Source organism: Syngnathoides biaculeatus, chromosome 10 (assembly GCF_019802595.1).
Source record: "Syngnathoides biaculeatus isolate LvHL_M chromosome 10, ASM1980259v1, whole genome shotgun sequence".
NCBI classification, from domain to species: domain Eukaryota; kingdom Metazoa; phylum Chordata; class Actinopteri; order Syngnathiformes; family Syngnathidae; genus Syngnathoides; species Syngnathoides biaculeatus.
The window spans coordinates 29872610-29933557 of NC_084649.1; the positions used below are offsets into that span (position 1 = coordinate 29872610).

At 42.7% G+C, this 60948-nt stretch overlaps 2 protein-coding genes, 1 long non-coding RNA gene and 1 pseudogene across 14 annotated transcripts in view; 3 read left to right on the forward strand and 1 right to left on the reverse strand.

Moving 5' to 3' along the window:
* The window catches only part of setd5 (SET domain containing 5), a 134326-nt gene extending 129483 nt beyond the window's left edge, over positions 1-4843 (forward strand). For 9 of the 10 annotated variants that reach the window (XM_061833679.1, XM_061833675.1, XM_061833674.1 and 6 more), the window contains 2 exons: positions 2893-2984; positions 3524-4843. In XM_061833679.1, coding sequence (XP_061689663.1) covers positions 2893-2984; positions 3524-4057 — 626 coding nt within the window. In that variant the 3' untranslated portion in view covers positions 4058-4843. The remainder of the gene's footprint in view (positions 1-2892; positions 2985-3523) is intronic. The other variant, XM_061833680.1, reaches the window with a different exon arrangement.
* Positions 4844-29317: 24474 nt separating this feature from the next.
* si:dkey-19e4.5 (UBA_like_SF and PTH2 domain-containing protein) lies at positions 29318-53281 on the reverse strand. Of its 2 annotated transcripts, none has more exons than XM_061833960.1 (7): positions 53023-53281; positions 40473-40596; positions 40188-40259; positions 40011-40082; positions 37891-37988; positions 29955-30069; positions 29318-29818 (listed from the first exon to the last, which is right to left on the reverse strand). In XM_061833960.1, exons 2-7 carry the CDS (start codon positions 40581-40583, stop codon positions 29732-29734), a joined length of 555 nt encoding a protein of 184 aa, XP_061689944.1. In that variant the 5' UTR covers positions 40584-40596; positions 53023-53281; the 3' UTR covers positions 29318-29731. The 2 variants fall into 2 exon arrangements, with proteins under 2 accessions (XP_061689944.1, XP_061689945.1); XM_061833961.1 differs by lacking the exon at positions 53023-53281 and adding an exon at positions 40354-40407.
* An 8-nt stretch (positions 53282-53289) lies between these two features.
* LOC133508157 (uncharacterized) lies at positions 53290-59038 on the forward strand. 2 transcript variants are annotated; one of them, XR_009797000.1, is made up of 6 exons: positions 53290-53404; positions 53703-53858; positions 54741-55485; positions 56201-56301; positions 57351-57450; positions 57531-59038. It is a non-coding gene; the product is annotated as an uncharacterized LOC133508157 (long non-coding RNA). The 2 variants fall into 2 exon arrangements; XR_009796999.1 differs by lacking the exon at positions 53290-53404 and having other exon boundaries at positions 53464-53858.
* A 1359-nt stretch (positions 59039-60397) lies between these two features.
* LOC133508205 (5S ribosomal RNA) lies at positions 60398-60517 on the forward strand (annotated as a pseudogene).
* Positions 60518-60948: the final 431 nt, after the last annotated feature.

The following is a 60948-nucleotide window of genomic DNA, read 5'->3' on the forward strand; positions in this document are numbered from 1 at the left end:
CAGAATGCACCACAGCCATCCATTTTTTCAAAAATTTCTCAGGGGGGCATGCCCCCGGATTCCCCCCTTGTGCTCACATTTGTATTTTCAGGAATTTTCACGACAGTCCACTTTCATCTAATTATACCTATTTCAAAGCCTTGCGTAATGACACGTAATGGTGGCTTAGTGAATGAAATAGTAAATGCCTACAGATTTCATGTCAACCGATCAGCGTACATAAGCACAGCCTCCCCCAAGAAAAAAAAAGATTTTTGTCTTCCAGAAGACTTTCTCCGATAGGAGCATTTAAATAATCCAGGAGCCCAAGGGGAGCCTTTTGTACCTGAAGTTCCTGCAAAGGTTCCTATGATGGGAAACCTCTAAGGTCTGGCTTTGCAGCGAACAGAGAACTCCTTGCAGGAAATTTGACCTTTTATCTATCGTGCCATTATATCCATTTTAAACTGCCCAGAACCCAACAACACATGCATTGGGCCCTACAGAAACACTATTTGCTTTACTCTCTTAAATGAAGAAGTAGGTGGTTGCTAATCCAGAGTCAAAAGTCTGTGCGTGTGCACTTGAGAAAGAAACGTCTGTAATTTACAATATTTTCTCAAGTTAGAAGTTGACATATATGTTTGTGAGGTCACCATTTAAGAGCTTCAGGACAAAGCTGTTTTTTTTTTTCAAAGTCCGTAAAGTAAACATTTCCACCAGTTTTTTTTTTTTTTTTTTCTGTGAAGTGAGTCCCTTTGATTGGCCAACAAAGGGTTTTTGTGGAGTCGAATGTCTTCCTAGTGCTATCTGATTGTTGTATTTGTTTCTTATGCTTGTTCAACTTCACCACATTTTTTGGGATTGTGGGACGGGTGGCAGAACATGGGAAATTTTGGTAATCTTACCGGTTCTTAACTCACTGTCTGTTGACCCGGCGCTAAAATCAATCACCAAATATAGCATTTATCCACCTACGGATGAATGTTTGTATCTCTGAGCAGTTTTTGGACAGTTGTGCTTGTGCTTGTTTAACTTATTTTATTTATTTTTTTTTTTTATGAGTTACGTGACGGGACTCTGGATGCCTTTGCTGCCGAATGAGCTAAGTAGACAAGGTTGTTGCCATATTTCAGTATTTCCCAATAACCTCTCACCATTATGTGAGAGCTTCATGCTAATTGACACAAGTCTGGTGTTAGCAACAAGATTAGCCGTCAAGATGCCTCCCTTTTCAAATGAGGATTAGAATGGACTACTGCACAGGGTGATAATTCTAGAAACGAAGATCCACCGCCTTGAAAGTGTACATTGGTGTGACTGGACAGTCAGGAAATGAAACCGCTCATCAATGTCTCAAAATGGTAAGCAGAGGTGTGCTAAAAACAGCCACTTAGCTCAACAACGATGAGAGATGTGGACTGTAAAATCAATAACAGATTTTCCAACAATTCTGCCTGGAATTCATTGGAAGCAAATCCCAAAGATATGGGTTGGTTGGTTGTTGGTTTGGAACCAAGACTTTTCATGTTTACTCGTGTGTTTGGGGTCATTGTCTTGTTGAAACACCCATTTCAAGAGCATGTCCTCTTCAGCATAGGGCAACATGACCTCTTCAAGTATTTTGACATAATCAAACCGATTCCTGAACACTAGTATACGATAAATAGGCTCCACACCATAATAGGAGAAACAGTTGTGTTCTCTGGGAAATTGTAGCCTCTTCTGTACACGGATTTTTTTTTTAACAGAGGGACTGTGCGGTGAAATCTTGTAATAGCTTCACACAGAAATCTTCTCACAGTCTGAGTACTTACAGGTAACTTTGATTATTGATCATCCTGGAGCTGATCATTGGCTGAGCCTTTGCCATTCTGGTTGCCTTCCATTTTCTATCAGGTGTCACTGGTTTTGCTCTCCATTTTAAGGCTTTAGAGATCATTTAAGATGAGTAGTCTATATATTTTTTTTTGCACCTCTTTATAAGATTTCCCTCTCAAATCACACTTTTAATCAAAGTACATTGTTCTTCTGATCTGTTCTTGTTGAATGACTCATTTTCCTCTGGCTTTCAAGGAGAAATGCATGTTCAAGAGGTGTTAGCTTCATCCTTAAATCGGGGCCACCTGATTCACTTCTCTTTTTCACAAAACTGATTACCTACCTGATTGTATGCCACACTGCTATTTTTTTCAACACAACCCATTCAACAAATACCCCAATTGCACAGCTTTAAGAGTGTCTTTCATTCATGCTGGGTCTTGTAGGTTTTCTGAGCATCTACTACTACATGTACATCTGCTGCTACGACTACTGCATAAAAAATGTGAAAACGTGGATTAATCTGGTTAGTCACATTGGACTGCTATAAATTTTTAACACTACTGTACAGTATATTAAGTGGTTGGATTTGATTCGAATATTGATGTTTGTGCCCATGCATTTTGGCTTTAAATACTGTGGGCTTTCTCAGCCCTTCTGTTGATCATGTCAAGCCCCAATGTTGTTGATTCTTGTGAGACTTGTATGACTTCAGTCCTTTTTTAACTGTTATTGTTCTGGGAAGTTCCTGTGCTCTACTTTTACCAGCCACTTAGCATTGTTTTTAGGATTTTTTTCCAGTGTCTTTCCAGTCATGTTCCAGCCTCTTTTTCTGGGTCTTCTTTTATAGTAGCATTCCATCCCTTTGTTAACCCTTAATCCATCTTTGTCTTTGTGAATGCTGATTTCCAAACATCTGACATCAACCTTCATTATCCAGACATTTTGCATGACACTTTTGAAAATCAATGTTATTTTCTTCCCTTGTTTTCAGATGCAGATCAGGATGACATGCAGTCAGTGACAATTCCTTCACCGGAATTTTTGCGACAGTTTTGAAAATCGATGTTATTTTTTTCCTCATGGTTTTAGATGCAGATCAGTTCGACGAGCCACCAGTGACGATTCCTTCACCAATGAAGAGTCCACCACACAGATACAGCCCATCTGTGCATTCATATCAGGTTTGTAAAAATCATGTACTGAGTGCAGTCCATGTCCTCGCCTCACTCTTATGCTCTTGTGCTCACTCTTATGCTACGTCCCCACCTGATGCGAAAGATGGCGTTGCCTCCTTCTCCATCACTTGAGTTGGATCGCATGATACATTTGGACACATTGAACGTACATGTGCTTCATCAGAACTGTATACTCGGCGAGGGTCAGGGCTTCGCCTCAGGGATGCGCTGAAAATATTTGTTCTCAAATGAGTTCAGCCCGTCCCAGCTACGAGCATTCAGGTTAAGGAGGCCAATTTGCGTGCACCTACGTCATCCGCACAGCATGGTATTTGCATCTATCTGCACGAAGTGCGTTGACTTTCTATTTAATCTCACGGCATGAAACGCCGAAAATGCCTCAGGTGGGAACTTTGCATAACAGCCATAATAATCCTAAACAAACTCAAAACTGGATAAATATTTTACCAGTTTGGTATTATGTCATAATACATGAAATAGTGACATTACTATTGCTGTTAGTGAGTGTTTGTCCTTGTATCAAGTCATCAGACAGACACCAGACTGACAGTCCATCATTGCTTCAGAAAACTCCCACCTCTCCGTTTGGAAGTTGCTACAGCCCCACATCAGGCAACAACTACTACCACCCCTCCTCTCACACAGCCCCATGTCAGGACCACCTGTCATCCTCCTATCCTGCTCATACCCCCTCAACGTCATCAGACTCCAAGCTGTCAGGAGAGTTACTACATCTGAAGAGGGTCAACAGTGATGCAGATGGACCCCTCAGCTGCAGCAGACACCTAAAAGTGGGCCATCTGAACGAGAGTAGCCAAGTGGAGTCTTCTATCCCAGCACCCTGGGCTCATGAGTTGACTAAAACAGACCTGAGCTCCACAACAACCAGGGGGAATCAACAGCAGGATTCTCAAAACCTCAAATCGGGCACCCCTAGCTCAAGGCTGCTGTCATCCTCTGGACCGACAAACTACTCACAGCGAGGGATAAGCCTTAGTCAGTTCCAGCGCTCTCCACGACAGGGCCCTGGTGTGCAGACACAGTCGGGAAGCTTTTAGGACCTTGTCTGTACCAGCCGGTGCAACTCTTTAAGGCCCAAATATAGTGATATGGAGCACAGGTATTTTGGCTCGACCTTAGAGGAGCAACTTCATATAAATTTACAAAATGTTAGTTTTTCTTTTGTTTTGTAACAACAAAGATATTCTGCACGAAACCAGTGGGTTTTTGACATAATCTTTGAATCTGTGAACAATTTGAGTGACACCTTGAAATTACTAAATCACATCTAATTTGAAATTGTCCCCATGGTTTCCTCATGCTGGATTTTGCAAATGAATTTCACTAACTTCCACACAAATGTCTGTACAAAATAATTAAAACACACTGGTCATTGTGAAAATTATTAAAACACACTGGTCATTGTGCCCAGGTCAGTTATTTACTTGAGATGCTAGCGTTTCAGAAAGAATAGTTTTGCTTCATTTTCTTTTTTATTACCATAAATTTTATTTGGCAAAAAGAAGAATCTCCGCTGCAGTACTTAAGCATTGGAATAGGAAAAGGAGTGTAATGCATTAACCCCGACGGGAGTAAGATCCCTGGATAGGATCATTCCCTATTATTACTAGCTCCAGTTTTGATGCCCTAGCAACACATATAAAATGTTTTTTTTTCCTTCCATGGGTTTTCACCTTTAATTTGATTTTGTCACACCTACCTGTTAACTGTGAGATGACTTGGGACTTCATTTTAGACATGCAGTGTTGTACTTGAGACATGATTTATGGTGCTGCAATCTTGTCCCCCACCCCAATAAATTTGCAATTGAGCTATGATCTTTACATATGAATTAATTCTTCCTGTGTTGTTCTTCGTAAAAATCTGTTTTCTGAAAATGGCATTCGTCATCTGTTGTGGTGGTAGAATGCTGAAAAAAAAAATCGAAAAATACTACACTCTGCAATTGTGAGATTTGTTTTTATGCTACAAGGTTTCTTGAAATAGACACACATTCCCCAGTTGGTTGGATACACCTGGATACACTTTATTTTGGCATATCTAAAAATAAATTGCTATTAAATGGTGTAAATGTGTAGCTATTTTCTGACCAAACTTTGAATTCCATGCTTACCCGGAGGTGGTATTTGTGACAGAATTTGGAAGATAGATAAAAACTAGATTTATTTTTGAAAAATGCTGCTATGTTCTCCTCTGAGAGCTGTTTCCCTTTCTGTAGAATGCTGTATTTTAATACTTTCACTAAATGGACTTTGGAAGAGATGGTTGTCTACCACAATGGAATCTTACGTTCCACTAATAGCCCAACTGCAGCAAGTGTCACCCTATCTACTTGGTCACCAGAAACTCATAGTTTGTTATACAGGCGATTACTGCATTTGTGTGGAATACCTCAAAATGGAGGGCCCTGTTAAGTAGCAGGATCCCATCTCCCACTAATATACAGCAATACACAAAAGGGTACTGGGGCTACATGAATGTTTCAACAGACAAAAAAAAAGTTGTGTTCCAAAAATGAACCAGCACCTTAAAGTGATACAATTTAAAAGACCCAATAGGACAAAGTGTATCAAATATAATAACATGTATAAAAAAATGTTATTTAGACTTTTATGGAGAAATATATTACACTGAATTTATCGCATGACATTTGTTTTTTGGGTATGTGCGAAAAGTTTTGCCATTTGGTGAGAAGGTAATCATTGGGTCTATTCTTGAATTCCCTTTAAAGCCAGATGCTGTGTTACTTTATTTTGTGGTTTTGTAACTATTTTTTTTTATTTTTACAAGGATCATATTAGTGACTATTTCAATTGTTCCCCTCTGAAAAGATTTAAGAAGAAAGAGATGCTAATGCAAATGTAATGCATTTTGATAATAAAATAATAATGATGGTAATGTATTTTGAAACCTAACTATTGTCTTGTGTCTAGTTTTCACATAACTGAGCTCATATGCCGCTGCTCAGTTCTGCTCAATACAATCAAGTTCATGAACATTGGCACATTGACCATTGTCACCTTTCTTGCGCTAAACACTACTCCAATCAATTTGAAATGAAATGACATCCTTTAACACACATTCAGAATCAGCTTTAATGGCCAAGTGTGTAAAAATACAAGGAATTTTTCTCCGGCAGTCAGTGCTGCCCTGGTACGACATTCAGAACAAAGAACAAGGAACAACATAGAAACAAGATCCAAAAACAAGACATTTCTGTTCATAGGAACAATTCTTTATAAGATGTGCAAGATGTAAATATAATATAATATAGATAACTGTGTTAAGAGTGTCAATTGTGCTAAGGGAGCAGTTTAAAGTGACACAGCATACTATATATAAATATATATACACACACACACACACGCACGTACATATTACTAATACTGATTGTACCAGCAGGATGTGAGTGAGTGTCCTAACATGGCACAAGGCAGAAAAATAGTAGGTTCGCTGACCAAGAATTTAATGACTTAATTTACCAGAGGGAAAAAAAAATGTTCGGATGCCTGCTACTTTTGACTTTCATTGATCTGTTGATTCAGGTTAAATTTGAGGGTACTGACATCCAATTTAGGTAAATGGTGTTGGAATATGAACAGTTTGTATATATGCCGCCAAGTCTTAAGTGGAGTGTTATGGGAAATATGAATTAATCATTTTTAATACTTACAAATCCATTCTAGTCAATCACAACCTTAAATTGTTAACCGTATAGACATCACCAGAGGCTAGATTTTTTTCCCTTGTGATACTCAGCCAGGCTGCCTCTACAACTGTCTTTAGCCCCTACTTGTGTTTAGACATTTTCCCTTCAGTTGTGTCATCAGCAATTTAAATAAAAAGTGATGACCTTTATTTGTAAAGTATGTCAAAAACAACAAATTTATCTTTGGTAGTCGCAGAAGTTCTAGTACGACAACAGACAGCCATTTGACAAAAATGACTTTTGAGTCATAAAAACTTGAAACAGGATGCGGAGAGTCCATGAGCAAATGACAGGTTACCGGTAATGTGGTAATGTTGATGGGTTTTTTTGGACTATTGCACAAATGAGGCAGTCCTTGGGCAATGTAGAGCAGATTGTAATGACAAATGGAGTGATAATCTGGTACAGTCAATTGTGAAATTGGTGCAGAGACCAAGAAATTTAAGCAGTTTAAAGTGAATATTCGTGCAATAATATGAATCATTAACAATTATCCAAAGGGTGCAGATAATTCTCAAGCATGAGTTGCCAGTATTGGTATAAAACAGAGATGCAAATAGTGCTGAGTAATGAGACTACGGTAAGTGCACCAATAATGTATTAGCAGCAGCCTGATAGAGGTAACAACAATTTCAAGACAAGTTTGACAGCATCTTACAATGAAATTACAAGTTAATTGTTTTAGAAGTTCATGGTAAGAGAGTAGAAGCTGTTTGAACGTCTGCTGGAATAACTGGTCTTGACTGTAAAAGACTTTTATTTCTTTTTCCTTCAACTGTGTGACTCCATGAGCGTGCCTGTTATATTTGATTCATGACTACCAGCATGTTTCTATCAACAAGTGAGGATTATGGAGCAAGTAAATTTTTGATTTATTGGCCGCACAAACATTTGCTCCGACCTCCCGATAAGCTGAAACGTATGGTTTGACAATGCCAAATTCAGTTGGGTGCCCATGTATCTCAAAATCCTCCTCATCATGTTCCAACATATTGCTCGCCATATCAAATATCAAATGTACCAAATGGTGTCTGGCGATTGCAAACTTCCGGTCAGACCTTGGTCAGAGAACAAACTGTCATCCCAATGTAACTGGGTCAGTCTGTGTGTTGAATGAAGTTTCTGTATAATTACACAAAATCTGTTAGTGCCTGACAAGAAAATCCCTCACGATCCTGTGTAAACTGTGTATGAGCTTGGTGATCCTCCTCAGTTATGTTTCTTCTTCTGCAGTCCCCACTAAACAGTAAATGTTTTCTGCGGCCCCACCTCTGCCCTTTTGTACAGTCTTCCTGTGGGAAAGGTGGGTGACCATGTTTCAATCAGCTGGTAATCCTGAATCATCCTAATATTTCTGTCCTGTTCATTGTTCATGTTTTAGTCTCAATGTTGCTGTCTTTTGCTGTCTCATAGTGGGTATATGTCAGTGGAATCACATGAAAAAGGGTATTTTTCTAATTGAGGATCACAGGGATGACGCTGTAACAAGCTGAAACTGACTTCTAGGTTGATGATGTCATCTGTATTTTCTTTGTGGAGGACAGGGGTCTCCGACCTGGTGCCTGCGGGTACATGGTTGTCAACAAGAACCACTTAAGGCGCCCGCGAGTTGTTATAAAAATAGCCCAGTGACCATTATTTGTGCATTAAATTCTGAATCTGACTTGCTTACAGTAATGAAATATTTAAAATACTGTCATATAATATAAAGCATTTATATATTTGGAAAGTGTAAGGAGTTTATTTTGGAAGTTTGCCGCTAACACATCAGGTTAGCCCTTCATATGATAGGTGCTCCCAAAGTAGCCCTCAGACTCAAAAAAGTTGGCGCCCCTTGGTATAGGAGCTCAAACGGATAGTCAAAATGATACTGACACTTTTTCTGTTCATGTTGCATCAGCTATGTTTTATTAAATTTATATATTTTACAAAGTAGTAGCGGGCACCCTTTTGTACAGACTTACTCTGAGAGAGGAGCTCAAGCAGACAGTCAAAATAATATGGAGGCTTTTCTGTTTATTTCATCAGAATAAAATGAGATAGTTCCCAAAAAGGTCCCGGTGTCACACCTTTCTTCAAACTGACACAATGCAGAAGAGCAGCAGTCACATTGTGGACCAGCAATCGCCTATGGAGCCGACTGACGTGCTCTTCTCTTCCGTTACCGCCTGCTGTTACTGACACCAACAGCATCTGCCCTGCATTGTTTTTTGTTTTTGTTTTTTTTTTGGTGGGATGGGGTCGATGTTTTGTCCTGTAGTAACTTGATGAATTTTATAGTGCTGGAGGGTTGTTGATATTTTATGTACGGCTTCACCACGTTTGTATCATTATTATTATACTGGCCCTGTTACTAGGTATTTTTGCTCAGGTTCTCCATTCAGGTGATTACTTTTGCCAATAGCCTGATGACGGGACACTTGTTTACTGTTTTCACAGTTTCTGTTTGTTTCATCAGAAATAAATGAGATCGTCTCCAAAAAGCTCCCGGTTTTACACTACCTTTCTTCAAATCAACTCAATGGAGATCACTGTTCACACCAAATGGTCCATAGTCTCAGGAGCTAGCTAAAACTGTGGATATATGACAGAATATTTTACAAGTAAGGAACATTCAAAAGGGATCCATCAGTCCATCCATTTTCTGAGCCGTTTATCCCCATGAGGGTCATAGGAGTGCTGGAGCCTATCTCAGCTGTCAAAGGGCAGGAGGCAGGGTACACCCTGAACGAGTTGTCTGCCAATCGCAGGGCACATGGAGACAGACAACAGTCACACTCCCAAATCACACCTAGGGGCAATTTAGAGTCTTCAATTAATGCATGTTTTTGGGATGTCGGAGGAAACCGAAATGCCTGGAGAAAACCCATACAGCCACGGGCAGAACATGCAAACTTAAGTCTCTGGAACTGTGAGACCAAATCTCCATGGCTGCGCCACCATGCCACCTTGGAAACGAAAGTGATATTTGATAATGTTTTATAAGTAAGGAATCAGAATCAGCTTTCATGGACACGTATGTAACAACATACAAGGAATTATGAAAGTTCGACATTCATGTTGAGTACAAAGAGCAACCAAAAAAATAGCAAGAATGTAGAACAGCAGACATTCAATTAATAGGTAACTATTATAAGAGTTACAGTTAATGCAGCCCTATGGGGGCACAAACCAGTGCAATCTGTAGGCCGGTCCCAAGCCCGGATAAATGCAGAGGGTTGCGTCAGGAAGGGCATCCGGCGTAAAAACTGTGCCAAACAAATATGAGCGTTCATCTAAAGAATCCCATACCGGATCGGTCGTGGCCCGGGTTAACAACGCCCGCCCCCGGCACTGCTAACCTGCAGGGCGTCGGTGGAAATTCAGCTACTGTGGGTCGAAGACAAAGAAGAGGAGGAAACCGGATCCAGCGTCAGAAGAAAAAGAGGAATGCACAGAGCCTACAACTGAGTGTAGGGACTTTGAATGTTGGGACTATGACAGGAAAAGCACAGGAGTTGGTTGACATGATGATTAGGAGAAAGGTTGATATTCTGTGCATCCAAGAGAGCAGGTGGAAAGGTAGTAAGGCTAGAAGTTTGGGAGCAGGGTTTAAATTATTCTACCACGGAGTAGATGGGAAGAGAAATGGAGTAGGGGTTATTTTAAAGGAAGAGCTGGCTAAGAATGTCTTGGAGGTGAAAAGAGTATCAGATCGAGTGATGAGACTAAAATTTGAAATTGAGGGTGTTATGTATAATGTAGTTAGCGGCTATGCACCACAGGTAGGATGTGACCTAGAGTTGAAAGAGAAATTCTGGAAGGAACTAGATGAAGTAGTTCTGAGCATCCCAGACAGCGAGAGAGTTGTGATTGGTGCAGATTGTAATGGACATATTGGTAAAGGAAACAGGGGCGATGAAGAAGTGATGGGTAAGTACGGCATCCAGGAAAGGAACTTTGAAGGGCAGATGGTGGTGGACTTTGCAAAAAGGATGGAGATGGCTGTAGTGAACACTTATTTCCAGAAGAGGGAGGAACATATAGTGACCTACAAGAGCGGAGGTAGAACCACGCAGGTAGATTATATTTTGTGCAGACGATGTAATCTGAAGGAGGTTACTGACTGTAAAGTAGTGGTAGGGGAGAGTGTAGCTCGACAGCATAGGATGGTAGTATGTAGGATGATTCTGGTGGTGGGTAGGAAGATTAAGAAGACAAAGGTAGAGCAGAGAACCATGTGGTGGAAGCTGAAAAAGGAAGAATGTTGTGCAGCCTTCCGGAAAGAGGTGAGACAGGCTCTCGATGGACAACCGAAGCTCCCGGAAGACTGGACGACGACAGCCAAGGTGATCAGAGAGACAGGCAGGAGAGTACTTGGTGTGTCATCTGGTAGGAAAGGGGAGAAGGAGACTTGGTGGTGGAACCCCAAAATACAGGGAGTCATACAAGGAAAGAGATTAGCGAAGAAGAAGTGGGATACTGAGAGGACTGAGGAGAGGCGAAAGGAGTACATCGAGATGCGACGTAGGGCAAAGGTAGAGGTGGCAAAGGCTAAACAAGAGGCATATGAAGACATGTACACCAGGTTGGACACGAAAGAAGGAGAAAAGGATCTCTACAGGTTGGCCAGACAGAGGGATAGAGATGGGAAGGATGTGCAGCAGGTCAGGGTGATTAAGGATAGAGATGGAAATGTGTTGACTGGTGCCGGTAGTGTACTAAATAGATGGAAAGAATACTTTGAGAAGTTGATGAATGAAGAAAATGAGAGAGAAGGAAGAGTTGAAGAGGCAAGAGTGAAGGACCAGGAAGTGGAAATGATTACTAAGGGGAAGTCAGAAAGGCACTACAAAGGATGAAAACTGGAAAGGCAGTTGGTCCTGATGACATACCGGTAGAGGTATGGAAGCAATTTGGAGAGATGGCTGTGGAGTTTTTGACCAACTTATTCAACAGAATACTAGCGGGCGAAAAGATGCCTGAAGAATGGAGGAAAAGTGTTCTAGTTCCCATTTTTAAGAACAAAGGGGATGTTCAGAGCTGTGGGAACTATAGAGGAATAAAGTTGATGAGCCACACAATGAAGTTATGGGAAAGAGTAGTGGAGGCTAGACTCAGGACAGAAGTAAGTATCTGCGAGCAACAGTATGGTTTCATGCCTAGAAAGAGTACCACAGATGCATTATTTGCCTTGAGGATGCTCGTGGAAAAGTACAGAGAAGGTCAGAAGGAGCTACATTGCGTCTTTGTGGATCTAGAGAAAGCCTATGACAGAGTACCAAGAGAGGAACTGTGGTACTGGATGCGTAAGTCTGGTGTGGCAGAGAAGTATGTTAAAATAGTACAGGACATGTATGATGGCAGCAGAACAATGGTGAGGTTTGCCTTAGGTGTGACAGAGGAATTTAAGGTGGAGGTGGGACTGCATCAGGGATCAGCTCTGAGCCCCTTCCTGTTTGCAGTGGTAATGGATAGGCTGACAGATGAGGTTAGACTGGAATCCCCTTGGACCATGATGTTCGCAGATGATATTGTCATATGCAGTGAAAGCAGGGAGCATGCAGAGGAACAATTGGAAAGATGGAGACATGCACTGGAAAGGAGAGGAATGAAGATTAGCCGAAGTAAAACAGAATATATGTGCGTGAATGAGAAAAGTGGAGGGGGAAGAGTGAGGCTACAGGGAGAAGAGATAGCGAGGGTCGACGACTTCAAATACTTGGGGTCAACAATACAGAGCGATGGAGAGTGTGGTCAGGAAGTGAAGAAACGGGTCCAAGCAGGTTGGAACAGCTGGCGAAAGGTGTCTGGTGTGTTATGTGACAGAAGAGTGTCTGCTAGGATGAAGGGCAAAGTTTACAAAACAGTGGTGAGGCCGGCCATGATGTACGGATTAGAGACAGTGGCACTGAAGAAACAACAGGAATCTGAACTGGAGGTGGCAGAAATGAAGATGTTTAGGTTCTCGCTCGCAGTGACCAGGTTGGATAGGATTAGAAATGAGCTCATTAGAGGGACAGCCAAAGCTGGATGTTTTGGAGACAAGATTCGAGAGAGCAGACTTCGATGGTTTGGACATGTTCAGAGGCGAGAGAGTGAGTATATTGGTAGAAGGATGCTGAGGATGGAGCTCCCAGGCAAAAGAGCGAGAGGAAGACCAAAGAGAAGGTTTATGGATGTGGTGAGGGAAGACATGAGGGCAGTTGGGGTTAGAGAGGAAGATGCAGGAGATAGGCTAAGATGGCAAAAGATGACACGCTGTGGCGACCCCTAACGGGACAAGCCGAAAGGAAAAGAAGAAGAAGATGAGAGTTACAGTTGTTCGAAGATGCAGTCTTCTAGCATTTAGAGCAGTTAGAGTGCATCAACGCCCCACATTATGTTAAGCTTACATAGAGCGCCCTTACCCATTCTCAGTTCACCGTAATAGAGCTTGTACACCTACGTCACCGAAATCACATGACTGGCCATATTGCCAGTCAAACAAAGCATTGTTCAATGTTAAGTCCATGGAGACGAAACAAAAATATGTCATAGCACGACGCCCAGAGTTTTGTCCGATGGCGTTAAACATAAATGAAGGTACATGGAAAAATCAGAGAAACTTGGCATAGAGGACCCATATTTAATTCCGAAGTTGATGTTTTTGAGAAGAAAGTAGACTGTCAACCCACTTCTGCTTGTATTGGACGAGTGGATCTACACATGTATCTGGTGAGTAAGTCGTTGAGATTTACACAGAAGAGTTTGAAAGCGTACAAAAGTCTGGACCCATACAAATACTTCGTTGCTGGATCTGTTCTCAATCAGGAATACATCCCACATAGTGATGAAGCCACTGATTTTTTCAGTACAAATACCAGTCTTTAAATAAATATTTTTGTTTTTACACAAACTCGCATTCGTTAACTATGATGGGGGGGGGGGACGGAGACGACTCTTCCATACACTTAACCATATCGTGCCACATGTAAACCTTCTTTGCGACAGTGGGTTTATTTTCTTTTTTAAAATACACATTGTTCTCAAATGAGTCAATTTGGCATTATAAATACTTAATGGTAATTTGAGATTGAGAAGAATAACTCCTACCTCAAATGAATCGCTACACAGAGTGCGTATTAGGTTGGGCACCATCCATCACATTTACTTGCCGAAATCCATCAATTTTTTCGATGGTATTCCATACAAATATCAAATATTTCAACAAATGACCCCTGGTTTTACACAATCTCACATTCATTAACCATGATTGGGGGTAGGGGGGGGACACACCAAGTCAGCTCCTCTGTACACGGAAGCGTATCGCTGAGACACATTCACCTCCATTAAACGTCTCTGCGACAGATGGCTTATTTTCTTTTTTTCAATACACATTGTTCTCAAATGAGTCAATTTGGCATTATTAATACTTCTTCATTTGAAATACTTTGGAATTTGAGATTAAGAATTACTCCTACCTGAAATCAAGTGATCACAACACAGGCGTGTGTATTTGGTTGGGCACCATCCATCCCGTTTAATTGCCGAAATCCATCAATCTTTTCTGGTCTTTTCAGATGGTATTCCTTAGAATGATCTCTTTGAATATCCGTCTCATCTGTTGTGACAACCAACAGCACAACAGATCTCAGATATTGTAAATATTCTCCTCCGGTTCAATGTCTCCCACAATGTCGAGCACTTCTGTTTGACAGGCAATATGGCGCAGTGAAAATGGTGACATCACGTGCACGAGCTCTATAACTCGGGACAGGCCCCTGGACATGCTTGTCCTGGTACCTGTAATTGTGCACAAGCTCAATAGACACAATGACAATGGTACAATTTAAAGTGAGAAATCATCCGATACCCTACAGCAGTGGTCCCCAACCACTGGGCCGCGGACCGGTACTGGTCCGTGGATCAATTGGTACCGGGCCGCCACAAAAATAATTTGTTCCGTTGTATTCATTATCCAAGTCTGGCAATCTTTTATTTTGAAAAATGACCAGATTCTCTTGGTTACATGTCTGTCACTTCAGCACCAAAATGTATCCCCACAAGCTAGCTAAACGAGTAAAAAAAAAAAAACAAAAAAAAAACAAAAAAAAAACTTCTTTGGAAAGTTTCTTTTTGAAGGGGAAAAGGCCCAGTCAAGAGCCAGTAGAGCCTGCAACTTCCAAGAAAAGAAAAATTAACCACATCAAAGCACACACCCTAAACTCGCAACTTTATGAAATGGACGCGGAGCATACACACGGCTTCTCTTATACACTGAAATAAGAAGCTATCTAGAAGCTAGCTAGAAAATAAGTCGCCACTGGCAGCACATCTCAGTGACGAGGGATGGGTTGCAAAACTGGCTTACTTCTGCAACACATTCAGCCCTCTGAATGAATCCAATCTGTCACTTCAGGGGAAAATGACAGTCATCAAGTTGGCAGATAAAGTAGCTGGATTGGTGGGGACGGCGCGTGAACAGAGGCATATTTGACATGTTTCAAACAACAGGGGTTTTGTGTGAGACTGAGCCTTCATTCTCCCAGATGGTCCACAATCACCTGTCTGTGCTATTAAGAGTTCAAGCGCTACTTCCTAACCAAAAAGGACCCATGAACTGCCAAGGGATGGAGCTGCAACCCATTTATAAATAAACCAGGTGAATCCAGGATGTCTGTGCAACAAGAAGATCAACTGCTGGAGATCGCAAATGACAGTGGCTTTCAAACTATTTGAGACGACTCTGCCAGTGTTGTGGATTAAAGGCAGGGCAGAATACCCGGAGATCGCCACCAAAGCACTGAAAACCCTGCTGCCATTCCTGACATCCTAGCTGTGTGAAGCAGGGTTTTCTAGAGTGACAGCAACCAAAACAACGGAATAAACTGGACATAAGCAACACACTTTGGGTGTCATTGCCATTACCCGCAGATGGCACAATTTCATTGCAAGAAACAAGCTCACCTGTGTAAGATAAGCTTACACATTTCACAGAGGCCTGTGAAATGTATCACCTCATGTGTCATAAATCTCTTTTAATGACTCTGTTGCTGTGCAGGGATGCGTGTGTGTGCTGTTTGTCTATGGGAAGTTTAAGAGCTCAAGGTGACTGCAAATTTATGAAAGCTGCATTCTTGTGGGTTTTTGTAACAGGAAGAACTGTGTCTAATCAGAGGACACCCGGCCTTGAGAAGATTAACTGTCTCTGTATAACAACTTTACTTGTCTTGTGAAACCTGCTCTCCCCCACCCTATGTGTGAAGCTCAATAAAATGTGTGGTTTTGGAGGGGCTCGGAGAGAGTCTTACGGGCGGGCTTGGAGGACATGTTCCTCTTCCCCGAGTTCTCCCCAAACTGCAGTTTGGTAAAAAATAACGCTGCCTCTGTCTCAATCATTTTATCCTGGTGCCGTGAGCCTCTGGGTCCACATTGAGCGAGAAGTCCGTGCTTTGGACCTAACATTTCTCTGGTGCCGAAACCCGGGAACCCAACAGCTTGACGCCTGGAACGACGCGGGATCAACGAGACCAAGAATCTGGTACCAGTGTCCTCCATTGAAGGATCGGTCGCATCGCTGATCCAGCGCCGGACCGGACCGTTGGGTGACGGGTCCCAACGGACCAGGGCCACGGCACTGAGGTAGGATAAAACTTATTTGGTCTCATAGGATGGTTATATGGTATAACATAACATCTAAAAATAAAATAGAGCGGAAATAAACCCAGATTTAACAAGTAGTAAAATTACGTTAAAATAGGAGACTAAAAGTGGTGTGTGAGGACCGCTCCGATACTTCCTGCCTTTTAAAACTTGTCTCTAGGTGAGACACAGACAGAATAGGTTTCTGTAAAGAGTAAAATACGTGTAAGTCTCTAGGTGAGACCAAGCAGAATAGGTTTCTGCATACGCGAAGTTTCTAGGTGAAACTAAAATAGAGTAAAATACGTGTAAGTCTCTAGGTGAGACCAAGCAGAATAGGTTTCTGCATACGCGAAGTTTCTAGGTGAAACTAAAATAGAGTAAACGCTGCAGGACGCTGCACAAGTGAGCAGAGGAGGAGGAGGTTCGTGAGCCCCAACCACACCCGTCAAAATTCTGAATTTTCTAAAATAAATCTCGCCTTAGGAGCAACAAAGGACAAAAAATGGGACAAGCAGAGACAAAAGAGGTGGCTGAACCTCCTGATGTGAAATTTATGCAGAGACATCATCCGGGTAGTTGTGAGTATTTGAGAAAATGGGTCAATAAATATGATTTCCGACCCGATCTTAAAGATCTGGAGGAAATTAAGAGGTTAAAAGCATGCATGAAAACTCGATGGGAAGAGAAGGTGAGAAAGGGAAAGAAGACAGGGAAAGTTGAGATGGAATTAAATAAGTTGAAAATTTGGGAAGACCAGTGTGTTAAAAGGCAGAGAGATATAAAAGAAAAAGAACAGAAAAAAAGAGAGACGAGAAAGACAAACAGGGGGGTTGATTGCTGCCCTTGGCATCAAGCCAGATGAAGAAACAACCGCGCCACAGAGAAGCTCAGCAACAGGAAACGCACACCAGCAAGCTGCAAGCGCAAGAGGAAGTGAAACCACCCGAGCAGTGGGCCAGAGCCCAGCAGAAGGGGGGGCTGAAGAGGAAAAAGAAGATTGGAGAGAAGCAACAGATCCTGCAGCCCCTGCATTCTCGCTGATCACCACCAGAGGGGGACGCCGGAGGGCTGATGAGACAAAAGTGAAGATCTACCCCAACTTATCTGATTGGCAGGAGCAGACCCCAGCAAGGACACAACGCCACCCAGCGGGGCCAAGTGGAACTACAAGTGGAGCTGCAGAGATGTACCCACTGTATGCTGTTGCCAATCCTCATTATGGGATGGATGGAGATAACGAACCCACCATCCTAGTGCCAAGACCATGGACAGCAACTGAATGTTGTGAAGCCTGTACAGGCCTGGGGGATCCAGAGACAGACCCAGCTTCTTGGTGTTCTAATTTCAGAGAACTAAAAAGCTCTTTTCACCTTAATGGGACTGAAGTGGAGACAGCATTCAAGACAGCGCTGAAACATCATTGGGGAAGAGTGAGAGGAAATTTTAACCCCCGTGGAGGAAACAATGGACCAATCCTACGCCCAGATGACCCCTTCCTGACTACCAGGATGAATGAAGTACTGGAGCGAGTAATGACATCTTACCAGAAGCCACCAGATTACAGCAAAATCAGACAGTGCCGCCAGAAACCAGAAGAATCAGTCCATGATTTCAAGATCAGACTGGAAGGAATATTCAAAACCAACAGTGGGCTGCCTGAAGATGCTAACGACAATGGTCCCTACCACAGCCAGCTAAGACAATGCCTTATGGACGGTTTCCAACCACACATCAGCGGGTTCATCCAAAAACACTGTGTGACTCACAGAACTTTGAACACCAACCAATTGATGGACTGGGCCAGTCATGCAGAGGAGAACCATAGAAGAAAGAAGGGAATGGACAGCACAACAGCCATGGCAGCGCTGACTGCAGCCATAAGAGGAATGGCGACGTCTACTGAGACACACGAGTCCTCTGAGGTGTACGCTATGCAAAGAGAAGGAGAAAGGAGAGGTCAAAGAAGAGGTCAAGGTCAACAAAAAGGGGGACCAAGCCTGAAGTGCTACAACTGTGGGAAACCAGGACACCTGACTAGAGAATGCAGGAGTCCCAAGAAGTGTTTCAACTGCCAGAAAGAGGGACACATGGCACGTGAATGCCCCCTCCCGGACACCCGGAAGGGAGGGAGCAACCGAGAACCACCAAGAGACCCCCCATTCAATCCACAATATGATCAATGACTATTAGAGGGAGAAGAAGATGAGGGTGATGAGCCAGAAGAACCACCAGACCCGGAGGAAGCATCATCAATCCAAGTTTTTGACCTCTCCATCTTAAATCTGGAAGACCGCTTAAGACCCAAACCATTTCGGTGGCTCAAAGTTGGGCCATTTAAACACTGGAGCAGACCATTCAGTCCTGATAGATCCAGTTAAGGGAGTAAAAGCTTCCAGAAGACAAATCATAGTGATAGGAGCTGGAGGCCTAGCACAACGCGAACTATGGTCTCACCCGGTGTTGGTAGAGGATGAAGATGGCCAACAAATTGAAACCAAGTTTGTTATGAGCAACACCTGCCCTGTGAATCTAATGGGCAGAGACCTATTGACAGCACTGAGAATAAACCTGATTGCCACGGAAGATGGGATCAAACCAATCAAAACTATGGAACAGATGGACGCCTGTGTCAGCCAAGGAAACGGACCACCGGATGAATTTTATTCACTGGACCTTGACACAACGTTGGTCCAACCTCAGTTGTCCGTGACCTAGAAAGAACTGCAACACAGATGCTCACGTCAAAACTGGGAATTCCACAAGTGAAATGGCCACTCCATGTTACTCTCAAGTATTTCAAGAGAAAAAAAACAAGTGCAGATTGGGTCAAGAGGTTCAACCAACTTGGACCCACCAAGATCATCATAAATCACATAGTAGCCACGGATGAAGGACAAGCATGGGCAGTAGTCTCAATTCCTCCAAAAGATGAAAGCCTGAATCCCAGAAAGTTGTACCATGTCTCCCTATCTCGGAGTCCAGGAATGAGCTGGAAAAGAATGGCGGGACTGGCCCTCACGTTCCAATACCTTCAGAATTGGAAGGATCATGGAGGAGGGTATTTCACTTGCACGACCTATCCCATGGGAGAAGTGAGACTAAGAAAGCTCTACTGGCAAACCACGGCCACTCCAACCAAACATCTCAATGCATGACAGGAGGCAGTGATGGCTAATTATGCCGCAACGGACTTCCCAGGAGTGCCATCCCAATTGTGGGCCTCATCCAAAACTGATGTTGGCTTGATGACAACTGCCATACCAGCAAAGATAGAACCAAAAACGACCTACAGACCACGGGTGAGACAATATCCACTGAAACCAGATGCTAAAGAAGGAATCAGACCAGTCATTCAGAATATGTTGACAGCAGGGATCTTGATCGAAGACGACACAGCAGAGTGCAACACACCAATATTCCCTGTGAAAAAGGCTGACTCACAATTATGGAGATTGGTCCAAGATCTAAGACAAGTGAATGCGGCTGTCAAGTCAAGGGCTCCTTGTGTGCCAGATCCACACAGCCTGTTAAACGAACTAAAGCCAAATCAAGAGTTCTTCACAGTTATTGACCTCAGCAATGCATTCTTCTCAATCCCACTGCATCCATCTGCTAGAGGCTGGTTTGGCTTCACTTTCGATGGGGTGAAGTACACTTACACCAGGTTGCCACAAGGATTTTGTGACAGCCCCACGATCTTCTCCACCGAAATCACCAGATGTGTCAATTTGCATCCACACGCACCAACTACTCAAATCCTTATCTATGTGGATGACATCCTCATTGCTAGCCCCACAGCGGAAGAGAACCAGCAGCAATCACTGGCATTGTTCAAACATTTAGCAACTACAGGAAACAAAGCATCGCTCCCAAAACTCCAATTCTGTCTCAAGGAAGTCACATTCCTGGGACAGAGACTTTCTAAACATGGCAAGAGACTCACAGATGACAGACGAAGAACAGTTCAAGAGGCTCCAAAACCAACCACAAAGAGACAAATGATGATGTTCCTCGGTTTGACCAATTACTGTCGAAGTTGGATTCCAAACTATGCATCAATGACTCAACCACTTCAGGACCTCATCTATGCTCACGAGATGGAACTCAAAGCTCCAATAACGTGGACACCACAAACAGAAGAACTTTCAGTGAACTCAAACAGCACATCACAGCCCTCCCGAACTATGACAAACCATTTATCCAAACCGCAGACTGCAGAGAAGGATTCATGACCTCCGTGCTGCTACAAGATCATGGTGGGAAAACATGCCCTGTGGGATTCTATTCCAAGAGACGAGACCCCGTCGCTTCTGCACTGCCACCATGTGTTCAAGCAGTTTGTGCACGCAGCAATGGCAGTACAAGCTTCAGCGGAAATAGTCCTGTTTCATCCACTCACTTTGAAAGTCAGCCACGCGGTGGACATCCTGCTCACTCAGTCCAAGATGTCATTTCTGTCACGAGCTAGACACCTCAGCATTACTGCTACATTACTCTCACAACCACATCTGACCATACAGCGATGCAACACTCTCAACCCTGCAACCCTGTTGCCAACTCCAGAAGATGGAGACCAGCACAGCTGCACAGACAAAACTGAAGTCTGCTGCAAGCCACGCCCAGATCTCAGAGACACTCCATTGGGAGTAGGTCACGTCGTCTATGTTGATGGGTCCTCATCCAGGACACCTGATGGAAAGAACAATACAGGCTATGCAGTGGTAACAGAAGAGGCAATACTCAAAGCGGGAAAGCTCCCTGGCAACTGGTCAGCGCAGGCAGCAGAAATCGTGGCACTCACAGAAGCATGCAAACTCTTCCAAGGTCAAGAGGTCACGATAGATACGGACAGCCAATATGCCTATTCAACGCTCCACGTCTTTGCTGCACAATGGGCCAGGAGAGGCATGCAAACATCAAGTGGAAAACCAGTCCAGCATGCTGACCTGCTCAAAGCCTTACTCCAAGCAGTTCTACTCCCAAGGAGAATTGCTGTCTGTAAGTGCAAAGCCCACACGAAAGCCACAGATCCAGTCTCCCAAGGGAATGCTAAAGCTGACCAAGCAGCAAAACAAGCAGCGATGGGAACCAGGCCACACCCATGTTCAAGAAGAAGCAGACAGCACAGATGAAGATAAGTGTGAACCTGGCGACGACTTCAGTGGACTAAAGCCACCGTCTGTGCAACCTTCGTACCAAAATTGGAGTCGTATCGTTCACGTCAAAGCAGCTCAGCCTAAGTTAGTCCAGCTGGGACTGCTAACAACAAAAGCGTCTGTTTTCCAATATTTACTGAGGAGGAAAACATCAAACGCTAGTACCTACATGTCCTGGAAAACCTACGTATCGTATACAACGAGGATAGTGAGTACCAATAAGAAATTGGGCGAGTGGAAAAGCCAACTTAAACTTGCTTATCGGCCTAGTATTCCTTAGATTAGCTTGCTAGCAACTAGACGCATTTGTGATCAATTTGTGGGTGTTGAAGAAACATCGAACGTGAGTAACTTCATAACTTATACGACAAGGGCCATGAGGACTTAGGAAATTTAGCAAGTCTTATCTTAGTACCCAAATTGGGGCCGTACCATTCGCTTTGAAGCTGCTCGGCCCAAGTTAGCCTAGTGCGCTAACGTTATTACCTACCTAGAGTATACAACGAGGACCAAACATTAATCGTCGACTCAACCTTGAACTACTAGTGACGGCCATTGTAGTTTGAATCCCCTCCATCCACGTATCCTTTAAATCACCATATATTATATTATACGCCATATTTTTAACACAGGTATTATGTGATTTGTGTATCTTATGTGCTGACTATTTATTGTAAATGCTTTCATTTGACCTTAACTTTAATTTAGAGTAGGTAGTATGTAAAATGCATGAATTAGAGGGGCGTAGGCAGAAGAGTGAAGCTCCAGGGAGAAGAGACAGTGAAGGTGGATGACTTCAAATACTTGGGGTCAATAATACAGAGCAATGGAGAGTGTGGTAAGGAAGTGAAGAAACGGGTCCAAGCGGGGTGGAACAGTTGCCGGAAGGCGTCTGGTGTTCTACGTGACAGAAGAGTATCCGCCAGGATAAAGGGCAAAATTTATAAAACAGTGGTGAGGCCGGCCATGATGTACGGATTAGAGACTGTGGCCCTGAAGAAACAACAGGAAGCAGAACTTGAGGTAGCAGAAATGAAGATGCTGAGATTCTCACTTGGTGTGAACAGGTTGGATTGGATTAGAAATGAGCTCATTGGAGGAACAGTATGTTGGTAGAAGAGTGCTGAGGATGGAGCTGCCAGGCAAAAGAGCATGAGGAAGACCAAAAAAAAGGTTGATGGATGTTGTGAGGCAGGACATGAGGACAGTGGGTGTTAGAGAGGAGGATGCACGAGATAGGCTTAGATTGAAAAAAATGACACGCAGTGGCGACCCCTAATGGGACAAGCCGAAAGAAGTTCGTAAGACTTACTTTGCAATAATTGTGAACGAACGACACATCCTTCGCAGAAGCAAGACATCATCCCTCTCCAAGTTCTGAAGGACATGCAGGACAATGCCCCGCCGAATGAAAAGCAACAGTGGACTGCAGCAGGAGCAAAAATGGACGGCCTGGGCATTTACAGAGTTTTGGACAAACCCTGCCTCCCTCGGAGTCTTTTTCAAGCAGTGGCTAAATTGAGTCATGGGCCAAGCCATGTCTCAACAGGGGGGATGGTGGGGATAGTAGAAAATAACTTCTACTGTACTAAAGGCCTCATTACCTATTTTAAAAAAAGGCCTCATTACCTATTTTAAAAATTTTTGCAGATCGTGCCTCACATGCTGCAAACACAATGCTCAGGGAAATGTCAGACCTACAAGAGGGAAGTGCCCACAAGGGTCTTACCCATTTGAAATCATCCACATGGATTTCATAGAACTGAACAGATCCGGTCCACACAAATACTGCTTAGTAATAGTGGACTCATTCTCAAAATGGGTAGAAATCTTCCCAGCAAAAAAGCCAGATGCAATGACAGTAGCAAAAGCTATATGTAAAAAACATCATCCCAGATCACGGTATTCCAAGAGTTATTTGGAGTGACAATGGGTCACATTTTGTTAACAAAATTATTGGAGAAATGGCCCAACATCTAGGGATCAGCCTAAAACATCACTGTGCTTATCATCCACAGAGTGCAGGACTAGTGGAGAGAACTAATGGCACTATCAAACTTAGACTCAAAAAGACCATGGAAGAAACAGGGAAACCATGGCCAGAGTGTTTGCCCTTAGTCAAAACATACATGAGAATAGTTCCAACAGTAACAGGCATCACACATTTTGAAGCAGTAAAAGGAAGACCTTTTCATCTTCCATTATGGGAAGCGTCAGGAGTACAGGAGGAAAAAGGGGAACTTGACCCCATGACAGACTGGCTGCTTAGACTTTTCCAAAATGACAATGTGAAAAGAGCAAATGATCTGCCAGGTCCTTCTCTCCCTTCCACACAGGAATCGCTGACTCCAGGAGACCAGGTGCTGATAAAGGTCATCAAGAGGAAGTGCTGGTCCAGCCCGAGGTGGGAAGGCCCATTCACAGTGCTCCTGACCACACCCACATCTGTCAAAATCGCGGAGAGACGTGGATTCACCAGTCCCACACCAAAAAGGTCCATCCTGTCACTTAAAGCAGCTACTATGGGTTCCAGTGTGAGAGTTACAGTTGCAGCTGTAGCAACCGTCCTCCTGATCAGTGTTGGGACACTGATCTGGTTTAGTGGGGAAGGCCCCGAAGCATCGCATGACGAGACTACCATGGCCCTGACGGCCCTGGAGAGGAGGGCTCTCCACGAACCTGACGACCCAACTCACATGTTCCAACAAAACTCATGGTGAAGGTACAGTAACTTCACAGCACATGAGAAGAACATGACTAACTGCTATGTGTGTGCGCATATGCCAGTGTCAACCACACGCCATGGAGGCCAAGCCCATGCCCTCCACATCAATCTACCTCTGTGTTGCTCAAAGCTCTGCTCCCAATACTTGTCATACTGATCACGTTCTGCTGTTTCTGTATGTGCGTCGTACCACTGGTTCGTCGGTGTGTGGAACGAGCGGTGATAGGCGTGGTCCAGGTTCAGTATCATCAGCTGCAGCAGAAGGATGATGTGCACTTTCCTGATCTTTTCCCTGACCCGGACTATGGTGATGACCCGGTATAAATACTGACTGATTTCCTACTGTCTACGGGTGCGGTACTGAGAACCAAACCCCACCGGTGAGGACATGTGCTAGCAATCTCTGTCCTCCGCTTTCTTTCGCTCTTTATTTAGGTTTACTGTGTTCTCTGCGATTTTTTATTTGATTCCCTTCTCAGCCAGGCCATGAGGCTGTCGCTCCAAGCGGAGGGCAGGGGAGGAATTTTTCTCTATTAAGAGGGTTTTCGCCTCCCCCTGACTGGGTACCTATGTTGTGCATTATTATGATGTTGTGCTCTAAAACCTGTTTTAGGACTGAGCTCAATTGATGTTCCAAAAATCCACAACAGGGGGGAAATGTAAGATAAGCTTACACATTTCACAGAGGCCTGTGAAATGTATCACCTCATGTGTCATAAATCTCTTTTAATGACTCTGTTGCTGTGCAGGGATGCGTGTGTGTGCGGTTTGTCTATGGGAAGTTTAAGAGCTCAAGGTGACTGCAAATTTATGAAAGCTGCATTCTTGTGGGTTTTTGTAACAGGAAGAACTGTCTAATCAGAGGACACCCGGCCTTGAGAAGATTAACTGTCTCTGCAAAACAACCTTACTTGTCTTGTGAAACCTGCTCTCCCCCACCCTATGTGTGAAGCTCAATAAAATGTGTGGTTTTGGAGGGGCTCGGAGAGAGTCTTACGGGCGGGCTTGGAGGACATATTCTTCTTCCCCGAGTTCTCCCCAAACTGCAGTTTGGTAAAAAATAACTCTGCCTCTGTCTCAATCATTTTATCCTGGTGCCGTGAGCCTCTGGGTCCACATTGAGCGAGAAGTCCGTGCTTTGGACCTAACACCTGTTCACGGTATGGAGAGTTAAAATTTTCATGCACATCAAATTCATTTTCGTAGTGTATCTGTATCTTATTTTGAAGGCACATTTAAAAGCAATAGCGACCAGTCAGAGAGCATTCAGGCAGTTGAATAATTTATTTAAAAAAAAAAAAAAAAAAGGACCGGTTGTGTAGGTATATTTAGATAAAAGAAAGAAATGTGAAATTGCTGGTTCTTGTTTATGATATTGGATTTTCAATACAGACTATCTACGTAACATTCCCGCAGTAAAAATTGTCACGCATTGACCGATCCACAGTGATAAAAATGTTAGGAAGCACTCCTCTCCAGTATATATTGCTGACACTAATGGACTAGCAAGGTGTGAGGGTGTGTCCCAATGACAGTGCAAGCCCAAAAAAAAAAAAAAAAAAGTTTCACTGATCAATTTAAGGATAATAAGGACTTAATTGCAAGATGGAAAAAAACTGAATGCCTGCCAGTTTTTATTTGCATTGATTGGTAGCGCCTACCCGACGTAAGGAGCTGGAAGAACTAGTGGCCGGGATGTGGAGGGTCCAAAAGGATCTAATCTTCATTCCTGTCCTTTCCAGTGCAAGTCTCCATCTTTCTAATTGTTCCTCTGCATGCTCCCTGCTTTCACTGCATATCACAATATCATCTGCGAACATCATGGTCCAAGGGGATTCCAGTCTAACCTCATCTGTTAGGCTATCCATTGCCACTGCAAACAGGAAGGGGCTCAGAGCTGATCCCTGATGCAGTCCCACCTCCACCTTAAATTCTTCTGTCACACCTAAGGTACTTCTGCCATCATACATGTCCTGTACTATTTTAACATACTTCTCTGCCACACCAGACTTACACATGCGGTACCACAGTTCCTCTCTTGGTACTCTGTCATAGGCTTTCTCTAGATCCACAAAGACAATGTAGCTCCTTCTGACCTTCTCTGTACTGTTTCAGTAGGATCCTCAAGGCAAATAATGCATCTGTGGTACTCTTTCTAGGCATGAAACCATACTGTTGCTCGCAGATACTTACTTCTGTCCTGAGTCTAGCCTCCACTACTCTTTCCCATAACTTCATTGTGTGGCTCATCAACTTTATTCCTCTATAATTCCCACAGCTCTGAACAACATGACCTTTGTTCTTGAAAATGGGAACGAGAACACTTTTCGTCCATTCTTCAGGCATCTTTTCACCCGCTAGTCTTCTGTTGAATAAGTTTGTCAAAAACTCCACAGCCATCTCTCCAAATTGCTTCCATACCTCCACCGGTATGTCATCAGGACCAACTGCCTTTCCATTTTTCATCCTTTGCAGTGCCTTTCTGACTCCCCCTTTACTAATCATTGTCACCTCCTGGTCCTTCACACTTGCCTCTTCAACTCTTCCTTCTCTCTCATTTTCTTCATTCATCAACTTCTCAAAGTATTCTTTCCATCTATTTAGCACACTACTGGCACCAGTCAACACATTTCCATCTCTATCCTTAATCACCCTTACCTGCTGCACATCCTTCCCATCTCTATCCCTCTGTCTGGTCAACCTGTAGAGAGCCTTTTTTCCTTCTTTTGTGTCCAACCTGGTGTACGTTTTCATATGCCTCTTGTTTAGCCTTTGCCACCTCGACCTTTGCCCTATGTCACATCTCGATGTACTCCTTTCACCTCTTCTCAGTGTCCCACTTCTTCTCCGCTAATCTCTTTCCTTGTATGACTCCCTGTATTTTTGGGTTCCACCACCAAGTCTCCTTCTCCCCTTTCCTACCAGAAGACACACCAAGTACTCTTCTGCCTGTCTCTCTGATTACCTTGGCTGTCGTAGTCCAGTCTTCCGGGAGCTTCTGCTGTCCATTGAGACCCTGTCTCACCTCTTTCCAAAAGGCCGCACAACATTCTTCCTTTCTCAGCTTCCACCACATGGTTCTCTGCTCTACCTTTGTCTTCTTAATCTTCCTACCCAACACCAGTCATCCTACACACCACCATCCTATGCTGTCGAGCTACACTCTCCCCTACCACTACTTTACAGTCAGTAATCTCCTTCAGATTACATCGTCTGCACAAAATATAATCCACCTGCACGCTTCTACCTCCGCTCTTGTAGGTCACCATATGTTTCTCCCTCTTCTGGAAATAAGTCTTCACTACAGCCATCTCCATCCTTTTTGCAAAGTCCACCACCATCTGTCCCTCAAAGTTCCTTTTTTGGATGCCGTACTTACCCATCACTTCTTCATCGCCCTTGTTTCCTTTACCAATATGTCCATTACAATCTGCACCAATCACAACTCTCTCACTGTCTGGGATGCTCAGAACTACTTCATCTAGTTCCTTCCAGAATTTCTTTCAACTCTATGTCACATCCTACCTGTGGGGCATAGCCGCTAACCACATTATACATAACACCCTCAATTTAAAATTTTAGTCTCATCATAATACATGCCTATATAGTGTATAGTGTAATATCGTTCCGGTAATTTCACTCTGTTGTTTGCTCTCCTTTTCGAAAAGAGCTTCCTGTCAGAAGGGGCGCGTTTGTCTCCCATAGTTAGGCTGCACCGCGTCTTTTCATTGGCGAATATCCGCGTGACAACACGGACGGAGGATGCAGCCAATATGGCGACCACTTGGATCTCGTAAAATGAGATTTATGCAACTTTGCGCATAGATGACACGCTCTCCGCTCACATTTATTGTTTCATATAGACATTGAAGTGAATCATGTTATATGTATTTTTCATTACAATATCTATTTTAGAATGTTTATAGGGATGACACTTGGGCTTTAAAGTTTCCTACCTTGTGCTTTCAAGAAAGAAAAAAAAAAAGATGGCATCGCAGTCTTCTTGAGATTCTTCATATGCCTATGTGTTTGGAGAAATGGAAGTCCTCGTTGAAGTGTTCAGAACAAACATATCTTGATAGCACCCATTGGTTCTTCGTCACTGCATCAATGCGATTGATGGCATGATCCCATAATTGCATACAATGCTTATCTGATGGTATTCTGGAGTAATATAAAAAAGTTCTCAAGATATAATTTCAATAGCAACATTGCATACATCCATCTATTCGCCCTATCCACTGTTACTAGTTACACTGGGACTTCTAATAAAAAGTAGTCATTCATACATTTCAGGATAAATAATGTTACTTAAGCTTCAAGTTCAAGCCTACGGCCTAATGAAGGTTAAAGTGAAACAAACTTACTGGTGGAAAGTTACTTCTTTGCAACTGTCTGCCCGGTTTTGACAGCCAACAGCGCAACAAGAATTAACCATATTGACACCATAAAAGCTAAACCTAACGTATTTCAACTAAATTTGATGTTGTGTTTTACAATGTACAATTGTAAGGATGTCAACTCTCAAGTGAAATAGTACCCAAAGCAATGTTATGCCCAGACCAGAAGTTGAAGCCGAATTACTACGTGAAAGGGGCCTGTGCACAGTCTAGTTTTTAATTCTACGTCACTGCATACGTGGCATACATATTTTATGTATTTTCTAATTTATGGTTTGCCTAAGGAGTAACATATAGCATTTTGTAAAGTATATCAAAAGTCTCAATTCAGAGCAAATAAAATCAAAATTGCCATCAAACAAAAAAAATGAAAGTGGAGAGACAATGGGAGGCTAACATTTGTTTAATTATAATCACCCATATGCATGTGATTTAAGAAGCTAATCTAAGTTAAGGCAGGAATTTGTGAAATAGCAAATGATGATAAACAACAGTTTGAAAATAACATTTGATGGACCAGGATTAGTGTATGTTACATAATCAGACAGATTCATTACATGCACATAAGCAATAATTTAGTTATGGCAAAAACAAAGCATTCAATTATGTTTTTTAAAACTACAACCATGAAGGACCACACCAGGTATAGTTACTGAATTTTGCCTTTTACCCATTTTTTTTTTTGGGGGGGGGGTGCAGTAACTGTTGTTTTAAATGCCAGTAATTGATGGCCAATTTATACAAAAACCTTCTTTTCCAGAATGTCAGCATCCTAAATAATTAATCATAACTACAATACTCATTGCCAACCATAATTGGTTGACTGATTTCAATACAAAGCCAAATTATGTAATGACAGCATTCATAAATTTGAATAAAATTTCCAACAAAACACCAAAAATGTCAAAACTCCAAAACCTTTAGACTCACTTTTAAAGAGATTTCTCATCTCTTCAACTGAATGGCCACCCAATACAATAGTTCAAGAAAATAATTGTGTGGGCACCCTCCTCACCCGTGTGTTTTTAAAGGTTACAGATTTCTTCATAAATGTTGCCTTCTGTTGGATACTTGGAGGAATCACAGATGCATTACTTCCTCAGGTTTTGAGCCCATCAGAGAAGCTTCAGACTCCCAGTGACATTGTTAACAACTTCCTCTTCACCCATGATAGCTAGGACAGTACGGGAACCAGACGCCACCTATCAAGACAAGTTGGGATGTTTTAGTCAATAGTTTTAGTTTTATTGTATTCACAGTAGATTGTGTGTGATATAGAAGAGCCAATCATTGAGCTCATACTCTCACAACACACATGCACATACAGATATTTCTCACCTGAGTTAGCCCAACATCCAGTACCAGGTAAGTCGGCAGACTGAGGCTCATGGCCTGGGCCTGCAGCTCTAAAAGATGAGCCACATTGGTACCCCGGACAACAATCTTCTTGGCTCTGAATCACAATCAATCAATCAATCAATCAATCACTCACTCACACACACGAAACAGTAGATGGCATAAATAGGAAAAGTGGCTATGATAAAAGATTCTAAGAGGTGTTTTCTTTTCTTCTTATGCTAAAATCTGGACCAAACTTTGCATACCAGAGATCGGCTGAGTTGGTAGATTTAAACGGGGCCAAAAGGTTGGTGCAGTGGTTCTATTTCGTGAATTAAAAACTTATTTTCACAATCGTAAGGTGATATTAAAATTAACCGACTTTTTTCATATCCAACCAGGAACAAGGAATGACCTAATTCAATTTAATTAAATTCAATATTTATATATTATCGCTGACCGGCATTGCTTTCACAAAAAAATGGCTGTGATCAGACACTACTGTATACAAAAGGAAAGTCAACTCGGTGAATTTTGGGATTGGCTGGCAACTAGCCAATGGTATACTGGAGCTTTTGCCTGAAGTCTGTAGGGATAGGTTCGAGTTCACCCACCCTCTCCTGAGGAGAAGCAGTATACAGTAGATGGGTGGAACTTTGGTAATTTTTCAGACCAATCTTGCAACTGTGTGTCTGCCCCTACCCCACACGTACATACACAAACAAAAAAAGAGCAGCATCAGTTTAAAAGTTTTGTGGATGACAAAAAGGTGATGGAGGTGCACAGGCGTATAAAATGTTTACAAAACATACAAATATACCGAAACAAATGTGCTTGTTTAAAAATTGGATTAAGCATGGGTCGATTGGCCGTGCCTTTAGAAAGGGATGCCATCTTGACAAGTGGGCCGATGCTTAATCCAACTATCACAGTATATTTGGAGAAATTTGGTCATATTGCTTTTGTCTCCTTAAAAGTAGGGACTTTTAAACAGCAAACAGAAAATACTTGTAACATTTTCACTCCCTTGTTGTACAGTATGCAATACTCAATATGAATGTCGTACCAGGGCGGCTGGAGACAAATTCCTTGTGATGTTGTTGCATACTTGGGCATTGAATATAATTAAGGCCATGCAATTGGACAATTTCTTGAAAGGGGGGTGTTGGAAAAAAATAGCATTCTGCTATTGATTTTACAAACTCAAATCTATTTTGTACAAACTTTTTTTGTTTCCAGGATTTACCAATCCTTTGAATCATTAAACTAATATTTAGTTGTATGACCACAGTTTTTATAACTGCTTCACATCTGTGGGGCATTGAGTCTCGCAAGCTCTCTTCTGCCCCTGGACCTAAAAAGAATGATTTTACTCATCAGTCCAAAAAATGTTCCTCCAATTCTCTTTAGGCCAGTTGGTGTGTTCTTTGGTATATTGTAGCCTCTTTGTGGGGGATTCTTGTAAATTGATTAGCTGCACATAGACGTTTTCTCACTGTCACAGTAGTTATGGGCACTTCCAGAGTGTCTTTGATTATCCTGGAGCTGATCATTGGCTGAGCCTTTGCCATGCTGGTTATTCTGCACTCAATTTTGATTGTCTTCCATGTACTGCCACATTCTAAGGTTTGGCTCTCCATTTTAAGGCATTGGAGATTACTTTGGCTGAACAGCCTATCATTTTTTTGCACCTTTTCATAAGGTTTCCCTTTGACAATCAAACTTTGTATTTGTACAAAGTATGGTGTTCTTCTCAAGAATCTGTTGAATGAACCCATTTTCTTTCCTAAGGCTTTCAAAGAGAAATGCAATAAATGTTCAACAACTGCTGGCTTCATCCTCAACAGGGGCCAGCTGATTCACACCTGTATTTTACAAAATTGATGACCACACTGACTGAATGCCACACCCCTATTTTTTTTAACACACCCCTTCCAACAAATTGCACAGCCTTAAGAGTGTGTAGATCATGAATGTTGGGTCTTGTTGGTTTTCTGAGAATCTACTGCACCTACTGGTAACTTGTTTGACGTAGCAATAAAAAATATACTTAAAATGTGGATGAATCTGTTTAGTTACATTGGACTACTATTATTTTGAACACTACTTTATTTACATCTAGATGTGTGGTTTATGTGTCTTGCGTTTGGCTGGGAGTGAGTTCAAGGTGCCTCTCACACCCGGCTTCTTGTCTGAAGGTAGCTGGGATAAGCTTGAGCACGCTTGCGACCCTTATGAGGATAAAGCGGTACAGAAAATGCATGGATGGATGAGTTGAACAACTCAGGACAGCGCACCTTCTGTTTGAATACACCCATTTTTCAAGTGGGCAAAAGTATTAGAACAAGTGGCTGATGGGTATTAGAACAAGTGGCTGATGGTGTTTCGAGTTGCTCAGGTGTTGCCTTTAAATTAAACAGTTGTGTTTTTCTCTCTTGGTATGAAAACTATTATTTGTTACGCAAACATTAAGACCACAGAGCTATTTATGGGGACAAACCCACACAATTTTAAAGCTGAGAGAAGAGGGGGGAAAATGATCAAAGATATTGCAGAAACACTGGGCATAATCCATACAACAATTTGGAATGTCCTAAAAAGAAATCAACAACTAGAAGACTGAGCAACAAACAAAGACGTTGGCCAAGGGTATCAAAAGGAGGTGATGACGGAAACACACAGCTGTGGAAAAACACCCAAAGACAAACTATTAATAGGGGCATCACTGCAAACCTCCACAAGCCAGGTGTGTGCAATCCACTGTATAAAGAAAACTCTGGGAGAAGAAATATAAAGGCCATACCATAAAATCCAAACTACTGATCATCTGAAAGAATCAGACAGGCAGATTGGATTTTGCAAAGTACAGAGATGAGCCACAAAAATTTGGGAACAAAGTGCTATGGACTGCTAAAACCAAGATTAACCTTTACCAAAGTGATGGGAAGGCCAAAGTATGGTGAAAGAAAGAACCTTGTTATGATCCAAAAAAAACCAAGCTAACCTCTGAAGCATGGTGGACGTAATATGTCTTGGCCTTGAATGGGTGCTTCTGGATACAACTATGATTACTTACAATAGTACAGGAGAATGAATACTAAAGTCTACCCCAAAAAAATAAAAAAGATAAAAGAAAAGTCCGACAATTTTCAGAAAAACAAATCCAAACTAATCCAAGAGAAGCTTCATCGTGGAACAAAACGATGACACAAAACAGACTGGCAGCACAAAGGACTTCATCATGGGAAAAAAGTAAAAGGTCTTTGACTAGCCAAGCCAATCACTGGAGGTTAAGCCAATAGAGCACGCATTTTACGTCCTGCAGAGGAGACTGAAGGGTGAAATTCCCAGAACCAAAGGAACTCAAAGAGGCTGCAATAAAGGCCTGGGAAAGCATTTCAATTAAGAATGCAACAGTATGGTGAAGTCAGTGGGTCGCAGGCTTGATGGGAATTATTGCAAAGTAAGTCTTACGAACTTCTTTCGGCTTGTCCCATTAGGGGTCGCCACTGCGTCATTTTTTTCAATCTAAGCCTATCTCGTGCATCCTCCTCTCTAACACCCACTGTCCTCATGTCCTGCCTCACAACATCCATCAACCTTTTTTTTGGTCTTCCTCATGCTCTTTTGCCAGGCAGCTCCATCCTCAGCACTCTTCTACCAACATACTGTTCCTCCAATGAGCTCATTTCTAATCCAATCCAACCTGTTCACACCAAGTGAGAATCTCAGCATCTTCATTTCTGCTACCTCAAGTTCTGCTTCCTGTTGTTTCTTCAGGGCCACAGTCTCTAATCCGTACATCATGGCCGGCCTCACCACTGTTTTATAAATTTTGCCCTTTATCCTGGCGGATACTCTTCTGTCACGTAGAACACCAGACGCCTTCCGGCAACTGTTCCACCCCGCTTGGACCCGTTTCTTCACTTCCTTACCACACTCTCCATTGCTCTGTATTATTGACCCCAAGTATTTGAAGTCATCCACCTTCACTGTCTCTTCTCCCTGGAGCTTCACTCTTCTGCCTACGCCCCTCTAATTCATGCAATTTACATACTACCTACTCTAAATTAAAGTTAAGGTCAAATGAAAGCATTTACAATAAATAGTCAGCACTTAAGGTACACAAATCACATAATACCTGTGTTAAAAATATAAAGGATATGGTAATTTAAAGGATACGTGGATGGAGGGGATTCAAACTACAATGGCCATCACTAGTAGTTCAAGGTTGAGTCGACGATTAATGTTTGGTCCTCGTTGTATACTCTAGGTAGGTAATAACATTAGCGCACTAGGCTAACTTGGGCCGAGCAGCTTCAAAGCGAATGGTACGGCCCCAATTTGGGTACTAAGATAAGACTTGCTAAATTTCCTAAGTCCTCACGGCCCTCGTCGTATAAGTTATGAAGTTACTCACGTTCGATGTTTCTTCAACACCCACAAATTGATCACAAATGCGTCTAGTTGCTAGCAAGCTAATCTAAGGAATACTAGGCCGATAAGCAAGTTTAAGTTGGCTTTTCCACTCGCCCAATTTCTTATTGGTACTCACTATCCCCGTTGTATACGATACGTAGGTTTTCCAGGACATGTAGGTACTAGCGTTTGATGTTTTCCTCCTCAGTAAATATTGGAAAACAGACGCTTTTGTTGTTAGCAGTCCCAGCTGGACTAACTTAGGCTGAGCTGCTTTGACGTGAACGATACGACTCCAATTTTGGTACGAAGGTTGCACAGACGGTGGCTTTAGTCCACTGAAGTCGTCGCCAGGAGCGTCCCACGTTGAGTATTCACAACATTCGGTCCAAAATCAGCAGGATTTATCGAATTACAATCGGGCTGGTCAGACCCTTCTGTTTAAGCTGCCACCAGCATGAAGACTGGAAGCAGACCTCCTAGTAAAGTAAAGCTTACATCAACAAATACTTAATGTTATTGAATGTATAATTTAATAACCTCTGTTCCAATACTTTCGATCACTTGAAAAGCAGGTTGCATCTTAACCGCTGGGATAGGCTTTAGCCCACGTACACGGAAGCGTGTTGCTGCCACACGTTAAACAACGTAAATCTTTCTGCAACAGACGGTTTACTTTCTTTTTTTAAAATATGCATAGGACTAATTTGAGAACAATGCATATTTAAAAAAAAAAAAAAAAGTCTGTCGGGGTGAGGTTTACCGAAGTTTAACGTGTGGCCACAACACGCGTCCGTGTATGTTGGAGACGACTGACTCCCTGGCGCATTTTTTATAAAAACACACATTTTCAAATGAGACAACTTAGAGTTGTAAATACTGCTTGGGAATTTGAGATTGAGTAGAATAATTCCTACCTGAAATGTCGTGTGGATTTGGTTGGGCACCATCAATCACGTTTAATTGCCGAAATCCATAGATTTTTCTCATCTTTTCAGCTAGTATTCTATAGAATGACCTCTTTGAATATCGGTCTCGTCTGTTGTTGCAAACAACAGCACAAGTCTCGGGCATTGTGAAAATTGTGCTCCAGTTCAATGTCCCCTAGACTGCCGAGCAGCTCTTTTTGATCAGCAATATGGCGCCGTTGAAAACGGTGACGTCACGTGCTCAATAGTATTCGCCGACAACTAAAGATAATGCACAGAAATCAAACTTAAACTATTATTTTTTAATTTTATACTCATCACCTGTTCAAAGGGCAGCTGTTTTGTTTTTATAATTGCAGGCTGCATTTTATTACTATGGGGAGTTCTGAAATTATAAGAGGCACGTTCCATTTTTTTTTTAAATCCTCAAAAATATATTTCCACAATTTCATCAATGTAACAAAACATAATGCATCAATAATGGAAATTAAAGTTAAAGGACCATCGTACAGCAGACTTGTTACGTGGTGTCATTTTCTCCAGAAAGCGCTGAAAAAAATAATTTTAACATTTTAGGTTGGCAACCCCTGTGGTATATTGTATATTGAGGGGAACTAAAAGTATTTAGTCAGTCACCAATTGTGCAAGTTCTCCCATTTTAAAAAGATGAGTGAGGCCCATAATTTTCATCATTGGTATACCTCACCTATGAGCGACAATGAGAATTAGAAAATATATATTCTTCTTTAAAAAAAAACAAACCAGAAAATCAGTCTGGTTTCAAAACAATTTATTAGCAAATTAAGGTGGAAAATAATATTTGCTAAATAACAAAAGTTCATTTCCATACTTTGTTGGCAGTGACCAAGGTCAAAATCTTTCCTTTAAAGGTCAAGTGTCATCCCTATAAACATTCTAAAATAGATATTGTAATGAAAAATACATAACATTATTCACTTCAATGTCTATACGAAAAAATAAATGTGAGTGGAGAGCGCGTCATCCACGCGCAAAGTTGCAGAAGTGTCATTCTATGAAATCCAAGTGCTCGCCATATTGGTTGCATCCCGTCTGTGACGTCACCCGGATATTCGCCAATGAAAACACCCGGTGGACCCTACTATAGGAGACGAACACGCCCCTTCTGACACAGAAGCTATTTTTGAAAAGGAGAACATCACACAAACAAGTGAAGTTACCCGGGCAATATTAGACTATTGTTTCGAGCCATAGTCAGATGATATGCAATCATGGCCAAACTGCCTCCCCATCCTATCCACTTCTGCGGCGGAGATGAGCCGTCGCGGCTCATCGCAGCCAGCCGGTGTGGCTCATTTTCGGCGCCGAGGTGGCATATCACGGAGCCGAGCCATGCTGGTTTAGAGGGTTGTTCATAGCCGTCGCAGTACGCGATGAACAACACCGTCAAGCCGGGGTGCTTTACTGCGTTGTCGCCGCATGCTGCTGAGTGAGGCACTGTTGGCTACGTTGTTCAGAGCTGCCGCCGCCGTCCGCGAGCCCGACGCGCTGCCTTCGCTGGCGAAGCGACGCAGCAGCCCGATGGCGCCCAACGCGCACATCGACACATTTAACACGCCTGTCATACGTACGCGGATCTTTTGTTACGTTATGAGAGACCAATTACGTGGTCCGCCCCAAACTATTATTTTTTTTTTGTAGCTGTTTACACGCCTACCTGTCATTTGGAACGCACGAAGCTCTCGTCCTCTGCACCCGTGCAATCCATTTTTCATGACGAACCGAGTCTCTTGCAAACTTATGAAGGGTAAATCCATCCTCCCGAGTGTTCAAGCAATGTCCACCAATGCAACGAGCCGGCATTTTGGCTAACACGAAGGAACAACGAGCTACCTTCCCGGATGTTAAACTAATAGAAACAAAGGAGTCCACTTGGGGGCGGTTCTGTCCTGTATGTCACTTCCTGCTTCTTCTCGAAAACAAATCCCTTGAGAGGATTTTCATGGCGGGAGTTACAAAAAGCTGTATACGTCAAAATCATGTTTTGTGGTGAAAAAAACGCATGGGTCCATGTTGGCTGCCATTTTTTCATTAATAACATACTAAAAATCATGCATTTCATGACAGTGGCCCTTTAAATATTTACAAGGTCACACATTTCTCCATGAAGATCCCCTCTAGACCAGTGACATTTTGGGGCTTTCGCTGGGCAACACCGACTTAACTCCCCCAAAGATTTTCAAGGACCTCGAAATGCTTCCTATGAACCCACTGTCAACATATGCCTTGCGACTGAATGGCGACCAGTACAGGTTGTAGTCAGCCTTTGGCCAAAGTTAGCTGGGATAGGCTCCAGCACTCCCACGACCCTTGTGAGGATAAGCTGCTTAGAAAATGGATCCCGGGCAGTGTGAATGGGAGTGCAGTTGTAAATCACATTCATTCTTTGATGAAAATGACAGGGCTCTCATCATTTTAAGTGGGAGCATTTTCACAACTGGTGGCTTACTAAATACAGTACACCCCCCTCCACCAGCACTGTATAACAATGAGTGGTATTTACACAAAGCCAGTTCTCCATCTCAAATTTATAATTTTGAAGATCTTACCCAGTGCGGTCCCACTTCCGGGCCATCTCCCTCCAGCTGTTTTTCTCTTGCAAACCCTGGTACAACCCCACAGCAGCGTGTCCAACCTGCGCTGCAACCTACACAATATTTATTTATAACCCCGGGTAGATACCAAAGCTGAAAGTTGACGTTATACCATACAGAAGTTTGTTTTTGTTAAACTTGCAAGTGCAAAATGAATTAAAAAAAATTCACAGCCAAGTTTATTATGATGGTTGCATTTCAGAATAGTCTTAGAACTGTACAATAGTACAGAGGCCCCATAGCTCGGTGGTGAAGACTATTTTACTTTTATTGCACTTTCATTATTTGCTTAAATATGACCTTATACAATAAATCAACAGATAAAGTGTTGTCAATTTGCTAATCAGACAAGAATGTATTGTGAAGCCAGTGGTTGTCCTTGATCTTTGTCTGCAGAAAACCGGCTGATGGCATCCTCCTCTCCCAGGCGTCGCCGTGGAGACGAACGACACCAGATAAGGAGCGGAAAGCTACCATCCCGGCCCATGACCAGACTTGGGGGGAGAGAAATCAGCCACTTTTAACATGGACCCACACATATAAAAACCTTGAGTTATCGGGCAGCTCTTGTCTTCTTTGGCTATCCTGCCAGAAGACACACGTCTCGTGTGCGGCAGATACCTAGATAAGACCCGGACGTCTGTACTGCACATTCCTTTGTAATAAATGCATTTGCCGTTAACTTTTTTTAGTCATTGGTCATATCTTCCTCGATTATCGAACACGCGTAGGGTCCAAACTGGCAAATCCCTAAAGTGGTTAGAGCATTGGTTTGGTAAACCAGGGGTTGTGAATTCGTATCTCACTGGGGGCTCTACTGTCCAAGAGGGGTTATGTCAGGAAGGACATCCAGTGTAAAAACTGTGCCAAACAAATATGAGCGTTCATCTGAGATTTTACACTGTGGCGACCCCTACCGGAACAAGCCGAAAGAAATTCAAAACTGTACAATAGTGCATAATGTGAGCCTTGTCTAATATTCTCCTAAACTTCAATTTAGTGACAAATTTGTTTTGGTTATTCTCTGATCCATGTGAATAGTTTTTCTTTTCTTCTTCGCCTTTATGGATTTGGCTGCCATCTTAAAGCATTTGATGTCACTTTAATACAGTGGTTCCCAAAGTCAACCTGGGCCTGGACCCCGAGTGAGTCATTCAAAAAGCTCCCGGAACCCCAACCTAAACTTTCGCCAATAATGTAGTGCTGGACAGAGCTATGCCATTCAATTTCATTTTTTCGTCTTCAGATCACGGAGCCCCTGGAAAGACATTTTTCTCCCCCTGCGGGTCCTTGGACCCCACTCTGCTTTAGTAGAAGACCATATAAATTTCTGCACTTAATTGGTTTAGCCCTCTTTTATTACTTTCTTAGTCAAAACACTTCTTCTGAAGAATGCCTTGAACAACCAATTTTAGTGTTTTTCAAGGACTAATGCACAGCCAGGATATGTAGCGTCCATTGACTTGATCCTTTAACATGGGCCATATGTTTAATAACTATTTTTTTCAAAGAATCAATTAACTCACAAAGTGAACTCAGCACTGCTATTTTTAACATGCCCCTTTCAGTTATGATTCAGGTTCACAGAATCAGCAGCATGCACATCATGACTGTTGGGTTTGTTGGTTTTCTATACCTTTATGAAACTTACCAATGTAGAAGTTTAAATTCTAACAAAAATAGTAATTTATTTTCCTAGTGATCTGGGACAGCTATTATTTTTACCACAACATTTGTTGTATCAATAAATAGAAAGTCAATTTACCTGGTTGTACTTAGACAACCACATACTAAAAATAACTTGTTTTACAAACATCACTGGCATCAGGCGTAATCTTTACCCGTCAAAAAAAAAAACTTTATATGGAAACCAATATAACAGCATGTTTGAGCCATTAAAATTCATTGTCAAAGACAGCAAGCCAACAACACTTGGTCTGTAATTTGTAAAAAATGACAGAGCCAAGTGGGGACTGAATGACAGTATTGATTTGGACAAAAATTTACATTGACCAAATTTAAAATTAAAGGGTTTCTGATTAACAGTGATGCTAAGCAAACACCATCAAATGTACCTTTCCAACCCCCATACCAAGGTCCATGTTGACTACAAACATCATTTTGTACATGAGGTCTTCACCTCTCTCCTGTAGAGGAGACACATGAGAGAATGAGATATGGTTTTGGACAAACTTAGGAGGTCTAAAAAAACAATGTGTACCTGTTAGGACTAAGCTTAGCTTTAAAGGCACCTCATTCTCCAGTTTGTTGAAGTAGAAAATGGCCGCCTCCTCAGCAGAAACATTCTGTGTGCACAGGAGTGCCTATATAAATGAGAACAATTACAAATCAGTGTGTGGGCACATAAAACCAATCCCTGATATGAGAATTTACAAACATAAAACATGCACTAGTCACCTTAACCATCCTTGTGACCAGTTGATAGTTATCCAATCACTGACCAATCAATCCCTAATCCCCAAAAGATAGGAAAGTCAAAGTACAAAAAATATTTGGAACTAAGTTTACTGCTCTACCTGTTTAGCTGCCTCTTCTGGAATATCCAGCTCCCGAAGTTGTTGCAGAAACACAGGGTTAACATCTTGAGGAGCAAAGTCTTGGAGGCTTGACTGGTTCGATGGCTCCATATTCAATTGCAAACTGGAACACCAAAAAAAAAACTCAACACTAAAATCAGTCCACAAAAAGGGCGTGAAAAATCTGTATTTATTTGTCTGTTGTTACGTTTGCGAATGATGTGTTCGGAACAACAAATTTTTTGGGTGAATGAACTGAAGCGAATCAGTTTATAAAATGATTCATTCTTTTCATTCATTCATTCTTCAGCTCTTGCCCACCACCTGCTGGTCTGTGGTGAGAGAGTCGCATGGGCGTCTGGGAGTCGACAAATGATCAATCAGCAGCCAGCGTTCAGACAGTGGCGGGACTTATTTGCAACTGACCAGCAATGTCACTATCTTCTGCAAATAACCAATGAGTAGCCAGCGTCAGGCAGCACCATAGAGGAAGAGGAGGAACTTAAATGAACTAAGGAACTTAGCAATTTGTACAGTGAATTGGTGTACTGAGGAACTGAGTGATTCATTCACTGAACTGGTATAATGAAGAACTGAAGTTATTTGTTTCTTCGTTATCTGTCAAGGCGCGATGTAATGACTGATTTGCTAGCCAGAGTAACGACGTACTACGCAGTGAGTGTAATCATGATTGATTTTAACAAAGTCCTGACATCCTTGCGGCAATAGCTTTCACTAGCAGCTGCTTCTTCAAGCTAACAGCTAATTTTGAGTCAGTGAAGCACATGAAAACAATCACACATTTGAAATGTAAATGAATCATAAATGTACAAATGTACACAATCATTTCCTCTGTGTCTCTGGTGCAATTATTAAAGCCTTTCTGGTACTGGACTTCTGTGCTCATCATGGATTGTCCATAACGAATACCATGTTCAGGCATAAGGGTATGTGAACTTGGCACCAGGACACCCAAGGTTGCAGTTTGTTTGACTTTGTGGTCGTGTCGTCGGATTTACGGCCGCATGTCTTGGACACTCAGGTGAAGAGAGGGGCGGAGCTGTCAACTAATCACCACCTGGTGGTGAGCTGGCTCCAACAGTGGGGGAAGAAGCCGGTCCGACGTGGCAGGCAAAACATATTGTGAGGGTCTGCTCGGAACGGCTGGCAGATTCCCCTGTCAGAAGGAATCTAAACTCCCATCTCTGAAAGAACTTTGCTCATGTTCCGGGTGTGGGGGGAGACATTGATTCAGTCGACAATGTTCCGCGCCTCCTTTGCTGAGGCGGCCGACCTGAACTACAGCCGTAAGGTGGTTGGCCCTTGTTGGGGCGGCAACCCCCAAACACGTTGGTGGACACCAAGAGGGACAGATGCCGTCAAGCTGAATGAGTTCTTTCAGGCATTTCTAACCTGTGGGACTGTCGAGGCAGGCAATAGGTACCGGCTGGCCAAGAGGAATGCAGCTTCGGTGGTCGATGAGATAAAAAAGGAAAAAATGGGTGTCAGAGGAGTTCAGTGAGGCCACAACTTCAAGAAGGCTCTGATGAAATTCTGGTCTGGTCTGGCAAACACCCGGAAAACCGCTTCAATAACTTTTAATAAGGAAGCTAAACGTGTGGTGACTCCGCGAAATAAGTGGATTGTTCAAATGGAAGCTGCATGAGCTCTGCGTATAGTGGATTGCAGAAAAAAGGCGGCGAGTTTGCACAGAAACATGATCAGGACAAAGGGTGAAGCCCTTTACGATCAAATCCTGCTAGGGATGAAGAGGCTGAAGGAAGTGCTGACAGACCTCAAGTGAGCACAAATGCTGCAAAGACTGATTCACCCCCACAAGGACAAAGCTTTTCGCCAAGCAAAGGTCAAAGGTTGGTTTGAAAAATTCAAAAGCATTACAGCCTCAGAAGCATGCCTCTGTATGCTGCAGCTTCCTCCGCCTACAACAACTATATTATAGTATTTATATTATACTATATTGCAATACATTGATAACAATATGGTATGAGCCGTCATGTTCAGCAATTGTGTTGATGGGGTTATGTCCTTATACAGGGAAATTTTGAAGCAGAAGATAAATCAAAGACAATAACACCCCATCACTATGTTTTTCCCAAACATAAAAACCTCAGTTACACCATCAGCACCTTCAGGAGAAGATTCTTTGAGTGAGGATTGGTAATTAGGTATGTACTGCAATAAAAATGTTACTGTGCAGCACAGGGTTTTAATAAATAAAGGTTTATACGTATTGTACTGTTGACATATTTTAAACATTTTGTACCAAAAAAAACCTCATCTGAAAGGTAAAACAACTCAGCTCTGTACACCTACAACGCATCCCAGCAGAAGATTCTCTGAGTGAGGAATGTTAATTATTTACTGCAATAAAAATGTTACTGTGCAGCATCAGGTTTTACAGTTAGAAATTGAACTTAATACCTCAGTTTTTCTCAAACTTGCAAAGTATAAATCCTGAATGTATGTACATTTTAAACATTCTAGTACCCACATAAAAATACATGCCCCCTACTTCGCGGTTTTTCTCTTTTTGTGGGTGGTTCTGGTCCCAATTAACTGGGACACATGAAGGATTACTGTAGTGATGATAGGGGACTGCTCAGGATATATGTGTTTATACACACACACACACACACACACACACACACACACACACACACACACACACACACACACACACACACCCGCCGCAATACTTGATGAACATCGTCCAGCCAGGGCGCATTATTGTGCGCACACGGCTGAGTGAGGCATTCTCAGATGGGTTCTTCAGAGCCGCCCCCGTCCGCAAAGCCCGATGCGCAGCCTTCGCAGAACCCGTGAACGCGGCGCCTCAGCCGGTGTGGCTGATTTTCGGCGCCGTGGTGGCATGTAATGGAGGCGAGCGGTGCTGCTTTTAGGAGGTTGTTCAAAGCCGCCACAGTACTTGATGAACACTGTCGAGCCGAGGCCCATTACTGCGCGCACGCGGCTGAGTGAGGCATTCTCGGCTGCGTTCTTCAGATTCACCGCAGCACCCCGGCGCCGTCCGACCCGCAGACATATTTCGTACGCGGATCTTATGTTACCTTATGAGAGACCGATTATGTTACCTTATGAGGGACCGATTACGTGGTCTGCCCCAAACTATTATTTTTTTTAGTAGCTGTATACACACCTACCTATTATTTGGAACCCACGAAGCTCTCCCCCTCTGCACCCATGCAATCCATTTTTCACAACGAACCGGGTCTCTTGCAAACTTATGAAGGCTAAATCCATTCTCCCGAGTGTTCAAGCAATGTCCAGCAATGCAAAGAGCTGGCATTTTGGCTAACACGAAGGAACAACACGCTACCTTCCCGGAGGTAAAACTAAGGGAAACAAACGAGTCCACTTGGGGGTGCTACTGTCCTTTACGTCACTTCCTGCTTCTTATCGAAAACAAATCCCTCAAAACGATTTTCATGACGGGAGTTACAAAAAGCTGTATACGTCAAAATCATATTTTGTGGTGAAAAAACACACGGGCCCATATTGGCTGACGTTTTTTCATTAATAACATACTAAAAATCATCCATTTCATGACAGTCGCCCTTTAAGGATCTGATTTGAGTGACTCAGTACACTCAAAAGAACTGCTGTGACCATCACTCCTATTTGTTCAAACAGATGGAAAAATTTATGTTTCATTTATACCAAATATAACTTTTAGTTTTAGTTGATTGCGAAAGGTTGGCTGGCTGAAAAGTAGCTCTTGGGGCAGAAAAGTGAGGACACCTGCTTTATAACTACAGAATAAAAAAATCTCAAAGCATAAACAGTGAGTTCTCGGGTTAAGACGGTGTCGACTAAAACGTTTCGACTTTACGATGCCCGTCTTGTCTGCCATAATGGCCCCAGCACCGTGGTGTTTCTGCTTTGCTCATGCATACTGCTTATCTGTGTTTGTGCGCTTTTTTTGTTTTTGCCCTTTTTACCCACCTTTTTACACATTATGGCCCAAAAGAAGAAAGCTGGGTTTATTTATTTATTTTCGCAATGCTAGACAAGGAAAAGCAATGACCGTGGGAAAAAAAAATGGAGAAAGGACATAAAAACTTGGGCTTCAGTCGGATGACCATGGCGATTATTATTAAGGACAAAGACCGTATTTTAGTGGACGTGAAGGGTTTCGCCCCTATGAGGGATAAAGTGATCACAAAGCAATGTTCTTTGATCGTTGCTGAGATGGAAAGATTACTTAGAGTAGCGCCTCTCGGGTATAAAATATTTCGATGAGGTAGCCACCAGTTCTTTCCTCACTCCGAAGTAGGAAACTAATAAATTAACTCAATGGTAATTACTCTAAATGTCTTTTACAACTTTACTCTTTACTTGTGCATTTAATTCTCAATCAAAAAGTCTCTGAAATAATGTTTCCCTTATGAGTAAAGGTTAACTAATGTAGCTAACCTATCTATCATATAAACTCCCCACTTCTGTCTTGCAGATAGTCAAAGAATACACCTGGTTATGTAACAAAAAGTGTGAACATTTAATCACAAAATAAAAGGTTAGAAAAGCAAATCTCTTTACTCAACAGTCATTCAGTAAATAGAACAAAAAAGGTACACACTGCACACATTAGCTAGGCTAACCTAAGCTAAGGGCCCAAACAAAAATGAATCCAGCCGGCAAAGCAAACGAAATTCAAACCCCAATGTCACTGCGGTGTTTCCCCAGGCAGGAATGAAGAAAGGTGAAGGTGGTTTTTACTTTGTCCAGTGTCCTAACGGTCCTCGTCCTTTATTTCTTCCTTGAAGTCCAAACACAGGCCTCACTAGCTTCGTTAGCGCGACGCTTGCGCCCTTGTCTTCTCCTTCGTGGCCCACCACACAGGCCTTGCTAGTCAGCGTTAGCTGGTTGCTAGTGCCCAAGCCAAGTCCCATGCATGCATTTAGCCTATGTGGTAGTGGCTAACTCCACCCCAATACGGTGTGACTTGAGTAGTCCACTCAAACTATCCTAGTTTAACTTTCAACAGTCCTTGTCAAACACGATCAACTTTTGATAAATGTCCACCGTTCACTTTGTCCTTTTTCTCAACCACCTCCCCCGGTCACACCGTCCAGCTTTTCTCTCTCTCTCTCTCTCTCCCTCTCTCTCTCAAAACCCAGGTTACCACACTAAATCAACAAAAGTATTTCCTTTTCACAAATGAATCAAACACATTTAAATACAAATCCCTCCAACAAAAAATAGTCCACACACAGTTTAACGGATATTCCACCACATTGCATAAAGAAAACCTATAACCTAATTGCTCCTCTTATATAGTGAACATTTACCTGTACCAACTTTTAACCGGGTTACACCACGTTATAGATTGAGCATCAGAAATCAACGTAGGTTTAATATCAGCCTCATGTTCAGGGAAAAGGCATGGCGTATTTTCCTAATTTTGAAAGAGCAGAAAAGAGAGGATGCTGAGGAGGAATTTACCACGAGCAACGACTACCTGCACTTTGTAACTTAGCAATAGCTGGGCGCAGCCTCCCTTCATTCTTCACCACCCTAGCCTTCCTTCCCTAATAGCAAGTGAAGCATCTTACATTTTTTTCAATCTATTTTTTTTTTTTTTTACACAAAGTACCCACACCCACCCATTTTCCGAGATACTTATCCTCACGAGGCTTGCAGGAATGGTGTAGCCAATCCCAGCGGTCATCGTAAATTATAATTTTAATGGTGAAATCTGACTTCAGTCGAAATTCAAATTAAGTCATTACTGTAGGAACGGATCTGTCGAAGATTGAGGATTCCCTGTACTTCGTACAAATGTATTTTAGTGACGTTACTTTCCCACTTAACAAGATAAGATACTTATTTAATACATATGTGGTTACTGGTCTCTATTAATCAATGTAAAAATATTGAATGATATTGATGATTCGTGTCTTCAATCGTTTCAAGACATACTCCAAAAAGGGAAAAAAAACAGCCATGCCACAATTTTATTAATATGACATGATGGAATATTCATGATCTAATCCAGCGGAAATGCATTTTGTCTATCATACAAATGTAGCTAAAATTTCATTTTCATTTTCAAAACATTTCAAAAATTCAACACAACAGAAATGAAATGAATTAGCATCAAAGTGCACATCTTCATTGGCTACATCCATCTCCATCTTCATTTCTGCTACGCCAAGTTCTGCTTCCTGTTGTTTCTTCAGAGCCACAGTCTCTAATCCGTACATCATGACTGGCCTCACCACTGTTTTATTAACTTTGCCCTTCATCCTGGCAGATAGTCTTCTGTCAAATAGATAGAAATGAAAGTGGACTCTCGTGAAAATTCCTGAAAATACAAAATGTGAGTACTCGGAAGTCCGGGGGCATGACCCCCCCCCGGAAATGTTTGAAAAAATGGATGGCTGTGGTGCATTCTGGCGATATCTGTGAACAAAATTCAGACAAAAATTCAAAGTAACATTTCCAAGCCTTGACCAAAAAAAAAAAAAAAAATTGGGCAGAGGTTCTGCAAGGGCCAAGGCCAGATTTTTTTGCCCCCCCCCATCTCCTCATCACTGGATTGCACAAAATCACATTTTTCATTAAAATATGCCATTTTATCACAAGACAAATGAATTAAGTGAACTATTCAGTAGAAAGACATCTAAAATTGTTCTTTTCCCCACATTATACTTATTATAATATAGATATAGAAAATACACGAAAACATATCCTAGAATTTCTACAAAGAAGTTCATCTGGAGTAATTACTATTAACGTTTAAAGCTCAAGTGTCGTCAAACGATTGATGATTTTTGGTATATTATTAATGAAAAACCCACAGCCAATATTGTCCCATGTGTTTTTTTTTTTTTCAACACAAAACATGATTTTGACAAATACAGCTTTTTGTAAACTCCCGCCATGAAAATCCTCTAAGGAAGTGACGTAAAAGGACAGTGGCGGCCCCTCATGGACTCGTTTGTTTCCATTAGTTTTACCTCCGCGAAAGTAGCTCGTTGTTCCTTCGTGTTAGCTAAAATGCCGGCTCATTGCATTGCTGGACATTGCTTGAACACTCGGGAGAATGGAATTACCCTTCATAAGTTTGAAAGAGACACTGTTTGTTGTGAAAAATGGATTGCACGGGTGCAAAGGACGAGAGCTTCATGGGTTCCAAATAAAAGGTAGGTGTGTATACAGCTACTAAAAAAAAAAAAAAAAAAAAATAGTTTGGGGCGGACCACGTAATTCGTCTCTCTCATAACGTAGCAAAAGATCCGCGTATGAAATGTGTTGATGTGCGCGTCGCCCAGACAACGTCTCACACAGCCTGCAACATAGCTCGGCTCCATCCCCTCCTTATATAGCATGGCGGGCCGAAACTCAGCCACACCGGCCGAGGTGCCGAGTACGGCGGTCACATCTTCCGTGAAGGCTGCGCGTGGGGCTTTGCGATGGGGGCCGCTCTGAAGAACCCAGCCAAGAATGCATTACTCAGTCGCGTGCGAGCATGAAGTGCGCTGGCTCGACTGTGAACACAAAGCAGTACTGCTCGGCTCCGTCATAAGCCACACCGGCCGGCTGCGATGAGCCGCGATGGCTCATCTCAGCCGCGGAAGTGGATCGGACAGTATGCGGTTTGGTCGTAATGGCATATCATCTGAATATGGCTCGAAACAATAGTGTAATATTACCCTGAGGGCTCGAAACAATAATGTAATATTGCCCGGGTAACTTCACTCGGTTGTGTGGTGTTGTCCTTTTCGAAAAGAGCTTCCGTGTCAGAAGGGGTGTTGGAAAAATCTGAATATCTCTGTTGTTCGGCTTCCATAGTAGCAGGCACTGCGCGTTTTCAACGGCGGAAGTGACGATGACGTCAAGGACAGATGACGTGACTTATATGGCGACCACTTGGATGTCGAAGGACACTCAATTGTGCAACTTTGTGCATGGATGACGCTCTCTCCGCTCACTTTTTTTTCCCGAATAGACATTGAAGTGAATACTGTTATGTGTTTTTCATTACAACATTTATTTTAGAATGTTTATAGGGATGTCACCCGCACTTTAAGTCTCAAACTTCTTACGTCGCGTTGTACTGATACACTCGACCACATTGCTCACTATCTGAGATATAGATCTAGTAATACTAATAGTATAGTCAGTTCCCTTTATAATATAATAATAATATATATATATATATATATATATATATATATATATATATACACACACACACACACACACACCACACACACATACATACATACATACACACACACGGACAGTCACTCACATTTGAAAAATGTACCGGTGTGGTCAGTCATGCTCGCAGATAAAGTTGTGGGTGTGATTAGGGATGGCCTTAAAATAACTTACATCAATATAACATAACTGTAAAATATAAATAAAATCAGCAAATATATAACTAAAATGACGCAGAAATGACAATTTCCAATTTCAACTGATATTAGAAGAACATGATATAAAACGGTATTTCAAATTTTTCATCAATATAAATTCTTGATCTGACAAACTTTATCTGAAGAAAAGTTAAATGCACTGGCCTGTCAAGTAATGAACATGAACACTTTATGCCCGCCATGTTTTGAAAATAGTTAAAGTTTAGTTCAAAATAATCGGCGTTCGTGGCAACAAGCTAGCGATACATTGTAAACAAACATTCCTGTCGGCAATCGTGACGTATTGTTTTTTTTTTTTTTGGGGGGGGGGGGGGGGGGGAACCACGGGAATGCCGTAAATAGGAGGCCAGCTTGCTAGAACACTCCTTTATGTGCATGCGCTCGAGGTATTGGCCACACCTGAATCAAGCGACGAGATGGATGATAGTCTAATGTTTGTTTGTTTTGTTTTTTTTTTTTTTAGCCGTCACACTGCCTCGCGATCGACGCAATGAGCACCCCTGGTGTAACTGAATTTCCTTTAACATGCCCCATGATATTGATGACTTTCGACGTAAATGCGCTTTCATTACGTGAAGCAGTTCTGAACATGCGCTATCATACATGCTCAATACGGTTAACTTACATTTCCTCTTTCCGGAAGAATACCGGTTGGAGCAGGCTTGTTTGGTTAACAACGTTTATGAAATAAACACATAAATTAATGTCCAGACCACACAAAATAAGCGACGTCTTGAGAGAATGCGAGGGGAGGGGCGTGACTCTGACGAGTGTTAGTGCCTTAACATGGCTACGCTCGTGAAAACTAAACAACAAACTCAAACGCATGCTCGTCCAATCCATAATTCCGGGAAAATCCGGAGGACTTTCATCACTGCATAGAACACCAGACACCTTCCGCCAACTATTCCACCCCGCTTGGACCCATTTCTTCACTTCCTTACCAGACTATCCATTGCTCTGTATTGTTGACCCCAAGTATTTGAAGTCGTCAACCTTTGCTTTCGCTTCTCCCTGGAGCTTAACTCTTCCATTGCCCCTCTCATTCACACACATATATTCTGTTTTACTTTGGCTAATCTTCATTACCCTCCTTTCCAGTGCGAACCTCCATCTTTCTGTTCCTCCGCCTGTTCCCTGCTTTCACCGCAGATCACAATATCATCTGGGATCATCATAGTCCAAGGGGAATCCAGTCTAACCTCGTTTGTCAGCCTATCCATTACTACCGCAAACAGGAAAGGGCCCAGTGCAGAACCCTGATGCCGTCCCAACAACTTAAATTCTTCTGACAAACCAACGGCACATCTCACCGCCATTCTGTTTCCCTCATACATGTCCTGTACTATTCTAACACATTTCTCTGTCACACCAAACTTACGCATGCAGTACCACAGTTCTCTTTGTACTCTGTCATAGGCTTTCTTAAAATGTAGCTCCTTCTGATCTTCTCTGTACTTTTTCACGAGCATCCTCAAGGCAAATAGTGGTACTCTTTCTAGGCATGAAACCATACTGTTGCTTGCAGATACTTACTTCTGCCCTGAGTCTAGCCGCCAGTACTCTTTCCCATAACTTCAATGTGTGGCTCGTCATCTTTATTCCTCTGTAGTTTCACAGTTCTGAACATAGCCTTTGTTTGTAAAAATGGGGACCCGCACACTTTTCCTCCATTCTTCAGGCATCTTCATACCCGCTAGTATTCTATTGAATAAGTTGGTCAAAAACTCCATAGCCAACTCACCAAATTGCTTCCATACCTCTTCTCGTATGTCATCGGGACAAACTGTCTTTCCATTTTTCATTCTGTTCAGTGCCTTTCTAACTTCTGCCTTACTAATCTATGCCACTTCCCAGTGATTCATGCTCGCTTCTTCTCCTCTACCTTCTCTCCCATTTTCTTCATTCATTAACTTCTCAAAGTACTCTTTCCATCTACTTAGCACACTACTGGCACCAGTCAACATATTTCCATCGCTATCCTTAATCACCTTTACTTCCTTCCTTTATCCCTCTGTCCGGCTATCTCTGCTCTTGTAGGTCACTATGTTTCACTCTCTTCTGAAAATAAGTGTTCACCACTGCCAACCCCATCCCTTTAGCGAAGTCTACCACCATCTGGCCCTCAAAGTTCCTTTGCTGAATGCCATACTTACCCATCACTTCTTCATCGCCTAACCCTAAACCCAAAAACATGCAACATTAATTGGACATTCTAAATTGCTTGTATGTGTGATTGCGACTGTTGTCTTTCTCTATGAGCCCTGCGATTGGCTGGCAGCCAGTTCAGGGTGTACGCTGCCTCCTGCCCGTTGACAGCTGTGATAGACTTCAGCACTCGCCACGACCCTCGTGAGGACAAGCGGTGAAAAAAATGGATGGATTTATACGTTTCAAAAAAATGTCAATGGATAGGTTTCTGATTACCAATCATACCTTGCGACGGATGCCATATTGTGTGTCCTAAGAATTCAGAGAACGTAGGTGAATGGTGAAGTTTTTTTCTATCGTTAATTTTTCTGTTTGGTGTAAAAGTTATGACGACGTTTAAAGCAAATGCAAACGTCGTTGACAAAAACACGTTTGATGCTTTAAACCAGATTTAAGCCAGATACTTGGAGAAATTGAAGGACACCGGCGGCAAAGATCTATATGAATTTCAAGCAAGCGACTGGAGTGACGATGTGGAAGGCTACCCTGACATTCCATATACGATATCTTTATCACGTGAATTCTGTGAGCACATATACCCCTGATGAACTAAAGGCTTACAAGTCTCTACAAGCCTACAATGACTTTGTAAGGGGTGGGTTCAAGATGTACGGCAACGGGTGATCGGTAATCAGTGTATAATGGCGGCTCGAGTAAGACATTCTCAGAGGTCCACTGAGCCACTACGACGTCCCTCGATTCACTACTACGTCCCTGGATCTATCCCAAAAAGATGGCTGCGTTCTCTCCGGCCATTGTACCTGTATGTCTGGTCTTGGAGAAGTGTGTTCACACGTGTGGCTAACCTTCTTTTTGCAATGGAGGCTTCAGTAAAATTACGGCATAACAAGACAGTTATAGAAGAGAGGTCTGACTGGTTACCCCCCTCTGCACTTAAAAATGTAAGTCAATTTTTTCTCTTAAAGAATTCTCTGTCGTACCTTTGTGTAGAATATATAATTTATTCATTCCTTGTTGCCTCAAGTATTTAATTAAAACCGTGACGCGTTCCGAAATTATCCGAGCAAACTTTATAGTGTCTCTTTGTTGGATCAGGAAGAAATCCTGCTTGGTTGATCCTCGACCATCATAGGTTCCGTCTTTCTGTTGACAGTCGCTGAGTTTTACTTCCCTCGTTGACAACGACCTTTGGAATATCAAAATACTACCTCTTTGTTTGCCCACATTCAGCGCGGTTAGTACAGCGCCAAAGTATGCATGTGTGGCCCATATTATCGGACGAAAGGGGCTTGCTTGCTTGCTTTGTTGACATAGACGCTTCCCTTGCCTCAGACACACAAAATGGCGGACAAGAGACTCCTGGGAGTGTGGTCACGTATTCAGAAACCTATCCATTTCAGCTGAAAAAACTTGGAATTCCACAAATCCACGGAAAATGCTCATCCCTGTCCGTTTTCTTGCACTGGTTCTTGAACACAGCTGGCAGTTTAAAAAAAAAAAAAAAAAAAAAAAACGCTTTACAGATACCCACTTTCCTTTGAGCCACCGATAACATTGCAGTGAGCCCCCATTCATACGCTTTTCTGAAATGATTCCTGCTTAGTTACTGTTTGTTTACTTGAATTCACCAAACCAAAATGGCGCTCGCGTTCAAAATCGGAAGGTGTGACGTCAGTCAAATACCGTCTATGAAATACAGGTCATCTGGATTATACTTTTAAAAAACGTTACAGCCAACCATGATGAGCGTTTGATGAAATCACTGCTGTGGAAATGAAATGTTGGCAAAGACTTGCTTCATAATCACATAGTAAATGTAAGGAAGTGGGCATAAACCAAGACTCGGAAACACACCTGATATAAGTGCATTTTGACTTGAACTTGTTACTCGCTTTATAAATGAAAGATGGCGTAAGCATTGTGCAACAGCACTACGTTCAGTAATGACTTACCAATAGTCGTTGACAACTCGTCACAACTTCAGTTACAGGTACAATCACGTGCTTGTTTATTCTTAACTGCGACTGAGTCTGTCACCCTCGTTGTCGGCGAACGTGTGCGTTTAGTCAATTTTGAAGCCTCCACTGGAATAAACGGTTCACGATTGATATAACGCGATGAATATGTTATGCTTGCGAATATTTTTGTCCAGAGAACGGACAAGCCTGCGAGCAACAGAGCAAGCGCATTTTGTGGTTCCGGTATGTAGTCTGGTTCCTCGCGCCAAGGTCAAGACACTTCCGGTTCACAGCCTGCTCAGCGACCTGTATTTAACTTGTTGTTTGTTCCACGACAATATATGTGCTTACAAAAGGCTTGTTGTTTATTTGTAAGGTAATGAAATAGTATGTTATCTTTTTACTTTTGGTCACTCATTCTCACATTCTCATTCACATTGTTGCATATTCGACTTGCTGCTTATTCTACATCATATGTGCTTAGAAAGGGCTTAGTTTGTTGTTTTTAGGGGTGGAGGTGGTGGTGGTAAAGAAACAGTATATGTATAATTACATCCGCTTTTTTACTTGTGTACGTGACGTCACACGTTGCATGGCGCCATATTGCCGGTTTTATCTAGATGCTCGTCAGTTTGGGAGTCGTTGAACTGGAGCATATTTTTCATATTCCCGAGACCTATGCTGTTGGTTGTCACAATGGACGAGACAGTTCTTCAAAGAGAGCATTCTATGGAATACATGCTGAAAAGATTGATGGATTTCGGCAATTAAACTGGATGGATCGTGTGCAACCAAATACACACAGCTATGCAGCAATCATTTCATTTCAGGTAGGAATTATTTTTCTCAATCTCGAATTATCAAGAAGTATTTATAATGCCAAATTGACTAATTTGAGAACAATGCATATTAAAAAAAATTCAGAGAGGTTTACAGCGGTAAGCGTACAGCAGCAATTTGAGTGGATGTTAAACGTACGGCCCCAAATTCAATCTGGCCCGTGAGGTGATTTTGTAAATTGTAAAACGACAGCATGGACATGGACACACAAAAAGAGTTTCAAATTTTCAATGAAGCAACTCATTTGATTTCATCATGATGTATTGTTATCAACCAGCGCAATTTACGGCGGTATCTATTGTCAATCCATTGATGAAAGCTAGCAGTCGATGATGTACATCTTCCTAAAGCGTGTAGAAGGGAAAAGTTTTCAACTTCAAGATAATGCAGTACCACGGGAGAAAATGACCGTTTGCATTTAGATATATGGACAGACTAGTCATATGTAAGAACTTAGATCAAGTCAAAGTAAATGACAATCTCATACTTATTATGGTTAGATATTGAAACATTATCTGTGTTATATCCCAGAAATGTTTTCAGTGTAACTGAATTTCCTTTGACGTGGCTCATGATGTTGACGACTTTCAATGTAAATGCACTTGTAGTACGTGAAGAAACTCGGAATACGTGCTTTTGGCACAACTTCCGAACAGGCTCTGTACGGTGAACTTGCATTTCCTGTTTTACCATGTTTATGAAATCTTCTTTTCCTTTCGGCTTGTCCCGTTAGGGGTCGCCACAGCATGTCATCTTTTTTCATCTTAGCCTATCTTCTGCATCTTCCTCTCTAACCCCAACTGCCCTCATGTCTTCCCTCACCACATCCATAAACCTTCTCTTTGGTCTTCCCCGGCCACCTCACGACCAAGCCTCAGTGACGAACGATCCGCGGCCGCTTCACAACCAATCCTTGGCAGCGACCAGCCCCTGGCTGCCTCACAACCTCGCCTCGGCGTTAACCGACCAACGGCTATCTCCCGACCGAGCCTCGTCAGCGACCGATCCCCGGCCGCCTCACAACCATATCCTGGAAGGTCTTCGTCCGGAGCAGTCGCATGCTTCCGTCTGGTTCCTGCTTCGCCGTTGGGTTCCTCCTTGAGGACGTCCACCCGAATCACCCCATGGGGAGCTTGGTGCTTGGCGTCCGGGCCGACCTCCTGACCTGCCCGGTCGGACGCCTCGCTTTTGGTGGCCAACAGACAGACTGCGGTTGGGGCAGTGATGGCCTCCCTTGGATCCCCTTCAACCCGCCCCTGGACATGTTTTTTTTGTGTGTTTCTTTTGTCTGGGCACGCCTGGGATCCGTGCCTTAAAAGGGGAGGGGAGGGTGTTCTGTCATAAACTAAGCTGGACCACGGTCAAGAGGGGTGTGGCCACTGTCCTGGCCGGTAACACCTGTCACTGCTCACAGCTGCTTCACATTGGGACTGTAATTAGATGGTGTATTTAAATTGGAGTTGTGGTCACTGGCATTTGCCAGTTCGTTGTGTTCATTGTGCCCTGAGTTAGTGAGTTGCTCTGTGTTACCTTGTGCGGAAACTCCTGCAATAAAACCCATTGAACATAATGCACTGGTCCCGGAGTCCTCCATTTGGGTCCTCCCCCACACTGATGGTACGTGACAAATACTATAAACATAAATCTGCACTGAATTGATATATTTTCCACATTCATAATTATAATAATTATGAAGGTTAAACTGAAACACACTTACCAGTGCCAAGTTACTTCTTTGCGTCTCCCTGCATGGTTTTGACAACCAACAGCGCAACAAGAATAAACCATACTGACACCAACAAAAGCTAAACCTAGCGTATTCCAATTAAATTCAGTGTTATTATGTTTCACACTCTACGATTGTAAGGATGTCAACTTTCACGTGAAATTGAACCCAAAGCAATGTTTTGCCCTGACCGGAAGTTGAAGCCGAATTACCATGTGAACCTAACCCTGTGAGCAGTCTAGTTTTTATTCTACATCATTGCACAGGCTCCTTTCACGTGGTAATTTGACTTCAATTTCCGATTAGGGCAAAACATTGCTTTGCATTTGGAACCGCTTTGATGCAGTGACAAAGAAGCAGTGGGTGCCATCAAGATATGTTGTTTTAACAACGGCGAACATCATGGTCCAAAGGGAATCCAGTCTAACCTCGTCTGTCAGCCTATCCATTACTCAAACAGCCACCTCCACCTTTAATTCTTCTGACACCAACGGCACTGCTGTTTTGCTGCCCTCATACATGTCCTCTACTATTCTAACATATTTCTCCGTCACACCAGACTTGCGCATGCAGTACCACAGTTCCTCTCTTGGTACTCTGTCATAGGCTTTCTCTAGGTCTACACCAACAGTGAGGGATGCTGTCAAGCTGAAGAAGGAGTGCTACCGGGCATTTCTGGCCTGTGTGACTCCTGAGGCAGCTGATAGGTACTGGCTGTACCGATTGTAACACCTTTTTCTTTCATTAATTTACACGTCTCAGTTTGTGCCAGTAATCCTGCAGCTTGTGCTGAATAGTGTGATGGTTCAGCTTTTAAGATATGTGTTTCTGTCACTAAAGTCACCCCTTTGTGTTTTTCCAAAATCTTTTTTTTTTTTTTTTTTTTAATGGAATTTCTCCCGTTTGTCATGATTGATATTTTAAATCTGGTCTGCATTTAGTAGTTTGTTTAGATAATTCTTGCAGCCATGGTGTTCCTCATTGTCTGGATTTGGTCATAGTCTAGCTGGATTTAAAACAGTGCATCTCTCCAGTGCGAGGTGTTGTTGGGACAGCAATATGGCTATGCATAACAGTTGTCTAGCTGGGGACAAAAAGGTCATATTGGTCTGTAACAGTAAGGCTACCACTACATGTGGCACCCTTAGTGTTAGTGAGTGAAAGAGCACGATAGAGGAGCTACTCTCAACAGCCATTTAGGCTGCAACCACAGCGCTAACTCAATGAAGAAGTGCACATGCTACACTATCCAACTTGAATGACAAATATGCCACTAGTCTCATTTTTTTCTCCATACTTTTGAGTCACTTCTGATATCATATATTCTTCTTTGCAATCTACCATTTGTACTCAGGGTTTTGAACAGTCAGGTAATGCCAAGGCTGTACTTGACACCAAGACTTGTTTTATATCACAAAAAACCTGCTCTGCCCCAGCTGTCATTTTTTTTTTGGGGGGTGGGGGGGTCATTTTAAAAATATTCCTCATACATTATTTTTGATAACAGTGCCATTATTTCTGCATAATTTGGTATCCAAGCCCTATAATTCATGAAGCCTAAAAATGACATCTTTGTTAATGGTCTTGGAGCTTGTAGAATAGTTGTCTTTCTATCTTCCAAAATTGTTCTTACCCCTTATTCAAACTGTGACCTAGATACTTTACTTGATCCCTACACATTTGCAGTCCCTTCTTGCTTATTTTGTGACCTTCTTCTGCCAAATGCTTATGTATTGCTCTCATATCTTATCTACAGGTATCAAAATCAGGTGAAGCTACGAGCACATCATCTAAGCAGACTATGATTTGGCTGCCGCCTGGGGGCTGAAACGTGGACATGCTTGCCGTCATAACTTGTGAGTAAATTGTTGGACTTTCACAATGTCCCTGGGGCAATCTTGTGAATTAATATTTTTTTTCCCTCCATTTGTGAAAGCAAACCCAAACTGGTTGTCTTTGTCAACTGGGACTGAGAAAAATGCATTGCTAATGACTACCACTGTGAATACAGCAGCGTCTGGTTTCAGATTGTTTCACAACATTTGTGGGTCAGGGACACAAGGAGCTCTTTGTATTACTGCTGAATTTACTGCATGTAAATCCTGAACCTTCCTCCATGCCACCAAAGGAGGGGCCTGTTTTAGAGGAAATATGGGTGTGTTGCATGGTGAATCATTACACTCCACTATCACTCCTGCATTCAGCAAGTCATTGAGTACTGGTTTACTCCCTCGAGTGCATCTGGTTTGAATGGATATTGTCGCACACAGGGTCTGTACTCGGTTTTGGGTCTGATTTGCACTGGTAATGCTTCTTTTATGAGTCCTACATCTGATGGTCCCTGTGACCACAATTTATTAGGCATTCCTTTTAATAATTCCTCCTCATCCTCACTGAGGCCCAAAAGGGTAAAATTTGTCTCATCCGGTCAGTATGAGTGTATCCCCATTTGTATGTGCACTGTCCAATTAAGTGTGTTTCTGTACAGTTCAGTCTCCTCACTATAATCCAAGACTGGTTCTATTTCTGTCCAATCAGAAACATTTTTTGCTGCCTGTACAAATTGTTGCAAACTCTTCCACTCCTGTAGTGTGTTTGTACAATATGTGCGGGGGTGTTCATTCCTTGTGTTATGCATTTAGTTTGTCAGTCAATTGTGTTCCTGCTGCCACGACTGATATACCATCTGAGTAGAGATAATCAATAGTGATTTTGGTTGGTGTGGCTTGTAATAAATTTCTTGTACTGTTTATTAGGCCCTTTTATATTCTTGTACCACATGGTGGCATGCAGTGAGCCACTTCCCATTTCATCTTGTGGTTGTTCAATCATGTCTTGAGCTGTTTGCAGCAAGAGATCTCATGTTCTTGTGGGATGTTTGTTTGGAACGTCCAAGGTGTAATGATAGAGTTCTGGTTTTCTATTTTCTAATACATTGAACTGTCCTCCCAGTAGTTCCTTTTTCTTTTTACTTTGATATGTCCTGTCGGAGCCATCTCTTCCCGACAAATTTACGGGGCAATCTGGAACCATGAGCATTGTCAATTTACACTACTCTCCCAGGGAGTCTATTACCCAAATGGGATTTGTTTCGGCGACAACAGAGAGCCTTCCCTTAGCTGTTCTGACAAACACTTTCCTTCCTAACATCGTGCGTCCTTGAATGCTTTCTCTACAGGCTGTTTTACACGCCCCTGTGACACAAAAATTTCGACTTCCCATTTACTATCAGTTCCACCTCGGGTTGAGCCCAGTCTCGTGCAAGAATTTCCTGTAAATTTAGTTCAATGTCTGCTTCTTGAGCATCGGTTGTGACATTTTGACGGGAGGATGGCTGCTTCAGTCATGCGGTGGTGGGTGTTTTGTTTTTAGGGCAGTCATATGAAATGTGACCTTTTTCTCCACAACACCAGCCATTAATTTCTGAGAAAATAAATAAACTGAGAAAACGCACCAAAATTTGTCATTCTTTAACGTTCCATGGGGTCACCCTGACAGGACAAAGCTGTGGCTCACACAGTTGAGGCTCGTTCATCAGCTGGGGTAATTTGCACGCATCTAACCATTATTGGTTATTAGCCACCTAGCTATAGCCTCTCGTGCCGGTAGTGTATGAGCAAAAACATACTTTATGAGGCAGCACGGTGGCGCCGCTGTAAGGCGTTGGCCTCACAGTGTACCGGTGTAAGCAACAAGGTACTTTATGAGGAGGCACAGTGGTGCACCTGTAAAGTGTTGACCACACAGTTATGAGGACCCGGTTTCAATCCCAGACCTCCCTGTGTGGAGTTTGCATGTTCGCCCCGTGCCTGTGTGGGTTTACCCTGCCTCCTGCCCGTTGACAGCTGGGATAGGCTCCAGCACTCCCACGACCCTTGTGAGGAAAAGGAGCTGAGAAAATGGATGGATGGATATATACGTGTAATCACTTTCGGGGCCCCCAATTTTTTTTTGCATTTTAGATTCCAGCTGTAAATAAACCATTAGATAGTCCGACACCGTACCCAGAAAATAAGCTCGGATTTTTAATCAATTTTGGACATGTTGTTGGTTCTTGCAGCTGCCACGTTATCTCGAGCAGAGCAAAGCATTCTTTATTGCAAGCAGAAGCCGTTTCTTAATCGGAGCAAATGTATGATAATTATATTTACAATTATTCCTACAGTTACTCTGAACTGATGTTTGGTGCATAGGACCCATCCCCCTACCTGAAGGTGGAGGGAGGGAACCCTTTCATCCACCGGGTGAAAGGCCAATGTACAAGCCCAGAGCCGGAGGGCAATATGTATACCCACAACTGCTCGGCACCTCTCACCGCGGGCAACTCCAGAGTGGAACAGGGTCCAAACCCTCTTATGAGGAGTGGTACCAGAGCCCAAGCGGTGCGTAGAGGCAAGTCCGACTATATCTAGTTGGAAATTTTCAACCTCATGCACCAACTCGGACTCCTTCCCTACCAGAGAGATGACATTTCATGTCCCTTGAGCTAGAGTCTGTAGTTGGGGATCAGATCACCAAGGTCCCCACCTTTGACCGGCGACCAGCTCTTATTGCCCCCGACCTCTATGGCTCTCTCACAGGTGGTGAGCCCATGGGAACGGGGATACCATGTTACCCTTTCCGCTGTGCCTGCCCGATTGCCATGGGTGCAAGCCCGGCAACCAGGCGCTCACCTTCAAGCCCCACCTTCAGGCTGGGGTCCAGAGGGGGGACCTGGTGACCCGCGTCCGTGCAAGGGAAACCGAGATCCATAAGTTGTACTCGTCATGGGAATCGTGGAGTTGTACTTTGTCTGGTCACTCGGTTTACGGCCATGTTTCCCTGCGAACACCCCAATCTCGTCAGATCTCGGAAGCTAAAATGGTGTGGCCCTGGTTAGTACCTGGATGGGAGACCGCCTGGGAATACCAGGTGCCGTAAGCTTCTCTCCCTAGCTAAATGCAGAGGGGTTACGTCAGGAAGGGCCTCCGGCATAAAAACTGTGCCAAACATTAGCGTTCATCAAAGATGACACGCTGTGGCGACCCCGAACAGGACAAGCTGAAAGGAAAAGAAGAAGAGGACTTTGGTCATTCACTTGGCGCCTTTTTGCCATGGGTGACTCTACCAGGGTCGTGAAGACTCAGACAACATACTCCTAGGATCACCGGGAGACACAAACACCTCCACCATGATAAGGTGATGGCTGAAGGAGAGGCCGTAATGCTTTTGAATTTTTTTAAACCAACCTTTGTTTACTGGAAAGCCTGGTCCTCGAGGGGTAGAATCACTCGTGCTGACTTGAGGTTCATCAGCTGTTTCTTCAGCCTCTTCTTCATCGTCATCAGGCAGGATTTGATCGTAAAGGGTTTTTA

What these genes read in the sequence shown, in the direction of transcription:
- si:dkey-19e4.5 (XM_061833960.1), bottom strand. Translation starts at nt 40,583, where the DNA reads ATGGAGCCATCGAACCAGTCAAGCCTCCAAGACTTTGCTCCTCAAGAT. An exon ending in CAGAAGAGGCAGCTAAACAG is followed by an intron (nt 40,260 to 40,472) that starts GTAGAGCAGTAA and finishes TCATTTATATAG; the next exon opens with GCACTCCTGTGCACACAGAA. An exon ending in TCAACAAACTGGAGAATGAG is followed by an intron (nt 40,083 to 40,187) that starts GTGCCTTTAAAG and finishes TCTCCTCTACAG; the next exon opens with GAGAGAGGTGAAGACCTCAT.